At 43.3% G+C, this 65678-nt stretch overlaps 2 protein-coding genes, 2 long non-coding RNA genes and 2 pseudogenes across 6 annotated transcripts; 4 read left to right on the top strand and 2 right to left on the bottom strand.

Moving 5' to 3' along the window:
• The first annotated feature begins 5070 nt into the window (after positions 1-5070).
• On the top strand, positions 5071-6707 carry LOC141020834 (uncharacterized). The gene is made up of 3 exons (XM_073495779.1): positions 5071-5434; positions 6071-6189; positions 6393-6707. The coding sequence occupies exons 1-3, from the start codon at positions 5071-5073 to the stop codon at positions 6705-6707; spliced, it is 798 nt and encodes a 265-aa protein (XP_073351880.1).
• A 6142-nt stretch (positions 6708-12849) lies between these two features.
• LOC109764738 (uncharacterized) lies at positions 12850-20060 on the top strand (annotated as a pseudogene).
• A 15689-nt stretch (positions 20061-35749) lies between these two features.
• On the bottom strand, positions 35750-38517 carry LOC120976268 (uncharacterized). Its single transcript, XR_012181101.1, has 2 exons — positions 37642-38517; positions 35750-36147 (listed from the first exon to the last, which is right to left on the bottom strand). It is a non-coding gene; the product is annotated as an uncharacterized lncRNA (long non-coding RNA).
• A 2069-nt stretch (positions 38518-40586) lies between these two features.
• LOC109764726 (uncharacterized) lies at positions 40587-45652 on the top strand (annotated as a pseudogene).
• LOC120962090 (uncharacterized) lies at positions 44031-46373 on the bottom strand. The gene is made up of 3 exons (XR_005752908.2): positions 46199-46373; positions 46037-46116; positions 44031-44181 (listed from the first exon to the last, which is right to left on the bottom strand). It is a non-coding gene; the product is annotated as an uncharacterized lncRNA (long non-coding RNA).
• Positions 46374-55351: 8978 nt separating this feature from the next.
• LOC120962089 (HVA22-like protein i) lies at positions 55352-59332 on the top strand. 3 transcript variants are annotated; one of them, XM_073511311.1, is made up of 5 exons: positions 55352-55645; positions 55726-55881; positions 56270-56320; positions 58645-58765; positions 58878-59332. In XM_073511311.1, exons 2-5 carry the CDS (start codon positions 55847-55849, stop codon positions 59100-59102), a joined length of 432 nt encoding a protein of 143 aa, XP_073367412.1. In that variant the 5' UTR covers positions 55352-55645; positions 55726-55846; the 3' UTR covers positions 59103-59332. The 3 variants fall into 3 exon arrangements, with proteins under 3 accessions (XP_073367412.1, XP_040241920.1, XP_040241921.1); XM_040385986.3 differs by having other exon boundaries at positions 55352-55881; XM_040385987.3 differs by lacking the exon at positions 56270-56320 and having other exon boundaries at positions 55354-55881.
• Positions 59333-65678: the final 6346 nt, after the last annotated feature.

Genomic DNA, 65678 nt, shown 5'->3' with positions numbered 1-65678 from the left:
CCAGAATTTACAGAGTGACAGCCACTTGCTCCACTTAGTAAGATGAGCATTGATGAAACACCTCAGGAAACATTCTACTTGTTGATTTACTCGTTTAGTCTGCCCATCAGTCTTCGGGTGATATGTTGCGCTCATATTTAGTCCAGCCCCAGTTCTTGATATAAGCAGCTGCCAGAATGAGCTAGTGAATATAGGGTCCCTATCACAGATGATCAACCTGGGCATACCATGTAATTTGTAAACATTATCAAGGAAAACTTCAGCCACTTTCTGAGCCTTGAAGGGATGTGAGAGAGGTATGAAATGGCCATACTCAGAGAACTTGTCAATCACCACAAGTATACAATCATATTGGAATGATGTAGGAAGACCAGATATAAAATCCATGGACACTGTATCCCAAGCTTTAGCAGGCACTGGCAGAGGAGATAATAACCCAGGGTACTGGACCCTCTCTGGTTTAGCTTGCCGACACACCAAGCAAGATTGTACTTGAGATTTGATGAACTTCTTCATTCCTTGCCACCTGAAGAGAGAAATAATCCTCTTGTATGTAAATGGAAAACCAGAGTCCCCCCCACTGGACTTGCATGAAAAGCTGCAAAGATCTTGAGGTGCAGAGCAGTATCCTGCCCCACCCATATGCAGTTTTTGTAGCGAAAAGCCCCTGTTGCAGAGAGAACTATGGCTTAGATGCAAGGTCAACAGCCAACTGTTGTAAGATATCTTGTATTTTGTGTCGCCACTATAGCTTTTGAAAATTTCCAATAGCCATGTAGGCTGTGCACAAGAAATCTGACACAGAACTGCACCATCAGGAGGTCTTCGGGAAAGTGCATCAGCAGCAGTATTGGTGTTTCCCTGTTTGTACTGAATTGTGTAGTTTAAACCCAGTAACTTAGTTAAGCATTTCTGTTGCCGTGGAGTATGCAGTCTCTGATCTTGGAGGTGGGCCAAACTTTTCTGGTCAGTCTTGATAATGAACTGTTGCACTTGTAAGTAAGGTCTCCATTGGTCCACTGCCAACAGAATAGCCAGGTACTCCTTTTCATATACTGGCAGGCCTCTGTTCTTAGGACCCAGTGCTTTGCTAACAAAGGCTATTGGATGTCCTTGTTGCATTAAAACATCCCCAATGCCATACTCACAAGCATCAGTCTCAGTAGTGAATGGCTTAAAGAAATCAGGGAGAGCCAACACAGGAGCAGAAATGAGTGCTTGCTTAGGTACAGAAAAGGACTCTTCAGTGATACTTGTCCAAACAAAGGGCACTCCCTTCGTAAGTAACTTAGTGAGAGGTTTGGCAATTATGCCATAATTCTTGATGAACTTTCTATAGTAACCACTCAGCCCAAGGAGTAGGCCACTATTGCACAGCTACAACTTTAGCAGGATCAGTAGAGACACCCTTAGCAGAGATAACATGTCCCAAATATGCAATTTCCTGTTGAGCAAATGCACACTTAGATATTTTCAGTTTCCATTCTTTTTCCTTAAGAATTATCAACACTTGAGTGACATGGAGTAGGTGCTCTCTCAAGGTTTTACTGAACACCAAGATATCACCAAAGAAGCACAATACACACTTTCTCAGCAGTGTAGATCGATCAAAATTCATTGTCCCATGGAATGTGCTAGGACCTCCAGTAAGTCCAAAAGCAAGTACTGTAAATTGAAAATGGCCATGGTGAGTTTAGAATGCATTCTTGTACTCTTCACCAGAGGAGCTAATCTTATCTGATGGAACCCAGCCTTCAAGTCCAATTTAGTAAAGCAACAAGCACCAGCAAGCTCATCCAGCAGTTCATCAATGACAGGCAAGGGGTATTTGCTTTTCAGAGTGATTGCATTCAAGTGCCTAAAATCAACTACCAATCTCCAATCTCGCACTTCTTTCTTTTTGACCATCAGGACGGGTGAGGAGAAGGGTCTCTTACTGTATCTGATCATTCCCTATGAGAGAAGTTCCTGAATTTGTTTTTCCAGCTCATCTTTGAGTTGTGGAGCAATTCTGTAAGGCCTAACTGACACTGGTCTGGCACCTGGTATTAATGGAATGTGATGATCTTGTGCTCTGCGAGGAGGTAACCTAGTAGGACTCTGAAAACTGTAGGGAATTTGTCCAATACCGCTTGCATTTCAGGACATACTGAAGAATCTGCAGAACACTGAATAAGAGATAATGAGATCATTGTAATAGCAAACTCAGATGGTAATAGACCTTGCAGAGTAACTGTTCTTCCAAACTGTTGGAACGACATCCACTTCTGAATCCAATCAACTTGCATAGGACTATGTTGAGCTAACCAATCAAGGATCAAAATGCCATCATAACTAGACAACGGCAGGAGCCTGAAATCAAAAGTAAAAACAACATCACAACAACTCCATTTGCACTGTCATAACATCTAAGAGCATTGCAACAATGCTCCACCAGCCACGGTTACAGAAACTACTGCAGTATCCTGAACATCCACCAACATAGGAGCAAAGGGATTGTCTATGAAGGAATGAGTGTTGCGCGAGTCAACAAGCAAAACCATGGTGTGCCCTTGTAACTAAATTTCCAACTGTAGAGATGGAGCATTGGGGTCCTTTCCCGCAGCAGAGAGACGCAAACTGTGAACAGAAACTGTATGTCTGTATCAGACTCAGAACTATCTGACTGGAGAGATTCCATTGATTGGACATGATCTATCAGCTCTTGCACAAAGTGCAATTGGACTGTAGACTTGCACACATGATCACGAGACCACCGCTCTCCACATACAAAACAAAGTCCCTTAGACTTGCGGTAGGCGCGTAGTGCAGACCATTTATTGTCAGATGGGGATGTTTTCAGAGGTTCAGACTGACGCCTTTCTTCAGTGACACGGGGTTTGGCAGGAAGAGGAAGTGGAAATGGACCAGACCTCAATCCCGTGGAAGAATTGATATGTGTCACACCTTCTCCAAGCTCCTCATGCAGTAATCGAGATCCTTGGGTTTCTGAAGAGCCACTGCAACACGAACACCAGGTTTTAGTCCATCCAGGAAACGAGTGGTGTAGTGCAAGGTATTAGGAGCTTCTTCATATGCAGACAACTGGTCATACAAGTCAGCGAATCTATCCACATAATCAACAACTGTGCTAGTTTGCGATATATGGAAAAGCTGACGAAGAAGTGTTGATTTCTGCCGAAGCGACTCTGTTAGTTGCAACAAAATTCAGACCAGGAGGCATGTGGAGATCTGCATTGCACTGATTCCAACCAACGAGCTGCTGCTCCTTCAAACTGAGACGTCGCCAATGAGATCCATCTGTGCTAAGGAGTACCCATAGTTTGAATTGATGTTCACAACAGGTCTGCCACAATCTCGGGTTCGCACCATCGAATCGAGGCAGATCAACACGAACACCAAACGAGAATGCATCAGCAGTATCTGGGAAACCCGAATCACCAACATGAGGAGAACGAGCACGAAAATTGGAATCACGCGCACCTCTAACCGGAGGAGGGACATAAGTGTTATGTGCCTTCCCCCGGTGTTCCTAATCGATGCCAAGGGAGTCGAAAGCAGCATCGCGACCACTCCCAGCCATCCTGGACGACGAGGTCTCGAAGCGCCCGGTTGGTTCCCTTGGCCGCTCATCGCGGACTTGCTCGATCTCGAGCGCGAACTCGTCACGCACGCCATCGACCCGCACTGACAGCAGGGCGTCGAGCGCCGTTGTGTTCGCCTGGATTAGCTTGTCGACGGCTTGGAGGAGGTTCTCGCTGTGCTCCTTGAAGCGCTGAAGTACGCACGCAGAGGCGCGTACACGCCGCGCCCTTCCTCGGTTAACTTGTCCATCGCCTCTGCTCGCCGCCGATCTCACCACCGCGTCCCGTGGTGATGCCGCGGCAGCTCCAGAACCGCCGAATCTGATACCAACTGTAAGCAACACACTAGATATTGTAGAGATTAGGGATTCGAATTCGACAATTGGGGAATTATGCGGTAGCTATCCGCCCATCCACCCTCACAGCTATCTAATTACAACCGGCCGAAGCCGTCATCCAAATCCTAGCCAACCACTACAGAGAGCAAGCTACGCCTATTTAAACTAGTGATCGTTAACATAGTTACCGGGCCACGATGTAATCCCTTTGCCAACGCGGTGGGTTGGTCGCTCACTTGGGCCGCCGGGCCGGCCCATCTTCTCGCTCGAATTCTCCCACGCCATCTTCAGTTGTCGGAACAGCTACAGCGCCTTGATCTGCAACAGCTCGCTCCGACTGAACCAGAGGTTCAGTCTTCTCCTTGGCGATGCTCACAGTTCACCTTCTTGTACCCACGTTCGTTCACAAAGACGACACTAGAAGTCCACTCAGCTTCCTCCTCACATACAGAACCTCCCATCCGTTGAGCAGCTAATCAACATGGCGGAGCCAGACTGGTCCTCTCTCCCGTATGACCTCGTCAACCACATCGCCGACTACCTCCTCGCCACCAATGACGTCGACTGTTACATGGACTTCCAGGCCGTCTGCACCAACTGGCGCTAGCTCCTCCGCGGACGACCCCAAGAACTCCTCCGACCTCTGCTTCTGCCCACGCTGTTGGATCGTAATCGACGAGATCTTCGAGAGCGATGCGCGCCTCCTGGTGAACACCCTCAGCGGTCGTGTCATCCGCAAGGACCTGCCTCTACTCCTGATTTGATGCTGGAGGACATAGGCAAGCTACCTACAGTTGAGCAAACCTTTGTCAAAGCAAGGGTTGTGACTCTGTTCCTTTATGCACATACAAGAGTTTTAGCTCTGATGAGGAAATTTCTTGGAAAAGATCTTGTTCGCTCTGGTATTACTAGGTTTGCTACAGCATATTTGAACTTGAAGAGCTTGCAGGACAACAAAAAGGAGCTGCAGAAGTTGTTTAGGTCTGATGAGCACAATGATATATATGGACCACCTTAAAAGGGCAAAGGGGAAGGATGCAGCTAAAACTATTTGCTCTGAAACTTTTTGGAAAGTAGTAGATGTTGCTGTGAATTTCTTTGAGCTAATGGCAAATGTTTTGACAAGGATGGACAGTGATGTACCGACAATGGGCTTTCTTTATGGATGTATGTTGGATGCAAAGAAAGAGATTTCGGTGAGGTTTGACAATGAAAAGTCTCGGTTTCTAGAAGTATCGGACATTATTCACAAGAGATGGGACAACAAACGCAAGGCCACATTGCATAGGGCTGGATACTACTTGAACCCATACGACTACTATCCAAACAAGAGGGGTATCGAGCTTGATGGCACATTGAAGGAAGGACTAATAATTTGTATTTCAAAGATGATTGAAGATCCTATCAAACAAGAAGAAATCACCGATGACATTGATAATTATAACAAGGAGATAGGATCATTTGGAAGGGACATTGCTGTATGGGAGCGGAAAAATAAAAAATTTGATCCAGGTAAATGGTGCTATTTTTTTTAGATAATACATTTTTATTAATTTACATAAATAATACACGGTTTAGATATATTTTATAAATAATACGGCGTCATCTTCGGGCAAGACGACTGGAAGTAATTGTTTACTGGTAGATGATTAGTGTCCAGTCGTCTTCCCTGAAGATGACCGGGCAGTAAGGGCTTCCAGTTGTCCTCCCTAAAGATGATTAGCTCCAGTCATCCTCCCTGAAAATGATTAGCTCCAGTCATCCTCCCTGATGATGATTAGCTCCCTGAGGATGACTGGAGCTAATCATATTCAGGGAGGATGACTGGAGCTAATCATCTTCAGGGAGGATGACTGGAGCTAATCATCTTCAGGGAGGACGACTGGAAGCCCTTACTGCCCAAGCATCTTCAGGGAAGACGACTGAACACTAATCATCTACCAGTAAGACGATTAGTTCCAGTCATCTTGCCCGAAGATGAGGCCGTATTATTTGTGAAATATATCTAAACTATGTATTATTTCTGTAAATTAATAATAAAAATGTATTATTTAAAAATTAGCGTAAATGGTTGCCTAACAATTGTTTCTTATGATGTTATTCTTCCCAAAGGTTTCCTAACAATGTAACACTTGTTTTATTTTGAAGCTAAATGGTGGATGAACCATGGGACAAGTGCTTCAAAACTCAGGGTCTTGGCTGCAAGAATACTTGGTTTGACATGTAGTTCCTCTGCTTGCGAGAGGTACTGGAGTGTATTTGATCAAGTAAGTTAATGCATGTATTTTTCAATAGGCACATGTACCGGTCCTGGTTCATATACTTTGATCAAGTGAGTATACAAATAGTCCTAGTTATATATTTGCTTGATGATATACTTGTCCATTTGTTTCTCTGCCTGTCCTTTTGATTATATATATGGCACTCTTTCTTGCATGAGGATCATTTTGACAATTTGTTCATTTTGTAGGTTCGCAGAGAGAGATGTAGCAGGCTCTTGCATGACAAGATGAGTGACCTTGTATTCATCAAGTTCAACACCAAACTGAGGGACAAGAAACTAAAAACAATCAAGGACCCCATTGAGAAGCACGTGGTCGATGTTTTAGAAGATGACGACAACAAATGGGTCACTGGTGTGGTGCCAAATGCCAATGACGAACAATCTGAAGGAGAAGAACAAGAAGAAGAACTACCATATGCAGTGGTCAAGCTGGACCATCAACTTCGACAACAAATCCAATACTTAAAAGAAAGAGGGGTATCCATTCTAAGAAGAAGATGATGATGATCCCTGTTACTCCTCATGAAGATTTGCTTTCTGCTTCCTCTACTTCAGAAAGTGACGACGACACAACGACGACAACGGCAACAATGACATGAGCTCTGGTTCTGACATGTGAGACTGATAATTTGTCCATGAACTTCTTTATGCTGTCCATTCTGCTACATGTTCTTTTGAAAAACTATTGAATGGTGAACGTTTCATGATGCATGTAGTGGACGTAGTATCGCGGATTACTGGCCAGGTGCAGACCTTGACCTTTATTGTTTGTTATGAACCCGAGACTTTGAATTCAAGTGACTGGTGAATTGGTGATACTTTGCTGTGATTACTGATGCTTGTTTGATTCCAATGTCTTGTGGACTGATGAATTGATGCATGTTTGATTTAATTTCCCATCTTTGTGAACTGGTAAATAACTGAATATATAGTTATGTACTCTGTTTTCCTGCTGAAAATCCTTTGTTTTCCTGATGAAAATACCCTGTTTTACTGCTGAATATGCAATGTAATTCTACTAAATATGCACATGTACCAGCTGCCGCTATAGCCCGCAATAGCGGCTGTAGCTGGTGGAAAAAGCTGCCGCTAAATCAAATAACCCGCGATCAAAAACTTTGGTTCTATTTCGTCTCCACCCACGGCGGATTCTTCGTGCTCACGGAGAAGAAGCCCCCTCACGCTGCGTGCGTCCTCTACCCTCTCACGGGCCACATGATTCGCTTCGTTGCCCCCATGATTTCCGGGGAGGAAGTTTCTGCTTAGGTCGTTGGTTCTTCGCCCACCCTGATCTTGCTTTCTCACCGAACAGGGATGCGCTACATTGCTGATCCTGAAAGTAAATGTTTTACCGTGCATGATGATACCGAGGACCATCAGCATGACACTTTTCATATGAAGCGTTTGGCCTTCAAAGGTACTGCTGTATATGCCGGCAGCGAGCAGGGTTCAGTGGTGCTGATTACGCACTGTCCTTTCATTCTGGAATTCAACGGAGAAGTGTTTAGTGTCCTTAATGAACAGTGCAACAGAGTGGTCTTCAAGCTCGACACTGAGAGACAAGTGCTTGAGCCTATGAAGAGCATTGGTGGCCTCGCCATCTTCGTTGGTCCGTGTCGATGCTTTGCTGTTAATGCAGAGAAGTTCCCATCTATTGCCGCGAACTGCATCTACTACTTGGAATCCACATTTTTAAGTTTTGACATCTACAAATATGACCTCGAGGAGGAGAAAGAAGAAAGGCTCTCTGAAGCCATAGATCATATGTTGGGTAGATGTTATCTCTTGGATTCGGCATTAGGGCATTTGCTCAACAATTTACGGCGCTACCCCACTCCACCTTTCTCATCCATTCAGCTTCTCTCGAGCTACACCACCATCGTCCGGGAATCCCAACTAGGGGATGCAGAGATGTTGTCTGGCTGATCTCTTGGTGATAGGCTGATAGCGATTGCTGCGATTGAAGATAATTTTATGCTTTGTTATCTAATGCTACTTTTCTTGTTTTATATGATGCTGTGAGGTTCATTGGGTTACCGGTTTTATAGACAACACAAAAGAAACATCCACAACCTTACAACCAGAAACAACACAATAGCAACATCATGAGCTCACAAAACTAAGCTAAAAGGCATATGGAGAAGTATTCGAAGAAGTGAATAGAGAGATCAGTGCTGTAGACCAGCAAGGCAGCAACCATGTCTTGAATGTTACCAGTCAATTATCTATAGAGGAAACATAGATCTCGTCAAGGTTCAGACTTTGGATATATAGTTTCAGAAAAAAAAAAGGTTAAGGCTTTGGGATGCAAAGCACTTGACACAATACAACTAACCAAATGAACTACTCATAGGCAAAAACGAAGTGCAATTCTTGCACACACTAGACATGGAAAATGCAAAGCTGAGACAACTAGGTGGCATGAGGTTATGGTCACTCAGAAAACACACATGCTGTCAAAATTTTGACACTAATACTCCCTCTGTTCCTAAATATTTGTCTTTCTAGAGATTTCAAATAAACTACATATACGGATGTATGTAGACATATTTTAGAGTGTAGATTCACTCATTTTGCTCCGTATGTAGCCATTTGTTGAAGTCTCTAGAAGGACAAATATTTAGGAACCGAGGGAGTATTTCCCTAACCCAGCACTGTAACATGAGCCGGATGGTGTGTATACATCTTACCAGAACCAGATTACCATCCAAAGTACACATCACTTATCATATATGCAGAGTATATATACTCCCTCCGTCCGAAAAAGCTTGTCCTAAGCTTGTTCCTTAAATGGATGTATCTAGCACTAACTTGATGCTAGATGCATCTATTTGAGGGACAAGTTTTTTTGGCCGGAGGGAATACCCACCAACTAATCTGCTCGATCGCAAATGTGCAGATTCAGGAAGTTCTGTTCCTTGCGTCATTAGAGTGACGTAGAGCAATGAGGATACGCAAAGATAGCTGCAAGTTTAGATCTCTAAACCAAATGCCTGCTTTGCCTTCAGGACAGGATGAACGCACATAGGGCTCACGGGATACCGTCTTGCAGAATCAGCAACATTGATCCGTCGTGTTTGCCAAACAAACATTGTAAAACTGAATTCACAAATTGTGATTGCCGTAGGCGATACTAGGCGTCCGCTTACGGCTGCAACCTTTTTCTCTCAGTTTTGTCAGAGTCAAGACGGAAATGAGCACATGCAGAAGCGAATGATCCATCTTGTTGTACAGCCTGTAACGCAGATGAAATAACTACCGGTTCATAGGTGCTTCAGGCTCCGTTTATCTTCAGCTTCGGCTTCAGCAGGTGCCAACACCATATTAAACAAGTATACTACACAGGTTAGCTACCTTACCTACCATAACAACTTGGATCTAAACATAGTGCAATGCAGTGCTCCTGAATTTTTAATTTCCTGCCGTTGAGTTCGCTCCATGCAACAAATATGCTGATGCAACAAGTATGAGGCTTGGTACATAGTACTAGTAGATTAAAAGAATGCTCTAACTTCCCATCTTGTGCACTAATACATGTAGTGCACCTTGCTTCGTAGATGCAAATTGCTGTTGTGGATGAAATGCTCTTCTTCTAATTCCCTACTGTAGTTGTCAAAGTATCTCTACTGCTATATTCATGTTTAAGGGCATTCACTTTTACAAGATTCAGAGCATAAACATTTCATCCAGGTTTGACTGTCAATAAGACACATTCGAGTGTATTGCAGAAGAGAATGCAGATCATGGGTATCTGTTTATATGCCAACCATCTGAATCATGTTGTAAGTGAGAGCTGAGGCGGTATTTTTGAAGAATACCAAGAGTTTGATGAAGTGCATGGACGGGTCTGAAGTTACTTGATCAGCACTCAGCAGCAGGGTGATTAGATGCAGAGTCCATTGAGGAGCCGAACCATATTCTGCTACCAATATTATGCAAGCAGTTGGTTTTCCACCATGAAGTAGCATCCCAGGCAGGTATTCTATTTGGCAAGATGCACTCCCAAGGCCCAAGGAGTGAGTGACAGCTCCTGCATGTGCAACATTAGCAATTTAGAATGTGGTAGCACCTAGCATTCAGTTTTACCCCCTCCGTTCCTAAATATAAACCCTTTTAGAGATTCCAGTATGAACTACATACGGAGCAAAATGTGTGAATCTACATTCTAAAATCCGTCTATATACATCTGTATAGAGTCCATATTGAATCTCTAAAATGGCTTATATTTAGAAAGCGAGGGAGTAGATGATATGTATCCTTTTTCCTCCTTTCTGACAGTAGGGAGTTGTTTATGTATCTGGCCGATTCCTTGACGAGAGCCTAGTCGAAAGCACCCATAAAAAGAGTAAATCGTTTTCGGTATGGGTACGCTGGCCCCTACGAGGGGCGGTAAGCAAGGTAGGTACCAGGGAGCAGGACCACGAAGGGTCTTCCCATCTCCTCTTGTTATTGTCTTTGTCCGAGATGCCCAGTTCACCAAATGATAATTCAAATCGAGATTGTGTGAAGTAAGATCTTTTTCTTCAAAGCGGATTTCTCCCTTCAAAATATCATCCATCTAATTTGTTAAAGTATGGAATTCTCACCTAGAGCTGCGGAACTCACGACTCTATTAGAAGGTAGAATGACCAACTTTTACACGAATTTTCAAGTGGATGAGATCGGTCGAGTGGTCTCAGTTGGACATGGGATTGTCACAAAATTAATTCTGTTGCATCTGTATTGTGACAACTGAGCATGCTGGGGGAGATATTCAACATTTGTATGGGAGTTTACAAACAATTTGCACGTACAAGTGATTTGTTTTTCCTATAGTGGGCTTAAACATCCATGAACAAATCCAAATCTTGTTCACGTCCACCAATATGTTGACTTGAAACCAACCTGCTATTTGGTTCAGTAAGTAATACACACGTTCTTTCTTTTAAAACTTGCCATTGCAGGAGTTTACCGAATTAGGCAAACTCAGGCTTTCAACCGGGCACACCCATTCTTTTAGACATGTACGTTGCAGTAACAGAGGTGTTCCCAGATTTGGTAGTTTGGCCCAGTGCATCATTGTCTCAGATCTGGCGACGTTTGGGGCAAGGTAGTCACTGGTGGCTCTGTCGTTGTGGGGATTTACGCGTTGGGGCAAAGCCGCAACGTTTGGATGGTCTTGGGGTTGTCTGGATGCAGGGCGGAGGCCCTACCAGTGGGGGACGTCATGTTTGTGGGTAGAGTGCGCGGATCGGGTGCTGGCTAGTGGCCAACACCTCATCGCGCCGTTGTAGTACCTCGGCATGCCGGTGGTAGCATTATGGGTTGCTGGTTGCAAGTTGCCACACGTTCGTCGGTCAACAATACCACCCCTTTAGCCCAAGGTGGCACTTGGTTCGTCGGTCAAACAATAACACGCTGTAAAGCTAGTTCCAACTTTTTTGGCGGCCGCTTTCAGCATCGCCAGGCTGGTTCTAGCACCGCCGCCCCGCTGGTTCCATCAATAATAATTGCTGGTTGCAGCATCGTGCTAGGCCTATTCCAGCACCGTGCTAGGCCGCTTCCAGTAAAACCCGCTGCTGGTTGCAGCACCACATCTCATGGTTGTCGTCGAAGCTCATCATCCCTTGGCAGGCAGCACTGCCACCCCCCTCTGTCTTCCCCCTGTAGCAGCACCTCCCCTCCTTAGCCAACCGGCGAAGCAAACCAAGCAACGAGAGTAGAACGCCCATGGCGAGGCCTCGCAGCCTGCCTCGCCAGAGAAGAAAAAAAGGAATGGAGGTGAAAGAAAATGGCACGTCGCGTGAAGGAAGGAGAGTCTGGGAGAAAAAGAAGATAAGATTGGTGGAGGTAAACGGCACGGTGCCACAACGGCGAGTTGATGTGGCGCAACAAAGTAGCGTTAGATCGAGGCGGATCGCGTGAGGCCTGCGAGACCGGCCGATATACCTGCCCGATAGGAGCGAGTTAGTTTGCTCGCGTAGCGCGCGACGATCAGAGACATCAGTTCTGTCGCGATCGTATGGTTTGCGAGGAGGCTTGAGTTCGCCAGAAATAGGTCGGTTGATTTAGAACGTTCTCCATTGAAAAAGGCCTTTGTTTGTACTCCCTCTCTCTCAGTTTACAGGGCGTGCGCGTACCCCTAGGTTGTCAATTTGACCAACCTAATATAAATCATATATTACAAAAAATATACCAATATAAACTTCAGATGTTCTATTTTCAAACGGTATAATTTTTATGTTATATAGTTTATATTAGGGTGATAAAATTGGTAACCTAGATATACGCGCAGGACTTGTAAACTGAAACGGAGGAAGTAAGTGAAATTCAAAAAGGTTTTCCTTTTTTTTCAGAATCAATTGGAAAAGGGGCCGCGCGCGTGTTAGCTTGAAGGGGCCAAATTTGCTCTTTGATTCGATGTTGGGGCAGCCCAATAGCGTGCATAGGCCTTCCATTTCTGGGCCTCCCGAAGCGTGCATAGGCCTTCTCTTTCGAACCCTAGTTCTTGCCTCCCGATCCCATTCTCTCCCCATCTTCACCTTCCACGGCGACGGCGGCTCCCCTCCGCCGTTCGCCGGTCCCCCGCCCAGCTGGCTGCTTCCCTTCGGCTCCGTCCCGCTGGTCTGCCATCTGCCGCCGCCGACCCGCTTCTCGCCCAGGCGCCGGATCTGAGGCCGGCGATGGGCCAGGCCCCGTCGCTGCCTGACGATGCGGTGGCGGACGTCCTCCGCCGCCTCGCGCCGCGCGACCTCGCAGCGTCCCGCCGCGTCTGCAAGACGTTGTGCCGCGTCGTCGACGGCCACCGCCTGCTGCGCGCGGACCTCCTCCCTCTCAAGCTGGGCGGCATCTTCCTCAACTTCTTCCAACTACGGTCTGCTACGCAGTTCCTTTCCCGCCCCACGACGGGCGCAGCCGTCTCCGGCCGGCTCGGCTACACCTTGGATGCTTGCCATCCGGACTACGATTTTCAGCCCGTTCCCTACGTGATCGATCATTGCAATGGTCTCCTCTTGCGACGCAGCAGTGGGCGCCTCTGCCCCCGGCCCCGGACCTGCCCAAACCCGCACCTCCAATCAAGCATTTTTGGAAATCCCGGTTGTTAGGTTGATCTCTCCACCAATGGGCCCAACGGCTCATTGGGCCCTTGACCCACGCCCTGATCGGGGGCGTCCAGTCCAAGCAAGGCTGGTGGGCCCCTGTCGCGCAGTGCTATAAAGAGGAGGTGGGGACCAGTGGCACGGGGTACGAGGTTCGTCACCGCCACTGTTCCCCACTCCTAACCCTATCCGATCCAGAGGGAGGCACTGAAGCGATGGGAAGCTCCACCGCTGCCACTCATGCACTTCAACGTCGACCTCTACACCGACCGTCGCTGCCCGTGCGCAGTCCTCCATCGACGAACCAGCAATGGCCGGAACGCTAAGGTAAACACCCGAATACAGACAATATCCCACTGATCTACTCCTAGTCGATCCAGTAAGTCTATCAATGGTATCTAGAGCCTGTCTAGTGAGTATATCAAGTTGGGAAAGAAAGATTCGGAAACGAATCAAAAGAGAAAAGAAAACAAACACAGATACGATTTTGATCTCGAATCGAATCAGAAAGAGGGAAAAGAACTCCTCTCAGAAAAGTTGCGCCGCCGTAACGGCCGCGCCGTTCCTCTCGATTCCGACTCGCATCGGCATGCCGAGGTTTCGGGAAAAAGAACCCTACCCCGACCGGGGAAAAGGGCACCGCGGCCAAACCGTTCGACGGCGACGCGCTCACGGCAAGGCGAACGCGCAGCCGGCGAAGGGGATGGCAACGGCGCCACCGTCGTCGCCTCCAAGCGAAACAGGAGGAGGAGGAAAGAACGGGGAGGGCCAAAAGGAAACGCAGGCTCGCGCGGCACGGCTCGACGCCGTCGCCGGTGGCCGGCGTGGCCCCAACCCGCCGCATCAGGAAAGCCGTTGCGCCTCTCTGCTCTCTCTCTCTCGATCTCTGTTGCAGGACAAGGGAGAAATTGAAGGAGGTGAGAAAGAGAAGAGGCCAGCGCGGCGCGGTGCCGCTCGTCGCCGTCGCCGGCGACCGGGCACAGCGCGGTGGCCCGTCGACCTGGACAGGGGCCGCCGCAGCGAAGCGAGAAAGAGAGCGGGGGCGCGCGAGGGAAAAGGGCGAATGTGGCTAGGGTTTCTGTCGGGGGATTGCTCTTTCCCAGTTTTGGTCTAGCGAAAAGATCGCAGGACCGTCCGATCGCCTTGAACGGCCTGGATGTAAAACCTAGTCTCGCTCGGGCCTTTTGGGCCGAAAGCATAGAGGGCCAGGCCGCAGCCGCGCTGCCTCGGTGGGCCGTTGGGCCCAATAGGGCGGAGGTGCAGCCGCGCAGCTGAGCGCGCCCGCCTACGGGACCTTTTGGGCGCGGAAGCGGTGGGCTGTTGTTTTTGTTTTTTCGTACAGTTTTGTATAGTTTGAATCTCTAGTCAATTTGAACCATCGAGATAATTGATTAGAAAACAGAAAAGTAAAAGAAATACTTCTGAAAAGTAAAAAGTTCATGAATTTTTTATTCATGTTTTTCCGCTGCAAATAAAAATAAAAGTGCTCTTTTAAAAGTGAATAGAACTAAAGTAAAAGATTAAATTGTTGCTTCTCTAATGCATTTTTGAACCAACCGGTTAAAATTGCTTAGAGAGTAAAAGAGTACATAATTATTTCTGAATAGAATATTGTAAAGTTTCCGCTGCAAAGTAAAAGTTTTATTCCTTGATTAAATTGGAACCAACGGGAAAATTTAATTGGAAGAATTGTTCTTAGCAATTTTTTTACCCTGTGGGTGAAAAAAAAAAGATGCAGATAGTTTCCGCTATGACAAAAGAAAGATATTTGTTTTAAAGTTAAAATTTGGTATTGTTATTTTCTGACCAACGTTGATGATAACAGTACTATAATTCTATGAGTCTCATGTTCAAAGCTTAAATCTCTGATAAATTTTGTATCAAAGTGATCAATTTTCAGAGAACATTTAAAGATCAAGAAATGCTCTTGAACTAGAGAAATGCATATTTCTTGTTTCCGCTGCAATAAAGTTGATGACGATGATTATTTCTTAGCAAAGTTGTTTAATAGAAATACTATCAAAACATTGTTTATGAGTTATATGCATTATTTCCATTTCCGCCCAACGGTGATATGGAATTAATGTAGAAGAATGAGTTTTATTCTAATTCTACCACAACGGTGATTTAGAGTATAAAAAGAAAGTTTTAAAAAGTTTAATGTGCATATTTTTTAACCAGACCAATGTAGGGTTTTTTTTTTTATGCTCATTATTGTTGATTATTGGCTAAGTTTCTCAGACTAAAAGTTTTCCATGCTTTCATTCGTAAAAGCGAATGGCTGGGTACTTGTTACCCGAAAGATGACCAAGAAAGGTCATAACGCGAGGGAGTATGTTCTCTCTAAAGAATGGCTTCAAAAGAAAAGAATTCTTGGATATTAATCCAAGAAAAGAAAACAAATAGATCATTGAGAGTCTTGGTTGATGAATGTCTTTCATGTATTCTATATGAAGAAGATTTTTCAGTCAACACGATTTGAGATGAAACAAGCAACATGCGTGTTTAATTTGACCAACGTCAGATTAAGCATGTGTGTCAAAGAGCGTTCAGATTTATTTCTGAATTTCATGATTGCATATGCAGTCAAAAGAGCCAATTCTGGCATTTATGTTCCTTACAGGGAATTACCCGCATAGCGGGAAAAGTGGATTATGATAAAACCCGCATGGCGGGGAAAGTCTGGGAAAATACCTGCGTAACTGGGTAAAGTTGACATAGTATTATGTCAAAAATCCTATACATCAGGAGAAATTTTGGCAAAGAACTTATCCTGTATGACAGGAGAAAGATATGATGACTCATGTGCGTTTGATGTGTCCCACTCTGAGAGAAAAGTACGGAGTAGCTATTATGCTTTCCTAGTATCGACCGTACACCTTATGTGTAATGGTCATTAAGCACTCAATAAATCCAAAGAGAATAAAAGTTACAGACGAACCTAAAGATAAGAATGATATGCAAGTGTGACTTGCAAAAGTACTAATGATAAAGAACTATTTTGAGTTTCCGAAATGGAATGAGGAATAAGGAAAAAGTACTCCCATACCGTTAACAGATAACTTCATTACATATGAAGTAATCAGATACATGAAGTAGATACTCAAAGTTTCCTCAATTCACAAGAGTTGTGAATGGTTTTTCGAAATTGTGGCAGAAAAGTTCTTGCCACATTTCGAGGGGGAGAAAGAAATATGAGATATCCATTAATGAAGAATGTGATCATCTGGGGGAGTACGACGATCATAATAATACCCCTAAAGAAAAGAAATAGATGTATTCCTGAATCTTTTACAGTTCCGAAAGCAGACTAAGGAATACTAAGACGGTGCTTAAAGTGCCATAAAGAAGAAAGTTTTAACAGATTAAACCCAAATAATAAAGTTTAAAGATACGCCATTTTTAGTAAAGATGGAGTAATCTGGGGGAGCATGGTATGAAAATACCTAAGACTCGAATAGATTGTATCTGGGGGAGCATGTTGTATGACTTATACAGCACCTGTTGTTAGCTCCATAAAGGAGGAATGAGTAAACATGGATCTTGTGATACAGGTCCTGTAAAACCTATTGCCTCTTGGAAGTGAAAGACTACAATTAATTTGCCTCTTGGCAATGACAGAGCAACAACAGCCCCATATGAAAGAAGTGCCAGTACCTGAGACACAGATGGTCTCAAGGAATGAGAAAATCAGATACTTCTGATTACTATAAAGTCTATGTTAGTGAAATTCAAATGGAGGTTGATCCCACCTCATTTAAAGCGCTCAATCGAGTTTTGAGAAGTGTCTGCTTATCTAAATGATAAGAGACTATGTGAGATGAAATGAAATTGGTGAGTTCTGACGATGTTCGGGACTCATGAGTAATTTCCAATGGAGCCAAAACAGTAGGCTGTAAAGAGTCTACAAGGACAATGTGACTCCAAAGGAAATATGTAAAGGTGTAAAACACGACTAAAATCGAAAGGTTTTTTGCGCATTTTACACTGAATAGATTACAATGAGTGTTGGTAGCACATCATGATCTGAGTTACATCAGATGAAAGATATTATGATCTGAGTTACATCAGATGAAAGTAAAGAACACAGGGGATACTGCCTGAAGAAGTCTTTTATGGACTAAAGCAATCAAATATTGTTTTGGGTTAAAGAAAATGAGAGGACAATTGTGTTTGTATAAAGTTATAGAATGGGAATTTCATTTCCTATATCTTGTACATGCGGATAACATTCTGCTTGTTAGTAGTGATGTTAATTCGACTGCAGGAGGAAAAGAAGTTCTTGTCCTCAAAGTTTAAAAGAATGTCTCTCGTTATAAGGATCGAGATTCACCGAGAAAAGAATAAAAGGGGTATTAGGTGTGTCGCATGGGCATGCTAAGGAAAGTTTCTAAAGTATGCATGCGAGAAAACCTACGCCTGTTCTTATAGTAAAGGGTAATGATTTTGGGAACTTTAGTGTTCCAAAAGTCAATACGAAATAGACCAAATGAATATGGTACCATATGCTTCAGCTGTTGGAAGCTTAATGAATGCAAAAGTATAACATTACCGTGACACAGTTCACGTAACCGGGTTGTTTTGGTAATGTCCAGTCCAGATATAGATCACTGGAATGGAGTCAAGGATATCGGCCTCATGCTGAAAGAAATAAGTGCTCTCAAAAGATTATGAGTACAAAGACAGGATTCGTGAAATATACAGCGAAATCCACAATTGTCGCTGACTTTCACACTTAGAGTTTTTGTGTGGAAAAACTCTAAAGAATGAATCAATTATCATTAATATGATGTAAAGATAATGTACAACATGATATGAGGCTGAGGGACAGGCAAAAAGGTTAAAGAAATAAGTACCCGGAATTGATAATGGTTGACAACAGCGATAACCATTTTAAGTTTTTCGCTCCTATGACAACGAGTCAAGTGTTGATGCCAAACACACTGACATAGAGTTATGCGTTGTAAAGGAGAAAGTCCGGAATCATGTAGAAATGCTTGAAGCATAAAAGCAACAGACAAGTGTTTGCAGATCTGCTTATTAAAGGCTTGCCACCCAGTGTGTTCGGAGAACACTCAGTCGACATGGGTTTTATGGTATAGTCTAAGATTTCCGGACAATAAAAGGGCCCAAGGTTAAATAATCTGTTTCAAAACAGAGGAGTGTGTTGTAGGTGTTGATTCTATCGGGAATGACCCATGATGATGAGACATGCTCTACATGCAAATCTGTGATGGAACGAGTACTTTGAAAAGAGTTATTTCAAAGTATAAAGTTAAAAGTATAATGATGAGATCAAGGGGGAGAATGTTAGGTTGATCTCTCCACCAATGGGCCCAACGGCTCATTGGGCCCTTGACCCACGCCCTAATCGGGGGCGTCCAGCCCAAGCAAGGCTGGTGGGCCCCTGTCGCGCAGTGCTATAAAGAGGAGGTGGGGACCAGTGGCACGGGGTACGAGGTTCGTCACCGCCACCGTTCCCCACTCCTAACCCTATCCGATCCAGAGGGAGGCACTGAAGCGATGGGAAGCTCCACCGCTGCCACTCATGCACTTCACCGTCGACCTCTACACCGACCGTCGCTGCCCGTGCGCAGTCCTCCATCGACGAACCAGCAATGGCCGGAACGCTAAGGTAAACACCCGAATACAGACAATATCCCACTGATCTACTCCTAGTCGATCCAGTAAGTCTATCACCGGTACCTCGTGTTTGACCCCATGCTGTCACCCAACCATTTCGAGTGTTCATAATGCCCGAAATTGCTTTCAAGGTCGAATGTGAGCAATTTGAATGGCCACCGTCCACGTTGATCCTTCCTGTGTTTTCATCAAAGATTGGTTCATGGGAGAAGAGGACATTTTGTCGGGAAGGGGAAGCTGCAGGGACGATACCTGGCTTGGTTGGGGTCAGACTGGATTGCAATGAACGTCAGTCTGTCTACTGGAGAGGATCACTCTAGATTTGTTGCGACAACTGTTTTATTTTGAGGTAGTGTATATTACCAACCCGGTCAACTCCTTGAGCACCATATGTATGTTATTCTGGTTTTGGTTTTGAGAAATATTTTCCAATTTTTGTTCTTGCAGAATATCACTGTCAGACAACAGTTATCGAGTAATAAGACTGCCAACAAGATTGTCCCTAGACGATTCACAAGGTGATCAACAGTTTTACCTAGGAAAATCAACCAAGGGGATATATTGTGCATCAAGAATCACGTCACATAGGTCCCACCTTCAGGTTTGGTTCCTTAACCACCTGAACGAGTGGGTTTTGAAGCATGACAAAGATATTTTCCCCGTCCTGCCAAATATCGACTATGGCAACCCATGTGATGGACCTTGGATCCTACAACAATTTGACTATGATGAACATTCTGATGAAGATGATTCTGTTGTGGAGGACAACAGGGAAGCAGTGGAAAAGGAAAATTTTGAAGCAATAGTGGAACAAGGGAAATTTGAGTGGGACTCAGAGAATGATAATGTACTTGAACCTGAAGTAGCTGCAGGGGAACTGATACATGTTTCCTTGGATTCCATCCTTTCAAAGAGGTTGTGTTCGTGACTCTGTGGGACAGAGTGCTAGCCTATCATTTGCCGAGCTCAAAGCTTCAAGATTTAGGCAAGCTTTTTCCAGAATTCTATGTGGATGGGCACCACACTTACTGGCATACACAGGTGGAAGAGTCTTTCCTGTACACCCCCTGCTGGTTAGGGGAGCTTCCTGAAAAACAAAACTAGTTGGAAGGTATCGTAGAAGATTAGAATGCCTTTGTGACAACTATTCGAAGAATGGAACACTTTGGTATTTGTGCACAAAGGTTGTTTGTTCCCTGAGAAACTAAATCTAGACATGCCTATCTCTGGTTTGAATTTGCTTATTTTCACAGTTGTTTTGATCGAGTACCACCGATCCCGAGTCTATGCTTACAAGTTGACTGCCTTGTGACCCTCCTATTGTGGTGTGGTTGCTGTCTTTGTGAAGAGGGTTTCGTTCCCCTGGTTTGACACCTTTGGTGGCGGTTGTGGCTTGTTAGGTATGATTGCCAGGTATGATCCTTCATATACCTATTCATCTTCTGACCTAACATTGGACATTAGCATGGCATGTGAAATCTCGATCCCTAAGATCCTAACCTGGCACTACAACATGACTCCGATGGTTTGTCCGTATGTCTCTACACTCTACGAGAACCACATTACCACCCCACTTCAACTAGAAAAAAGAAGTAAAGAAGAACCACATTACCACCCAAAGTATGTATGTTGTATATGTCACTCACGATATGTTCAGCATATATCCACCAGTTAAGGTGATTGATCTCGGCTGTACGAATCAATTCAGTTATTTGTGTTTGTCAGTGACTGGTTGCACCAACCGATTCATGTCAGTGTGTCGAGAGACGACGACGGCCTGGTAGGCGGTGTTGAGAAGATAATGGGCTGATATGAATCGATGTGGCCCGTCTCATTCAGCCCGGTGTGTATATTGCCTTCGTATACGTGTAAATGCGTACTGCGCAGGTTATTTTGGAGGGAAAATCGCGGAGGTGATCACCCTTGGGGCCAAATCCATTACTTTGGCACTGCCATTGAGATCATGGACATCATGCCGTGAAGAAAAACAAGGAGAGGGACAAATCCATTGGCGATTGAACTCCCACAGGATGAGAGTGTGGAGAGAGATTGAGATTTGTTCGTGCCTCTAGCTGTAGGAAATTATGAAATATGTGAATTTTTTCTTGAACACAATCGCATGCTTCAATTGCGAGAAGCAAGTCAACTTATTCCATCTTAACAAAAGATCTCTGAAGTGCAAGCATTTGAAACTGAAAATGGCTCGGGTACTGGACCAACAACTGCTCATGAGTTGGCTAGCTGAAGAGTTGGTGGATCATGTAATCTTACCTATACACGTCGGGATCAAAAGAACTATTTATGAACTAAGCGCCAAAGGGACCTAATGTATGGTGAAGCGGGTAGCATGATAAAATATTTTTGAGATAGAGCTGCAGAGAATCCATCATTCCACTATGCCTTTCAGTATGACTGCGAAGAACAGATAACAAACATCTTCCAGGCCGATGCCAAAATGATCATTGACTATGCCAATTATAGCGGTGTTGTGAGCTTTGACACAACCTTTGGAACAAATAAGGAATATAGGCCCTTCGGAGTGTTTGTTGGGTTTAATCATTTCAGAGGAACGATTATTTTGGTGCTTGCCAACTTTATGGTGAGACATTTGATTCTTTTCGATGGCTTTTTGAGACATTTCTTTCAGTACATAACCAGAAGCAACCTCGAACTGTATGCACTGATATAGACACTGCAATTGGTAACGCGGTAGAGCATGTACTTCCAGAAATCCAACATGGCCTGTTTACTTTAACATTATTCAAAGTGCAGTCAAGCATTTATGTAGTCACAAAGACAATGCTGATGAAGAAGAAGAATCGTCTCTTATTGCAGATTTTAGTGCATGCATGGACGAGTACGAAGATGAGCCAACTTTTGAAGAAGCATTTTACACTACGAGAGGTAAGGTGGAAAATCAAACTTGGTTTGATAGTATTTGTAAGGTAAAAGAGAAGTGGGCAGCATGTTACATGAGAAATGCTTTCACCTTGGGAATGAAGAGCACACAACTAAGTGAGAGTCTAAACAATGACCTGAAGCAAATATCTGAAGTCAGATTTAGATATCAGATGTTTTATCAAACAGTTCGAGATAGTTGTGAAAGGAAAAAGAGATAATGAGGTAATTTCAAAATGAAGACACCCTATCGGTGCAAGCAAGCAAGCTTTACAATCCTGTTATATTTTAGTGTTTTCAGTCTGAATATGGAAGATATACAGCAACTTGCTTTGAAGTACTAGCTGGACATCATGAATATATGGTTAAAATTGGAAGTCTATGTGAATGTCCAACATACGAAGAAGAATGCAAAGTTATTGGCAATCCTTCAGAACAAACAACTAAATGTAGTTGTCGACATTTCGAGAGAATAGGATTATTGTGCAGCCATGCTTTGAAAGTCCTTGATATGATGAGTATTAAGTTGTTGCCTGCACATTACGTATTGAAGCGATGGAGTCGAGAAGCGCGGTCAAGATGTGTTAAAGATATTCATGGAAAAACTGTTGTAGAATATCCCAAGTTGGAGGCCCTTGAGCGCTACAATTTCTTTTCACGCAAATTAATAACTTGGCAACCCAAGCATCTAGTTCTGAAAAGTGTTGCACATTAATCGATAATGCAGTTCATAGTGTTGGCAAGCAAGTTGAGAAACTATTGAATGCATGCACGTATAATTCTGATGGAATAGATGATGCGAGTGGGACTCCTCAAGGATCAAATGGTCTGTTGAGCATTGCACTCCTGAAGAAACAAAATTGGAAACAAAAGATAGAAAAGAAAGAAAACTTGGATTAATAGGCTACACAAGAGAAGAAAGAACACCCCGGTTAAATCTGGAGCACCAGAAAAAACAGCTAATTAAATCTAAGGTATTTCCCTAATTGTACAGTACAAATAAATTAAGTTATGCTACTCTGTTTTAACTTTCTAATATTTTACACCAGCAGCAAGGACAAAAGGACCAGCACATCACAAGATCAATTAATAGCTGGAGCACTAGAAAACCCATCTAATGTATTTCTCTAATTGTACAGTACAAATAAATTAAGTTGTGCTACTCCGTTTTAACTTGGGTTTGTTGTACCAGTAGCAAGGAAGTTTCACGCTAACTAACTCTGTCAACAATCCAGAATTCAACTGTTGAAGACATATTGGCCGAAGATATACTTTGGGCACCATGAATTCAGAAATACCGATTCCTGGCGCTCTAGTAGTAGTTCATTTCTTAAGTTGCTTCGTTCAGGAAATGCCACGTGTTTCTTCATTGCACCGAGTTGTTTAGAAATGCTGGAGACCTTTTCAGAATTTTTGTGTCAAAATTTTAGAGCACATTCAGTCCGGTGAAGTACTAGTTGTTTCATCTCTCATCCGTGATGTTTACTCATGTTTGAGCATTCAGTACTTTGAGGAGCATGCATGTTTGTCAACACCATACCAGCTTCCTTTAGTGTCAAAAATGGTACAAGCTTCGTTCTCTTTTTCTCTGAAGTTTCAGTTGCACATGCCTCGCTCTTTTTCTCTCTGAATTCGTTCTCTGTTTGTCTGAAGTTTTAGTTCAGCTAACCCGTCCACACAATGCAGAGTACTAGATACAATTAGTAGAATAGAATAGTACGTGGGAGCAGGACGTTTGATGTTACTGGACGGTGAATGGAGCAGTTAAGTTACACTCCTAACTTCGGTTCTACAAGTCAGGCGAGCCGGGTTTGATAATCTATCCTGCTTCCCTGCCTATCAAACTAATGCCACAGCGGTGCCCCCCTCGACGTCGCCTGCATCTGCCATTATCTTCATCTAGCAGCGCTGACACCCACTTTCAGATCTCCGACGGCCTTGGCCACGCTGTCTACCTCACGGTTTCATCATCCCTCCCAAGCGCCCACTCCAGTTGTGTCCCGTTCTTGGTCAGCACAATGCCCACAGATTTGTGAGCTCTTAAACTATTTTAGGTGATAGAACTTTCTCAAAACTATTTTAGGTGGCAGAACCCTCTCAAAACTAACTAAACCATGCCAGCTCGACTAGAGTTTCTACCTCTTATCTGATGAATGATTTTATGATAAATAACTTCATGGATATGATTAAGGCTGCTTATAATTCCCCAATTTATCTTACCAGTCACACACCTATAATTTTTGCACACACTAAATCTTGGGATAGTTCAGGAACTAAGAGCATCTCCAATAGATGATGCAAATTTGGAGATGTAAAACTAGGTGTTGCATAATTTACATCACAAAAAATGCTTTTGACATCTCAAAAAAAGAGCCAACTCCAACAGATGATGTATATTTGTGATGTAAAACTTCAACTCCAACATATTATGTATTTGAAGATGTAAAAATAGTGCACTAAACCTACTGTCGAAACCGTCAAAGCTCACGCGCTCCCGCTGCAGCTCGCCGGGACCGGCGGGGATGGCCGGAATCGGCAGGCGGCGGAGAGGAATGGGTAGGGGAGGTCGAGAGGAAGCCAAACCGGTTGTGTGGCAGCACGGGGCGGCACTGGAGCTGCCCGTAATCGGCCGACGGCGGCGGTGGCGGAAAGGGGGTCGGGCAGGTGGCGGGCCGGTGAGGCAGGTGGCGGGGGACGGGGGGGCGAAGTCGTGGCGGGCCCGACTACAGCCGTAGAAGTTTCGATTCGGCGGCGGGTGAAAGTGAATCGGCGGCTGCGTGCGGTGGGCCGGCGAGGCAGGCGGCAGGGGACTGGGGGGGGGGGGGCGAAATCGCGGCGGGCCCGGCTGCCGTCGGGCGGCGGGCGGCAACGTCAATTTGAAGTGGATTTGGCGGCGGCGGCCGGTCGCGCGAAAGGGGATGGAATTGGCAGTTGGGCAGTTGGCGGGCTGGCGCATTTTTCCATCTCCTATAGGTGGGGATGCAAATTTGCACCGCGAGATGTTGTAGTTTACATCTCCGGGAGATGGAGATGTAACTTTTTTTGCATCTATATCATGTGTTGGAGCAGCGTTTTTGGGCCTATAAGTTCATTGGTTCATGCCCTCCCTCCAGTATATCGTTTTTACTTTGAGTCTTTCTGTACATGGCTGACTGGTATCCCACAAAATCATGGAAATATATTATTAGTTGGTAGCTTTTGGGTAACTGCTTGCCATCTTTAGGTATTAGCTCTTTATAAGGATATCCTCTTCTAGTCATTCCCATTAAGCAGGGAATAAAGCAATAACTAAGAAACATTAAGAAAAAAATACTACAACTAAGAAAGCAAGGAAAAAAACAAAGAAAACCCAAGTATAACGAAGAAACAAACAAAAACTGAAGAAAATCAATGAAAAACAAGGAAAACCTATGTATAACGAACAAGACCACTGCCAAAAAACAAAAAAAAATCCGAACAAAAAACTGAAGAAGTGAAAGAAAACAAAGAACACCGAGGCAGAGCGACAAAAGCAGCTGCGAACGACCTATTCTAGTGAGCCAGTCTAATAGCTCCTGCCGATTGGGGATTCCTAATAGGAATCGATACGGATGAGACATAGCTGTCGCGGTGGAGGACTCATTGTCTCATGGACGAGGTGGCTCGATCTGTTGCCGAGTGGTGTTTTTTTTTTTTTTTTTGACAATCTCGCAAAGCTTTTTATTTAACTCGTCACAACGTTTATAGGGACGAACGAAAGAACACCCAGATTGCTGTTAAGCGATGTGGGATATGGGCGTATCTCCTAATGGGTTGGGCCAAATTGTAAGCATACCTATCAAAAAGTATCACTTTGGAAAGGGGGTCGTAGCCCAGTTTCATTTCGACGATGCCCATCCAGTGCGAGTATCCCTACTCTTGTGCGCCTCCTATTTGGCGCCTAGGTCATTGTATAGTGACCTAACGCATAACCACCTGTGAGCCAAGTCCTCTGTATGAGCCGGCCCATTCCTTTTTCTTTTCAACCGATTTTAGAAACCCTTTTTTCTTTTTCTTTTGAGTTTCCCAGTTTTTTATTCCTTTCTTCATATTTTCTTTTTTTATTTTCCTTTTCTTTTTCCTATTTTCCATTCGGTGAACATTTTTTTCAAAAGGACAAACATTTTGCGAATTCATGAACAATTTTTGAATGCACAAATATATTTAAAAATCAAGCATAATTTTCAAGTTCGCGAACCTTTTTGGAAATTCATAGACATTTGGAGTCACAAACAGTTTTTGAATTCCTAAACTTATTTTGAATTTGCGAACCTTTTTTACAATACATGAACATATTTTCAATTCACAGACATTTTTATCAATTCATGAACTTTTTTTAAATTTGTGATAGTTACAGAAATTCATGTATATTATTTACAAGCTGGCTAACATTGTTGTGAAATTCCTTAATATTTTTCAAACTCAAGAAAATTTTGCAAAATCTAGGATTTTTTAGTGGATTAGTGAACATTTCATTTATTTGAGATCAATTTTTTTGGAAATTTATGAACATTTTTCAATCTCACAAACAGTTTTCCAAATTAGTGAATATTTTTCAAACTCATAAATAGTTCTCAAAATTTATGATTTTTTTTGAATTAATGATCATATTATTATAAAATCACCAAAATTGCTTGAGTCATGTTTTTTTGAATTCACTATTTGTTTGAAAATTTGGGTCCTTTTTAAAATCCCAAATTCCTTAAAAGACAAAAAATAAAAACAGAAAATAAAAAAGGAAAAATAAATAAACAGGGTGTCCCGCCCAGCTCATGGGCTGGGCCAAAAACGCGTGCGGGGGAGCGGTGGGTGCGCGTTTCCTCCCTATTTAGCGCTTAGGTCACCGAATAGAGCCACAACAACTAACTGAGGATACCACCTTGAAGACCCCCTCAAGGGTCACTCTTGGTGGGCTCAACACCTTCTCGGCCGGCACCACTTGTCGTGTGCTGGGCGCTTTCACATAATTTTTTTATTTATTTTTCTATACGCGTTGTCGGGTTTTACATGTTTTTTCTGGGTTTTTCGGCTTTTATGATTTTGCTCGGTTTTCCCAATGTTTTGAATTGCGTGCAAGAACACGTTTGTTTTCTTCCATGAGAGGTACGAATTTGCTTCTCGTGGAGGCACAGGTTTGGTTCCGCGAGAGGCACAGATTTGCTTCTCATGAAGGCGTAGGCTTGCTTCCGCGAGAGGAATATATTTGCTTCCCGTGGAGGCACAAATTAGTTTCTGTGAGAGGCATAACTGTGCCTCACGAAAAGAAAGGAAAAAAAATACCGCGAGAGGCACCATTGTGCATCGTGAAACGAAAGAGAAAACACCGCGAGAGGCACATATTTACTTCTCGTGGAGGCACCATTTTGCGCTTCTGCGAGAGGCGCAACCGTGCCTCACGAAAAGGAAGACAAAACGCTGCAAGAGGCGCAACCGTGCCTCACGAAAAGGAAGACAAAACGCTGCGAGAGGCACATATTTTCTTCGCGTGGAGTCTCAGGTTTGCTTCCGCGAGAGGCAAAACTGTGCCTCTCAGAATGGAAAAAGGTGTGAAAAAATCATGCTTCCGGCTTCTTATTTTTTCCTATCGGATTTTCCTTGTTTTTTCGTGAAAAAAAGTTTGTCAAAACCTACTAACATGAGATCTAGTTTCGAAGATCTCGGCGGGAGAAATCAAATAGTGAAAACGGTTTAATAGATAAAACGTTTTGAATAAATGAATCTACAAAAAAAGAAACTCGTAGTTGTGAGAAGTGACGCATATGCAGTGCAGCACTTGTCGCAACGTAGAAAGGTGGGAGTGGCCTTTGCAAGGGATACACCTTTGTTAGGGCATATTTCTCCTGTAGTGGTTGATGACAATACTTTCGCGGATTAATCGCGTGCATCGAGCATTTCAAAGAATTTATCGTATGGCACAAGACGATTCGTTCCCCTCGGAGCTATTGCGGAGACGGTGCTTTTCTTGCCTTTCATTTTTGGTGGATTTGAGTCATAGGATCATAGTACTATTAAAAGGGGGCCCGCTACAGAAAGGTTTGGGTGCAATCAACACGTACACTATCTTTCTGCAGCCTCTTTCCTTCCCGGCTTTGGAGCTTGTCCTCCCTTGTGCATGGGCTTTCTTGAGGCACATAAGTGGTAGTGCCGCTCTGCTGCACGGTAGTACCGCTCCAACGGTATTGCCGCAGTTCAGTGCTACTAAGATTTCCGCCTATTTTTAGTGCTCTGTAAATGAGCGGCAGTAGGGCGGTAGTTTAGCACGGTAGTACCGCTCCGGCGGAACTAGGACTCTGACTACCCCCCTCTGCCACAGATTTATTGGGCAACTAATACACATGCATGCATATTGATCTCCTTCTTAACAGTTCCATGACGTGCGGGAGAAGCTCCTACCAACGAAGCACATACGAGCACTTCAAGAGGAAATAGCGGGATGTTTGCTCGACCAGGTCATAGATCCCAAAGGAGAATACTATTATCCGCTACCACCCCATGAACCACTTGTCATCGTGCTCCGAATGCACCAAGGCAACATGTAGGAGAAATTGTATATATACCTAATTGTATAAATATATACATGCATGTGTATGTGTGAATATATATAGTATTACTATTCATCACCCAAGGTGCAGAATATGTTATTCTTCACCCGAGGTCATCTTACGATCGTTTCATATATAAATTACATTTTGTGTACTTTTCTATTGATTTTACTACGTAAAATTTGGCATAAGAAAACAAAAATATAGGTTTTAAGTGTAGAAAATTTCCATTTTATGTATGTTTTACACTATATTTTTACGTTTGTAATTTTAGATAACATAAAATATTTTTTACGGCAATTATTTTTCTTACATTCTCTTTTTACGTATGAAGTAAGAGCAAATTTACGAAACGTAAAAATACGATGTATTGATGTTAAAATAGAGAAGGGGTGAAGAATAACTATTCCTCACCCAGGGTGACGAATAGCGCAACCATATATAAGGTAAATTAACTGGGACACCTAGGTGCCCGGGCACCTTGATTGTTTTAGGTATGTATAGCCGCACAATGAATGTTTGATTTGTTTCCTAATTATTTCTTCATGCAAGACTTTCCGTGTTTACATTTTATTTTCATTTTTAACTATTAGGCATGCAAGACTTGCCATACAATAAATCAAAGTAATATTTTATTTTCTTCTGAACTACTATGAGTATGTAATACGTGTATTTTTGTTTCCTAACTATCTAATACGGATATCTAATACTTAGTAATAAAATTATGTGCATACGCGGGTATATATACCCAGTAAATTATTCTCTGAGCTGTTACGTTCTATTTTTTTAACTATTTAATATGAGTATTTAATACCTATTAACGAAATTATGTACATATCGGTACGTATATACCGAATAATTTATGTAAATATATGGGTATTTAATACCTACTAACGATACCATAAAAAAATACCTACTAACGATATTATGTACAAATACGGGTATCTAATACCTACTCATGTAATTATGTACACATGCGGGTACGTATATACCCAATAATTTATTTTTAGAACTATTTATGTTTTATTTTATTTTCTAACTATCTAATACGGGTATGCAATACCTACTACCAAAATTATGTGCATTCTCAGGGTGCGTATATATCCAATGAAATATTGCGTCATATGTACCCATTCCTAATTTGATCTGTTATACAAGGGCAAAATACATGCTATATAAAAAAGTAATAAATGTCGACCTACATATTAATACCCTGCCTTTTTATCACGTGACATGCATGCATGGGACAACCACGAATTAAAGCCTGCCAAATAAACTAGCAATTGATGCATCGCTGAACACGATCCAACGATGAAGAGGCAAGGTGCCCAGGCACCTAGGTGTCCCAAACTGGCTATATATATATATAATCGGTTCTACGAGAAATTCTATTTATATATATGCATAACGTGTACAATATGTAGTATCGTAAAATAGCAGCAAACAAAAAAATATTAAATGGAAAAAACAAAATTAAAGGAAAAAAAAACCAAAACCCCCTCAAATATTGTAGTACCGGTTGGTATTATCAACCGGTACTAAAGGGCTCCCCGTCCCCGGCGCTGGCTCGTGCCACGTGGGTGCACTTTACTGCCGGTTCGTGCCGAACCGATACGGGGGGGGGGGGGGGGGGGGGGACCTTTAGTCCCCACTTTTTAGTGCCGGTTGCGGAACCGGCACGAGCCTTACGAACCGATGATACATCCCGGTTTTGCACTAGTGGCGAGCTTGTGGTTCCGCGTCGGAGCCTCGCCCTGCCACAATACCCCTTGGAATCCCTTGCAATGGATCAGCGCCGATTTGCAACTTGGATGCACCGTCACCTGCTTGCCCCCTTACAACGACGACGACTAGTCCAGCAACGCAGATGAGGTCGGGTGATGGCCAGATGGGCGGTGACGAGATATGGGGGGAAGGACAGATGGAGATGGTGCTAGAAAGGAAAGGATAAGCAGTACGGTGGGACCTGTGAGGACACGCGTTTGATCGAGGAGGTTGACGTCTCGCTGTTTATCCTCCGGCTGAACGCTATCATTTCCCAAATATTTTTGGACAAACTAAGAATTTTAGATTGGATGTTCTCATGTCAGGATGCACAAAAATACTAAATATCAATGAACCATCCTGACCAAAATAGACTGACCTCGTTAAAAAATATCAAATAAATTACTATTACTTTTTACCAAATTTGGTTGTTGCATGTTTCCAAATTTTGTTTGAAAAGATCTTTCCATCATATAAAATCTCAGAAAATAGATAAATACGTCAAATCACCCTCCCTTTCCTATGTTACCACTTCTCCTTGTTTTGTTTTATTCCGACTACCAAGTGCTATATTTCAGCGCATTTTGAGGTTCAAATTCAAGCATGCTTGGCATAGGAGCTTTAAGTATAATGACGAAAAGAAAAAAAATATCTGCCCTTAGACACTAGACAATGAACTCCAAGTCTTGAAATTGCCATCATATAGAGTGTGCAGTCCAAAAACAAAATATGTTGATGTAGAAACATACTCCACAAATAGCAGCTGCTACACATTTCCATGATATTTCACTAGCTGCACGGGTTCTTTTAGTACCTGAAACAATTTTTGGTCGATTTTACTGGGGCAAAAGCGCAGACCAAGATGACATACGATCAGTAGTTTACACTTGATTCAAACATGCATATCTGAATTTTAGTTGACAGCTCTTGATAAACATAGAAATTGTAAGTCACTCTTTCCGATAGTACATTACATTTGAGTGCCAATAATCCTAACTCTTATGCTCACCTTGGTGGGAAAAAAAATACTAGGCTCATACTCCCTCCGTCCCAAAAAACATGTCCCTCAAACTCATGTATCTAGCAGCTACATACATCCATTTGAGGGAAAAACTTTTTCAGACGGAGGGAGTATCAGATAGGCTTCTAGTACTAGCATGCCTAACAACGATTAAATTGGTTGTGTCGGAAAAAAAATGAAGATTAGGATGTAATCATGCTTGAACCATTGAAGTGTGACTCAAACTCTCCTTGTCCTTCTTAAACCTTAAAGTAACCCTCATCATGAATTACAAAAAAGCAAAATAACTTGTTGATGTTGAGACAAAAAGATCTTCAAAAATATGTAAAAAAAAAAAAGAGTTCTTCACAAAAGTTCATGGTGCAGCTTTGGTCAGCAGTCAGGACTCGATCAGGACCTGGATAGAGACTTGGTGGCAACGACTTGGACTTTGAATTTTCAAAGCAATCAGCATCGTGAGGAAGGTTCTTCCACGGCTGCACCACATATGGCTCCTTTCTTTTCTGAAATACGTATATGACTGATAAATTCTAGTTATTCTTTTGGAAGTAAATCTGTGGCATACTATTGAAACTAATAGAATGCCCGTGCGTTGCTACTGGCTTTTGAAATATTTTGATGGAGTTATATAAACATAATGTTACATGTATAGAAAAGATATCTAGTAATAATTTGATAATAATTGAAATCCACTGAAATTGCAATGTAAGTTTGTTAAAAGATAATTTGACGATGTATACATAGAGATCGAGGATCCAACTATGAATCTATTACGAATTAAGATCCGCTTGATGCATTTAATATAGGGTCTGTCTAGGACACATCTAGATTGATGTCCACTTTGTTTGTGGTCTATTTTTTTTTGTCCTAGTTTTTTTTGTTTCTTGTTGCTGCATTATATATTTATGGGAGCTTAAATATGACATCCTTAAAAAACATCTAGATGTGAATTAGACAAACTATTTAATATATTCTCGCACAATATAAAAAATGTTGTCTTTAACTTCATTCACATGATATTTGAGCAAGTATAATAAAAACTTCTTCCTCAACTTATAACCATCTTGTAAAAGCAATGTATCTAGTTAGTACGAATATTTCACGTGTAAGGTCTAAAATGTGCAACGGAGAATACTCATCGTGCAAATTGGACGAACTTCTTTACCGTTTCACAAGAGTATAAAGACAAAAACAAAATAGCTAGACACATCCCTGTAATTTCCTAAATTAATCGTATATCTTGAATATAGTGAAGAAGAAAAAAAATTAATGTTTGTATCTTGAATGTTATGAAAATGAGAAATTTATTCTTCCGTATTCGTTGGAATACCAACCGAAAATATACGTTGCCATGTAGATATATCTGAATTTCAGCCGAGCCATGCAATTTTGAGTGCGTTGTTGAATTCCCTTGCAAATCTTCGTAATTTCACTAAATACTTCGATGTTTTAATCTCTAGCGACTATAATGTATGGGTAGGGTCCAAAATATATAAACGGCTTGCATTTTTATCGCTGACATACCAGATTTATCGGCCGATGACTGCATATGGAAGATAAATATTAGAAACCATAAATCATTATATCAATGGACAAGAGACCTTACTTACCAAGTTGCATGATGAGATGTTGTGCTATCAAACAGTGGTGCCAACATCTGAATATTTGCCTTCACGCAGAAATATCTTCCCTTACAGCCGCCCGTCCGCTCCTGTCCCCGCCGCCACCCTTAACAACAGCGTCGCCGCATCCTCCTCTCCCCTCCATGGCATCGATCGACCCCTCCTTTTCCGGCCACGGGTCGAGCCCGTCCCCTATTATCCCCATAACCTACCTTCTCTCGGCAGTGTCGCCCACAACCTCCTCTGCCTGCCACATCATCGCCAGCCGCCTTCTGTACCGACAACCTCTCGCGCCGCTCGGCACCGAGTCTGCATGCCCGCCGGTCTGGTATCCTGGTCAGCCAAATCCGGCTAGTCAATGTAGAAGGGCTCGCCACTGATGGAGCCATCGTCGTCTAAATCGGGCACAATGGTGTGACGCAACAAGGAGGGATGGCGCCCTTGTCGTCTACATAGGGCACAATGGTGTGACGCGGCGAGGAGAGACAACGCCATCGTCGTTTAGATCAGGCACAACAGTGTGACGCGATGAGGAGGGACGACCAGAAGGAACATCGCCCTTGTCGTCTAAATCACGCCATCTTTGTTTCCAAACGCAAATCTTCATCTTGTCTTCCTCATCTCATCACCGCCCAGACTTGCCTCTACTCCATGTCTCTCCGCCATGGCATGCAGTTTCACATCCTAAATATGCCCATTCTGTTGTGCATGTCCTACTTCTTCCCTGACATTTGTCTTCTTTGCAGTAACTTTATTTGCTCCGTTGGCACCATAGACGTCACTTGGAAACAATTAGCAGCGCCTTGATGCTTCAATAAAATGAAAATATACAATACAATGGGATGAGGGTTATACAATACAGTGAGATTTACGGCACTACATTGGGCATTACATCGAATGTCAACGGCGATGAGCGGCTATACACCCACACCCATAAGCTTCGCCTTTAGATATAACTATTGTGCTACACTACCTTCGTCAGCTCACACTTAAATCTAGGGGAATTTACCTTAGCTTTAACCGAAAGGATGAACCTATGCACAATATCGCTAGCCTAATATACCAATTAGAATCATCATGTTTTATCGGGGCTGATAGGCGCCGGCGGACCGGCCCAAGCGCCGGGCCGGTCGCTCGCCAGCCGCACGATCAGGCGTGCGCAACCACTCGATGCACTCGTATCTTTCTTTCCCAGCCCTTTGCATGTGTCGTACATGTACGTGGTTTGCGTCTTTCCAGGCCATCGCTCGCGTTCCAGCCCATCGCACCCGTAACACTTCCCTCGTGTACGTGTACGCGTAGTCGTACAACACGCTGCCGTCCCTTGCCAGTCGTAGACGACGGCCGCCGCCGCCGTCTCCACCGATCGCGACTCATCTTCCTCGCCATCAGCTGCGACTCGCGCCACCATCATGTGGTCGTAGCAGCAGCGCTCGCCATCGCCGGCTGTAGGGTCGCTCGCTGGTGGTAGTATCCATCATTGCCCGTTTCAGCACACACCATTGCTGGTGTAGCATTCGTTGTTGCCGGTTCAAGCAAAAGCAGGCGCCCGGTTACAAAGGAAGCCATCATGTCAGGTGCCGCACACCATGCCAGTTGCAGCATATTGATCGATGGCTCCCAGTCGCGCACCATGCCAGTTGCCGACATCGTTTTTTGTTGCAACCAGTGAAAGTTGGGGCTGTAACTGGCGCGCGGAGGAGCTGCAACCAGCACCGTAAAATGCTACGACTGGCGACCGAGAAAGCTACTACCGGTGTCGTTTTTTGCTGCAACCAGAGAAAGCATAGACTACGACCGGAGCGTGGAGTAGCTGCAATAAGCACTAAAAAATGCTACGACCGTCGGCTAGGAAAGCTACAACCGGCCTCTAAAAAAGCTTCAAGCGAAGACGTGGAAGCTGGGAGGCGGCCATGAATGCCCCGTCCCCCGTCGTAGCTCACTACCGCTGCTCTGCGTCACCACAAAAAAACCTCCATAAATACTCAGCAACAAAAAATCTCGCCGGTCGCAACAAATATTCTCAACGGTCCAAGCAAAAATGATTGACAATTCCAGAAGAAAAATAGGCTTGTCATTGCCGAGTCGTAGCAAAAATTATTGCCGGTCGCAACAAAAATTTTCACCAGTTCCAGCACAAAATGATCGCCAGCAAAAAAATTTACTCGTAATCGGGTTGTAGCAAAAATTCTCGCCGCTCGTCGGTCACAACAAAAATTCTGGCCGCTCCCAGCAAAAATGATCGCTAGTTCCAGCAAAAAAAGTAACTTGCCATTGGTGGGCCGCAACACAAAATTCTCGCCAGTCGCCGGTCGCAACAAGAAGTCTGGCCGGTCCCAGCTAAAATGATAGCCGGTTGTTAAAAAAAGGCTTTGCCATCGTTAGGGCACAACAAAAATTCTCACGTGTCCAAGCAAAACAACTCGTCGTTTGTAGCATAAAAGAAGTTCGCCGTCGTTGGTCACCGCAAAAAACACACCATCCTAGCAAAACAACTCGTCGTTTGTAGCAAAAAAAAGTTTGTCGTCGTTGGTCATCGCAAAAGGTCACACCGGTCCCATCAGAACGACTCCTCGTTGTAGCAAAAAATGCTTCATCGGCGCCGGTCACAGCAAAAAATCAGGCCGGTCCATCAAAACGGCTCGAGCTCGATATCAAGTTATCAACCGGTTGGAGCCCCGCCGGGTTGTCCTGGCAATTGCAACGAAAAAAAAGAAAAAGAAAAAAAAGAGTGGACACGGCTAAGGACAGAGATAAGCGTGGGAAGAAAAGCGGTCGGGCAGCTCAATAAGAAAAAAAGCGGCCAAGGCCCACCAGCATGTGGGTCGTTGGTGCAACAGGAGCCAGTCGATCAATACGGATCGTACGATGCGCACTCGACCGGCGCGCGGCTAGGCCGGTCAGCCGGTGTACAACGTTTCCCATGTTTTATTGTCAATGAAGCTAAGGAAAAAGAGAACATACAATTTGTTGAGATTTTTCTTATAACAATGCGATCCATGTCACAATCAGAGAGACCATAACTTTGCCCCTCAACTAATTAAGAGTAGTATTTTTCTTATGAAAATTAATTTTAGATGAAAACTGAATTAAAATACTGGAGATCGGTGTGACCATAAAGTAGATCGACCTGCAACATAATTAGTTTCTGTCAGGTACTGCGGCAGAGATCTTAATCCTTCTAGGTCGTCTGGATAAGCCATTGGGACGTACTGCACTCGAGAAAAAAAGTTGCAAACCAGATCGAATTCCCAGTTCAACTACTTCATGTCCAAAAGAGCTGAAGCAAGTAGCATCTTTAGCAAAATAGTTGGAAACCTTTACGCCCGTGCGTTGCTGGGTCTGTTCAAGAACCTGCACCACGGAAGAAAATATCATGTAAGTATACGCTTTGAAAGCTTCGACAAACTATTTGGTTAGTATATAAATTTAACGAATTAAATTCCCAATTTTAGTTGTCGAAGTCATGGACGATGCAGCAATATGCCGATGCACATACAAAATTTGCTTACCTTCTTTCTAAATAGTGATCTAAACGCTCAGTTTACGGAGGGAGTACATGTGAAGTTATGAATTTAGGTAGTAGAGATAAACGAGGAAGCAGATTGACTTGGTGGGATCGCATGCAACTTGAGATAAGACGCGTCCTTTAATTGGTGGTGCACTGGACACATCGGATAAACCATCCTGCACATGACTCATTCGATTCCACATAGTAAAATCTACTCTATTGTGTAAGAACGGTATCACCGACTCGCCCCCGAGCCACCACAACTTCCTCCCGACATCAGCGCGAGCACCACACCTCGGCCCCCCACGCCCCCGGACAACTCCTTCAACAATGTATGCATACTCGTCTGACGCCGTCAAGGCAGCTACTTGTCCAAGGCAGACGCGCGTCTGTTCGCTGGCCTGCTTCTTCGACAACGCCCGCAAGCTGTTCAACGGTTTGCCCGCAAGGTATAAATGGACTCCGCCGACGAGTTCTTTTTCCATAATTTTCTTTGCGGCTAAGATGATTCTTCATCCAACGATGAGGAGATGGTGTCCGCTGTGTTGGTCGTCCATGACCACCTTAGTAGGCAGCGGCCGTTGTTCCAGGGCTCGATCCCGGGGCACACTCCGGCATTGAATCACTCCGACATCGGATAAACCATCCTGCACATGACTCGTTCGATTCCACATAGTAAAATCTACTCTATTGTGTAAGAACGGTATCACAACTTCACTTGTGTTTTAGAAAGAAGGAAAACAGATGACCCTTGCAATTTATGGCGATAGATGACGCGGAAAAAAGAAACAAATTTGGGAAGAAACTCTGGGTCCTAGGTTACATGCATCATCGATGGGACAAACAACAAATACCATTATGATGCAGTTGAGGAATCAAATTATTCTTGCATTTTCCAAAGGAAAGTAAATATCCATATCATAATGGTAAGCAAAATTGGATTTCTACAAAGATTTTTTTAGAGTAATAAATATTGGCTAGATCATTATCGAACTAAATGCACAAGCATGTCGTCCAAAAGAAGATACCAGTAAACAGCTTGTGTATCTTAACAGTAGCATATAGAGAAGGTTTGTTCAATGAGAAAAATAATTGTTGCAATATCTATATGTTGAACAATTTCAATGCCTAGCCCAAGTGCAAAGATTATCTATCACAGGCATATTGATCTTCATGTTACAGCAAAGACGAATGATTGTGTATCTTAGGAAAAATACCAGAGCTTTCATATGCACTGGAGGACTGGAACTAGTGCTATTCGCTCATTTGATATGGCAGATAATGAGCAGGGAGTAAACAAAATGACAATAGTTTATCAATTAGCACAGGAAACTAACCACTTTAGGAGAAGATTTGACATCGCCTCCAGCAGAGACATGAGTGGAGCAGTGTTCCGACTGGCTTGGCTGCCTTACGAGCCTTCGGAATCGCATTGTTCCCCGGACTGGACCAGTATGTGAGTACTCAGATGCATACCCACCCATTGCTCCGCCACGCTACCTGGCTTGAGAACCACGAGCTGCCTGCAGAGTCCCAGTGCTTCTCCTCCTCGAGTACGCAGCAGCACACCTGCGGCCGCCGCGGCTACAGTGGCTTCCCCCTTGGCAGCGCCGTGTCCCTTGACGTGCTCAGATGGAGTAGTAGTTCTGCTGCCTGGGCACGTTGGCGTACCGGTACAGGGGGGGGGGGGGGGGGGGGGGGGGGGGGGGGTCGTCACGGTCACGTCATAGTACCTGTCGCCGGTGCATACCTCGACCTCCTCTACGTCGGAGTACTCCTTCATGTCGGAGGCCGTGAAGGGGTTCCCATTTTGTGGCGCGGACGCACGCGACAGGTGGCTACTCCTGAAATTCTCCGGCAGCGGCATGCCGAGGGCGCTCCTGAACACAACCCGCCCACCTCACAGTCGGCCACACCCGGGCGACTGCCTCCGCGGGCATGCACCCTTTATGGAGTGTGACGAGGACGGGGCCGGCCGTCGCCCATGCCTCGTCCTCCCTCCTGCCGCATATCGGTCATGCGTTGCCTCCGCGGTCGCTCGACATTGTTTTGTCAACAACGCCTTGATTAAAGTTGCCATGAAAAAAGTTCGGATTGGCATGTTTAAATTCTGAATATTCGGGACTTATCGAGGTCCATAAAAAATCAGATTTGATTAGGAAAGTGTGGGTTTTTCTCCCTGGTTTGATGCGTACCGGTTTCTCAGGGGAGATAAAAAATCGGTGGGGATGGGATCTGGTGGAGGTATCGATCGAGGGGGGTGGGGGTTAGCGAACGAACAAAATGACGTACAGACTCCTCCATTAGAAGTAGAGATTTATACACTCGCCCAGCACAAAAAAAAACATAGCATCAATATCACATTTTTTTTCAAAAAGGAGCATAACCTATGGCCTCTGCATCGAAATAATGCATGCAGCCATCTTTATTAATTTATTCATCAGTCTCACAAAATGTGTACAAAGATCAACCCAAAACCACCTTTGAGGCAAATAAAGTCGCTACACCTACATGTATAAAAATGTGTCCTGACCGTATCAACTGACCCATCTAATCTAGTGGCCTCAAGAAGGTACCCACCTGGCAAGCCGAGAGACCATCCGGTCTAGATGTCCACAACGCGCACAGCATGTGCACGCTCTAGGATTCGCCACCACCAACTTCCATCGTCCCATCTAGAGGAGTGATTATTGCATTGATCTTGGCAGGCCCATCTTCCGTGGACATCACTACGACGCCAGACCACGCCACCGCTCTGCGCCTCTTCATCAAGACGCGTCCGTGGTTGACACTCTGCTGCACCATGCCACCGAGACCCACCATCGATGATACGGTTGATGCCACGCCGCTCCACCGACATGCCATCTCACGCCGACTCCGAACTACCAGCAACTCCACCACCATGAACAGTCCCCCAGCCGACGCCTTCAGGAAGGAACTCGACAAGGTGTCGTCGTCACCTAAACAGAGGAACATAGGCTTTCACCTGCGTTCATGGCAGAGGTGGGAGGAACAGGATCCACAACGAAGCCTCCGGGAAGGGAATTCGCGCGGCGGGGCGTTTACTTTGTCCAAGCAACACCAGTAAACGTCTACCGCAGACTCCATGTACCGAAGCCAGCACGAACCGGAGCAGATCGAGTCGGAGACGACGCTTCCCATTAAATTCCGATGGCCAACGAGAAGCCGCCGCAGCGCCACCACCTCCACACGGCCCACGCAGCCGTGGAAGGCCGCCCATCTGCACCAGCAAGGCAGGCTGCACCGCGCGCCACTGACTGAGGCCGTCGCCCCGAGATCCGATCTATCAGCCGCCATCGCGCTGTGAGAGCCAGAGCCCACCACACCCGCGTCCGTGCACCACACGCGCCCCCCACAACGGACTCCCCGCGAGAGGAAGAACCGGAGTGCCCCGCCGCCGCCGACACTGCGTGGGCTTTGCCCGGCTGCGCCTGCTTGCAGCGGCGAGGGGATGGAGATCTGGTGAGGTGGGAGTTCGCCCGAAGGCTAGGGTTCTATTGAATTCATGCTCCAGCCAACTCGTCCAATAGTTCAACACTCTCCCTCACGTCTAGACTTATTTAGTTCTTAGACGTGGGATCGATGTAGGCCATAGAATCTTTTTGTTTTAATACTGCGTTGGCAGGTCATGAACTCAAGACCTCTTGGCTTTGATACCATATTGAATTCATACTCCAGCCAACTCTTCCAAAAGTCCGAACTGATGGAGAGAGGTGGGCAATATATTTCAACAGGTTCAGCCCAGGTCGCCCGCGGGGTTCGGGCGTTGCGGGGTTCACTTTGATACTTCTTGCTTCACATTTTTGCTTCACACTTTTGCTTTGGTTTCCACAACCACCAATATCACACAGGCTGCGGGTATTAGCATGCTTTGTAACATTTAAATTGGTTGTGTTGGTTCATCGCTGAAGATTAGTACCGACAGCGTGCAGTACATACCACTAGTAGTCATACATACAAGCCTGAATCTGTCTAATAACTTGATATTGAGCTGAAAAGACCTTCACAAAGATCTCGTAGAAAAAGAATTATTCGAAGACCCTTCATGTCATCATCCATCAATCAACAGTGTACTGATCTGTATGCCCTCTTAGATCCGGCATATTAATTATGACTTGACCTCTGAAGCTCATGCATGGTGCAGGTTGATCTGGGCAGCAGTCTCGGCCTTTGAATTTTCAAAGCAATCCTTGAGGAAGATTCTTCTGCCGCTACACCACACCTTTTCCCTTCGTTTTCAGAATTATACACCTGTGGCTCCTTGCTCGTGAAAGGAACGGTGATATTTCACACAAAGAAGAAAAGAGGCGATGCTGTATATTGTTCTTGGGAGTGGTGTTGCAGTTCACAGGTCTAAACGAAGTGATGGCTCGTGCTACTCGCCTACTTGCCTTCTTCATGCAGATACAACTCTACTCACTAGCCACATCTACCTCCCATGGCCATGGCAACACATCAGCTGCTTCTTACTGCCACCAGGACCAGGCTACAGCACTTCTCCAACTAAAGCAGTCCTTCATCTTCGACTACTCCACTACCACCCTGCCGTCGTGGCAACCTGGTACCGACTGCTGCCTCTGGGAGGGCATCGGCTGCGATGGTGTATCTGGCAGCCGCAACAGCAGCAGTGTCACAGTTCTTGACCTCGGCGGCCGTGGCCTCTACAGCTATGGCTGCCATGCCGCGCTCTTCAACCTCACCTCCCTGCGCTACCTCGACCTCAGCATGAATGATTTTGGTGGATCTCGCATTCCGGAAGATGGCTTCGAGAGGCTATCCAAGCTCACTCACCTCAACCTTTCTTATTCAGGCTTCTACGGTCAGATTCCTATCGCCATCGGCAAACTCACAAACCTCATATCATTGGACCTTTCTTCAGTGCATAATATTGAATCAGCTGAAATTACAAATCTCTATGCTATCTGGGATGGCTATAACTTACTGGTGTTACGAGAGCCCAGCTTTTAAGACCTTACTGGCAAACCTCAATAATCTGAGGGAGTTGTACCTTGATGGAGTGGACATATCTAGTAGCGGAGAGGAGTGGAGCAGTGCTCTAGGTAAAGCTGTCCCCCGTCTTCAGGTTTTAAGCATGGTGTACTGCCAACTCCATGGTGCAATCCACTCTTCTCTGTCAAGTCTTAGATCCCTTACCGTGGTCAACCTCAAGCTTAATGATGGAATTTCTGGTGCGGTACCTGAATTCTTCACGGACTTTCTCAATTTAAGCGTTCTTCAACTCAGCTATAACAACTTCAGTGGTTGGTTTCCTCAGACAATATTTCAACTCAAGAATATAAGAGTCCTTGATGTGTCACACAACGAACAACTGTCAGGGCATTTACCAGAATTTCCAGGTGGGGCTTCTTTGGAGACTTTGAATATACAGTACACTAATTTCTCTGGTGTCAGGCTGAGCTCTTTTAGCAATCTTCTGTCTCTTACTGAGCTAGGTCTTGAAGGAGGGTCAATTTCTATGGAGCCGAATGATTTATTCCTCAACAAGCTCAACTCCTTGCAAAATTTGCAGCTCTCTTTTGCTCAATTTTCGGGAGAGTTTGGACCATTTTTCTCATGGATTAGTAGCCTTAAGAACTTGACAAGCTTGCAACTCTCTGAGTGCTATTCCTCCAAGATAATGCCCCCTTTGATTGGCAACCTCACCAACTTGACAAGTTTGGAGATGACTTTCTGTGGTTTCTTTGGGCAAATATCACCATCAATTGGGAACCTCAACAAGTTGACTTCCTTGAGAATCTCTGATTGTGCCTTCTCTGGGACAATACCATCTTCAATTGGCAATCTCAAGAAACTAAGAAGATTGGAAATTTCATATAGTGAATTATCAGGTCCAATAACAACAGATTTTGGACATCTCAGCAATTTGACGGCATTAGTACTAACAGGCTGCAGGTTTTCTGGCAGAATACCAAGTACAATTGTGAACTTGACTCAGCTGATTTATCTGGATCTTTCGCAGAATGATCTCAGAGGTTAGATTCAATTCACAACCCAAGTATTCACATCATAGCTAGAATAAAAACAAATGATGAAAATAAACACTTGCTTCTCTTTGTCATGAATAATAAATAAAACATTTGCTCCTAATTAACCGATGCTAGACATGTGACACATCGTATAAAACTTCTATGACAAACTGTGTTGAAGTTTTGAGTATAAAAAATTAGGTACCATGATATTGTTACCAAATGATAATACTCACTGAATTCAGAGCTTAGAATCCACTAGCAAGTCATCAACCACCCTTCCTAACAAAAAGAATACAGAACATCGAACGAGAAAAGATTATGTTTGTGCAAGTTACTATTACTAAAACATATAAAGTTAGTTCGACCTTAATTTTGTCCAAATGAAATTTATTATAAACTAGAAAAGTAAAATGGTGTCCATCGAAAATCAACGTCAACTGCTCCATTACCTCCCTGGCATGAAAAGGGGACAACCAGCTCCATGGGTGTAGATACCATTATGAATAAGGACTGCGATTTCGTTTTTGAAGAATATGACTTGTTATCTATAATATGATGGACATCATGTTTATTTCGCTTGCCATATACTCCAAGCGTAATTAATCATTTTGTTTCTGAACAATGTTGACAAATGCTTTAATATTATAACATGAGAAAATTTTATTGCACTGATGGTTTAACATTGCATTATTTGATATATTTTGACTTACGTTGCACATAATTATGAAGCAAAACGCCTTGCAGATGTCTGCAAAATACAATGGTTTTGATTGAAAAAGTAAGAGTCTTAATATTTTTACTTGAACACAACAGTCCTTCCACTAACACTTCTTTTCAGGGAATGATGCGAATGTTAAAGAGCATATAGGTCAGGCTTTAAAAAAAATAGAACTATCAAGAAAAGATTAATGAAATTGTCTGAAAATAGATTACTAATTCTAAGAGATGTTTTCCAAGCTTTTCGAGAAAATATTGTGTGTGCCGATGTTCTACTTTTAGACAGGTGCAGAAATATTCAATTGATGCTTATCTTGGTTTAAAAAAAAACTATGCAAGAATCTATCTTTTGCTCATTCTCAGTGTATTCTTGTAATACAAAAAGATGCACTCTGAGGGGCGTACAAAAAATTCTATTCGCTAATTCCTAGCACTAGTTAAAATATTTGGCCTCTTAAGATTGTCTCAAACTTTGGTTTATGATTCATTATGCATTTTGTTGACTTCACTAGGTTGTTAACTCTATTTCCAGGAGAGATTCCAACATATCTATTCACTTTGCCAGCCATGTTACAGTTGGAGCTTTCATCAAACCAGCTTTCTGGACCAATACAAGAGTTTGATACTCTATATTCACATATGATAATTGTTTCTTTGGGTCAAAATCAAATTAGTGGACAGATTCCTGGATCATTCTTTCAACTCACAAGTTTGATAGACCTGGATCTTAGCTCGAACAACTTAACAGGTTTGGTAGAACTGAATTCACTTTGGAAGTTACGAAAGCTTACTTCATTGGATCTATCAAACAACAGGTTATCCGTCTTGGATGGAGAAGGCAATAAATCAAGAGTGCCCTTACTACCTAAGCTCTCAATATTAGTACTGGTGTCTTGCAACATGACAACAATGCCTAGATTCTTGATGCATATCAACCATATGGAAGTACTAGACCTTTCGAACAACATAATACAGGGGACTATACCCCAATGGATATGGGAGACATGGAATGATAGCCTTAGAGAATTAGATCTTTCAAACAACATGTTCACACATATGCAACTCACTTCATATCTACTCCCATACAGTCGTTTGGATTCTCTTGATCTCAGCTCCAATAGACTTCAAGGCCAGGCCCCGATGCCAAACCTGTTGAAAGCAGTCGATTATTCAAACAATAGATTCTCTTCTGTTATGCCAAATTTCACTGCTTATCTTTCCCAAACTGTGTATCTCAAGTTGTCAAGAAATAACATAAGTGGGCATATACCGCATTCAGTTTGTGATGCAAGCAACCTCAAAGTCCTTGACTTGTCATACAACAACTTCAGTGGGTTAATACCCTCCTGCCTGATAGAAGGTAGAAGCTTGGTCGTATTAAATTTGAGGGAGAATCATTTTAAGGGAACATTGTCTGATAATGTTAGTGACCACTGTAATCTCCAGACAATAGATTTACATGGCAATAATATTCAAGGGCAACTTCCTAGGTCTCTTTCCAACTGCGCTGACTTGGGGATTCTTGACATTGGAAACAATCGGATGGTTGGTACTTTCCCATTTTGGCTGGGTAGGCTCTCTGATCTTCGTATCATCGTTCTGGGATCCAACCTGTTCTATGGCTCGCTTACTTATCCTACCAGAGATAGAAAATCCAGGGAATACTTTTCAAAGTTACAAATCATTGATATAGCTTCAAACAATTTCTCTGGCAATTTGGATCCGCAATGGTTTGAGAGGCTCGCATCTATGATGGCAAAGTTCAATGACATGGGAAATATCTTAAGCCATCAGTCATTTTATAGAGACTACCATGATACTGTTGCAATCACATACAAAGGGCAATATGTGACTTTTGAAGAAGTCTTGACTACCTTAACTGCAATTGACTTCTCAAATAATGCATTGGAGGGTGACATTCCCAAATCAGTTGGAAGTCTAGTTTCACTACACATATTGAACATGTCGCATAATGCATTTACAGGAAGGATTCCACCACAAATTGGTGAGATGCGTCAGTTGGAGTCACTAGACCTATCCTGGAACAAGCTTTCAGGGGAGATTCCACAAGAGTTGACAGATTTAACATTTCTTAGCACCCTTGGCTTGTGCAGAAACAAGCTGGATGGAAGAATACCACAGTCACGTCAGTTTCTGACATTTGAGAACACTTCATATGAAGGGAATACAGGGCTCTGTGGACCACCCTTGTCGAAACCATGTGGCGATTCAAGTAATCGAAATGAGGTGCAAGTCAACACATCCAGAGATCATGTTGATATCATTTTGTTTCTCTTTGTTGGGGTGGGCTTTGGCGTTGGATTCACAGCAGGTATTCTGATGAAATGGGGGAAAATAGGCAAATGGTTACGGATTGCGTGAACTGGTCTGAAGACACAAGACTCTTGGTATAGTTATGCAATTACTGGAGGGAGCTATGAGTTGTAATATGCCACTCTATGTGTTCACGTTTCTACCTTATCATCTATCATAATGTGTGTATTCTCATGTTTAGGTAATGTATTGTGTGAACTGGTCTAAAGACGCAAGAAGACTTCTTATCAAAAGTTGGAAGACAATTGCTACATTTCTAGTGTTAATTCCTGTTGCGGCACCCAAACAGATGAGGTATTGTCCGTTTTCTGCTCTCTCATCTGTTGGTGGTAAGTGGTCGTATCCGCTCTATGTACAATCCTCCTGGTAAGAAAGATCAGACACACCGATCCGTGTACAATCCTGAGTGGAAAATAACCACTTAATGCTCCCCAACAGTTAAGCTAGGATTTGAGTGTGACAGAGACGCCACTCAGTTTCCCCAACTAGCTAGGAGTCATGGAGGGAGGTCGGAGGTGCCTTACACTGATGCTGGATAAAATGTACTCCGTACTATTCTGCACAGATATCGCAGAGACGAGCTGCAATCTTGGGCGTCATGAAAGAATAACAGTTTTGCTAAAGCACATCTAGACAAACCCAAAGAATAATCATCAAGTTGGTTTGGTACCCGAAACAAATTTCGGCAGAGCCCGAATCCTCATAGCACCGTCCGGACGAACAGCCCTCGTCATCCACCTCCTCACCCCCCTACCGACGAAACTAAACTAATCAGTCATCAATCAAACTGAAACTGATAGCGGGTTGATGAGAAGCGGCGAGATATTTGTACCTCTGGCCCCGGCTCCGATCCAGTTCAGATGCTGCGGCACCTCGGCGAGCTCCGGCCAGGCCGCGAGGGGCCACTGCATCTGGCACAAAACCAGAAGTCGTCGGCACAGCGAGGGTCGCCAACCTCGCGTGCAAGCCGTCGCCGCGTCGTCGTCGACGGCGAGGAGGGGTGCGCCTCTGTTTTTTTCTGCGGGGCTTCGGCAGAGAGAGAGAGAGACTCCGTGATGGACCGATGGTGTGCCTATGGGCTAGATGGAAGAGAGGGGCCCAGTTATTATTTTGGCCCGTGAACGGCGGGCTGATTACCGAGTCGTGAGTTTGCTCCTAAAAAAGGATCACCAAACCTAAAAACAAATGATCACCATTTCCGATCTGTCGATGCAACACCACATTATGCTTGATTTGGTTTTCGGTGTGGGTGCCTTCATTGTGATTATAGGGGTAGTTAATTTACTCAAAACGCCAACTTACACTGATTTTTCAGTTTAATAACAATAATGTGTACATGAAGTTGGTCCTGTAGCTGAGAAAATAGAAGAAGGCAGTGTAGTCTCTGATGTTAAATGCATGATTCCAAAGATGTGAACATCTATGGTCTACAAATTTTTTCTTTACACTGCATTATTCCGAGGAGATTAGTCAGTCAGCATTATGACTTGGTGTTATATCGGATTAATGTGTTACATCGGTCCCCTGATCTGGTGTTGCCACCCGACTAGTGGCTTGGGGGCTACTACATTGATGATTCAGTGCAGACAATTTTAGAAGTGCAAAAAATTTCTGAGGAGATTATGATCCTCGGGTTGGTCGGTCGCACCCAACTTGAGTCTCGGGGACTATGCACACCGTGTTTCCATTTTTATGTATGCTGTCGAGTGGAGATGATCCTCAGGTCGATTTTACGAGTCGACCCGAGTCTCATGGGCTACTGGTATCAGCGGTTTCATGTTTTTTTTGGGTGCATCTCGGATTTTAGGCCAACACATACCTGAAGGAAATATGCCCTAGAGGCAATAATAAAGTTGTTATTTTATATTTTCTTATTCATGATAAAGGTTTATTACTCATGGTAGAATTACATTGATCAGAAACCTTAATACATGTGTGAATACATAACAAATAGCGTGTCCCTAGTGAGGCTTTACTAGACTAGCTCGTTGATCAAAGATGGTTAACGTTTCCTAACCATGGACACGAGTTGTCATTTGATAACGGGGTCACATCATTAGGAGAATGATGTGATGGACAAGACCCATTCGCTAGCTTAGCATAATGATCGTTCAGTTTTATTGCTATTGCTTTCTTCATGTCAAATACATATTCCTTCGACTATGAGATTATGCAACTCCCGGATACCGGAGGAATGCCTTGTGTGCTATCAAACATCACAACATAACTGGGTGATTATAAAGATGCTCTACAAGTATCTCCGGAGGTGTTTGTTGAGTTTGCATTGATCGAGATTATGATTTGTCACTCCGAGTATCGGAGAGGTATCTCTGGGCCCTCTCGGTAATACACATCATAAGCTTGCAAGCACATGACTAAGGAGTTAGTCACAAGGTGATGTATTACGAAACGAGTAAAGAGATTTGCCGGTAACGAGATTGAACTAGGTATGGAGATACCGACGATCGAATCTCGGGCAAGTAACATACCTATGGACAAAGGGAATTACATATGTTGTCATAACGGTTCGACCGATAAAGATGTTCGTAGAATATGTAGGAGCCAATATGGGCATCCATGTTCTGCTATTGGTTATTGATCGGAGAGGTGTCCCGGTCATGTCTACATAGTTCTCGAACCCGTAGGGTCCGCATGCTACGTTCGATGACGATATAGTATTATATGAGTTATGTGATTTGGTGACCGAATGCTGTTCTGAGTCCCGGATGAGATCACGGACATGACGAGGAGTCTCAAAATGGTCGAGAGGTAAAGATTGATATATAGGACGATGGTATTCAGACACCGGAAGTGTTCCGGAGGGTACCGGGTACATATCAGGTTACCGGAAGGGGTTCCAGGCACCGCCAACAAAAGATATGGGCCTTATGGGCCAAGAGGGGAAACGCACCAGCCACAAGGGGCTGGTGCGCCCCACGATGTGGGCCGAACCAGGAGAAGGAAAAGAGGGAAAGAGAAAGGAAAGGGGGATTCGGCCTCCCCCTTGCCTTTCTCCCCCTCCTCTTTCCTTCCCGCTCCGGCATATATGGCGGGGGGGGGGGGCTTGGGAGGAGCCCAAGTAGGATTCGCTCCTACTTGGGGCGCCTCCTCGCCTCTCCCCTCCCCCTACCACCTATGTATATATGTGGGAGGGCGCCCCTAGAACACACCAGACGATTGCCTAGCCGTGTGCGGCGCCCCTCCTCCACCGTTTACTCCCCCGGTCATATTTTCGTAGTGCTTAGGCGAAGCCCTGCGGACATCACTTCACCATCACCGTCACCACGCCGTCGTGCTGACGGAACTGATCTACTACCTCGACGTCTTGCTGGATCAAGAAGGCGAGGGACGTCACCGAGCTGAACATGTGCAGAAGTCGGAGGTGCCGTACGTTCGGTACTCGATCGATGGATAGCGAAGAAAGTTCGACTACATCAACCGCGTTGTGAAACGCTTCCGCTTACGGTACGTAGACACACTCTCCCCCTCGTTGCTATGCATCTCCATGGATAGATCATTGCGTGTGCGTAGAATTTTTTTGTTTTCCATGCAAAGATTCCGAATCATGGCATCATGAGCAAGGTCTATGCGTAGATGATATGCACGGGTAGAACACAAAGAGTTGTGGGCGGTGATAGTTGATACATCTCCAACGTATCTATAATTTATGAAGTATTCATGCCATGTTTACAATAATTTTATATGGTTTTGGTATGATTTGCATGGAACTAACCCGGACTGACGCTGTTTTCAGCAGAACTACCATGGTGTTGTTTTTCGTGCAGAAATGGAAGTTCTCCAAATGAGCTGAAACTTTTCGACGATTTTTTTTGGAACAAAAGAGACCCCCGAAGCTTCGTGGGAGGGCCAGAAGAGTCGCGAGGAGGGAACAACCCACCGGGGCGCGCCTGGTCCCTTGCCCATGCCCTGGTGTATCGTGCTCACCTCCAGGCCCATCCTGGACGTGAGACCGATGCCAAAAATTCCTATAAATAGAGAAACCATCAGAAATAACCCTAGATCGGAAGTTCCGCCGCCGCAAGCCTCTGTAGCCACCAAAAACAAATAGGGAGCTCGTTCCGGCACCCTGCCGGAGGGGGAGATCATCACCTCATCATCCCGGTGGCCACCACGATGAGGAGGGAGTAGTCCACCCTCGGGGCTGAGGGTTTGTACCAGTAGCTATGTGTTTCATCTCTCTCTCTCTCTCTTGTGATATTGAGATGTCATGATCTTGATATATCATGGGCTTTGTTAACATAGATGGATCATATGATGTTTCCACCCTCTCTACTCTTGTTGTGATGAATTGAATCCTTACCCTTTGAAGTTTTGTCATGTCGGATTGAATGTTCAGATTTGAGAACACATGATATATGTCTTGTATATGAATACCTGTGGTGACAATGGGGTATTATTTTGATTCACTTGATATATGTTATGGCACTCAACTTGCGGATTCCCGAGGTGACTTTGGGGTACTCTATGCATAGGGGTTGATGCACGTTTTTATTATCTTTTCTCCGATAAAAACTTTGGGTCTCCTTGAAGTTCTTTGTGTGGATTGAGTATTACGAATCTAATTTTTTTTTCCACATATCGTATAATTAACTCACGGGTACTCGCGGTGACATTGGGGTATCTAGGTGACATTAGAGTTGGTTGATATGTATCATATGGTGTTATTTTAGTACGAACTCTTGATTAGATCGATCGGAAAGAATAGCTTGCTGTTATTTTAGTACGAACTCTAGGATAGATTGATCAGAAAGAATAGCTTTGAGGTGGTTTCGTACCCTACAAACAATTTCTATCTTTTGTTCTCCGCTAATAGGAACTCGGGAGTGATTATTTTTTGCACTTTGAGGGATAATCATATGATCCAACTATGTTAGCATTGTTGAGAGATTGCACTAGTGAAAGTATGCACCCTAGGCCTCATTTTCCATTATTGCAATATCGTTTGTGCTCCATTTTACTATTTACTACCTTGCTGTTTTTATTGTTCGCACTACAAAATCTCATATCTACTATCCATACTACACTTTTATCACCATCTTCGCCGAACTAGTGCACCTATATAATTTGCCATTGTATTGGGTGTGTTGGGGACACAAGAGATTTCTTGTATTTGATTGCAGGGTTGCTTGAGAGAGACTATCTTCATCCTACGCCTCCCATGGATTGATAAACCTTAGGTCATCCACTTGAGGGAAAATTGCTACTGTCCTATAGAACTCTGTGCTTGGGGGCCCAACACGAGTCTACAAGAATAAAGTTTCGTAATAGACATCAAGCTCTTTTCTGGCGCCGTTGCCCGGGAGGTGAGTGCTTGAAGGTATATCTTTAGATCTTGAAGTTGAATCTGTTAGTTTCTTGTTTTCTCACTAGTTTGGTTCATAAAAGAAAACTACAAAAAATGGAATTGAGGTTGCATCATATTATTGATCATCTTTATGATATCTTTCTTGAAAATGATGGTTCAGAAAATTGTGCTCAATTGTTAGAAGAATAAGTCAATAAAATGTTTGGCACAAATTATTTGAATGACGAGCTTGATTGGAATGTTGTTAGTATGAATTCTTTGAATATCCATGATGTTAATGATGATTGCATTGGTCATGATAATGATGTCTCCTATAAGAATGTCAACTTTTCCGGAGTGAATTGGGAGTGCAAAAGCACACCAAAAAGGGAAGATAGATTTTGCAAGACGCATAAGTATTTAGAAACAAACTGGTTGCAAGAGAAGCTAGATGGTTGTGCTGAAAAATTTAATTTTTTTCGCCATCCTTGCGAACTTTGCAATGAGCATGGTCATTTAAATCTCCAATGCAAATTGTTTCATGATCGAATTGTGTCCAAAAATTGTGATGACTTGATTTCCCTTGCGCATCATAATGAACTTAGTTTTCTTCTGGGTTATGAAGAAATGAAACGTATAACTAAGAATATTCCATATAACCCTAAGAGATTTCTTGATTTTGATATAGAGGAAATGTATATGTTTTGTGCGGTAAATTGCATTGAGAATCCTTATATTGCCAAGTATCTAAAGACAAGAAAACAAATAAAATATGAAGAGAGTACTAACGAAAGGGAAAATATTTCCCGATACCCTCCTAGTGTTTCTTATGATTAATCAGGTAACGAGGAGGAGCTTCCTATCCAATCAATCTTTTCAACGAGAAGCTTGAAAAAATTGATTAAACCCACACGTGAGGTGGTGAAGAAGAAAAAGAAAAGAAGAAAAAGTAGAGGTAAAAAGGTAACTCTCCCAAGTAATATTGCTCCTATCACCATTGTGCCTCATGAAAGTGAATCAAATATGTTGATGGAGGATGATGATATTGAGTATGATTTTGTGATGCCTACTACTTGTTGTGATGATTATGCTTGGGAAGACAATGATGTCTTTTATGATCTTGAAAATATTTTTGGCACTTACTTGGAAGAATGTGATAATAATGTTTGTTATACTATTGGTGCCATTCATGCTATTGATAAGAATGATTATGATGATATGCAAAACCACAAGCTTGGGGATGCTATGTTTGATGAGTATGAAATGTTTGAAGATTTATTTGCTGAAAATAATGCTTGTCCCAAGCTTGGGGATGCTTTGCATAATGAATATGATTCTTTTCTACTTGCGATAAGAAAATTTATTATGATGATAGCATGCCTCCTATTTATGATGATTACAATGATGAAAGTGGGTTTGGAAGAGTGTCAACTCTAGGTAGTAGTGATCCCACTATTTTGGAGGGTTTTGAATCTTATTACAATATTGATGAAAGTGAATTTGGAGAGGTCATGACTTTATTTAGTGATACATCCACTATTTTGGAAGAGGTTTCAATTGATCATGATAAGAACAAAGTTGCTACTTATTATGATTATTATGATGACATGTATGCCATAAAGAGTGATAAATCTTCTATGCTTTTGGATCATGAAAAGAATGCTTTATGTGATGGTTATATGGATGAATCTATTCATGATGCTACTGAAAATTATTATGAGAGAGGAACTTATGATTCGTGATGCTCTTGTTATGTTTCAATCTTTATCCTTTATGCGAGCATCATTGAACTCATCATGCCTAGCTAAAAGGCATTAAAGAAAAGCGCTTGTTGGGAGACAACCAAATAATTTTGCCTACTGTTTTTGTGTGTTCACATGATTATGCTACTTTAGTAATCATGTTTTATTGTCTTTGTTTCAATAAAGTGCCAAGTAAAGCCTTTGGGATCATGTTGGGTGGTAGTTGATTTGATCTTGCTGAAAAATAGAAACATTTGTGCTGACGAAAACAACTCTCATTTTTAACAGAAGAGTGATTTTGAGTTGATTCTTTTTGCAGAAGATTAATATACAAATTTCTCACGTGGTCCTAATATTTCATAATTTTTGGAGTAGCAGAAGTATGGTTTGAGTACAGATTACTACAGACTGTTCTGTTTTTGACAGATTCTGTTTTCAATGCATAGTTTGCTTGTTCTCTAGTTTCTATGGCTTATATTCTTAATATAAATTATTGAAATGATAAGCTACAGTAGGCATTGTTTGGAAAAAATTATGAATCTTGTCTTTGAAAGTACCAAAAGTGAAATGGTTTGCTCTTTATCATACTAACCTATCTCACAAAGTTCCGTTAAGTTTTGTGTGATTGAAGTTTTTAAGTTTTGGGTGAGATGTCGATATGAGGAGAATAAGGAGTGACAAAACCATAAACTTGGGGATGCCCAAGGCACCCAAATTTAATATCCAAGTATGATCCAAGCAACTAAGCTTGGGGATGCCCCGGAAGGCATCCCCTCTTTCGTCTCGAACATTATCGGTAACCTCACTTGGAGCTATGTTCTCATTCGTCACATGATATGTGTTTTGCTTGGAGCGTCAATTTATTTTGTTAGGATTTGATTGCTGTTATTTAGAATAATGTTTTGCATCTTTTATTTAAATAAAAGTGGCAATGATAGCCTTTACCATGATTATTTTGCAAGTATACTTGTTGCTGTTTGAAAACAGAAAGCTTACCGCTGTTGCAAAAATTCCATAGAAAAGTCAGAATGTGATGAAATGTTGAAACTTTTTGCACAATAAGCTCTGATAAATTCTCTAAAGTTTGGTATATTTTCATAATATTTGGAGTTTAATAAGTATTGATACTCTTGCATTCTTTACAGACTGTACTGTTTTGGCAGATTAATGTTATGTTTGCATTGTTTGCATATGTTTGCTTGTTTAATGATTCTATTTGAGGATAGGAGTATTAAATATGTAGAGGCACTTAATATGAAATGTTGAATAATAATTTTTGTGATTTGCTACAGTAGAGAATGATAAGGTTTTTGCATTCGTTTATACTAAGTTATCTCACGTGTTCTTGTTGAGTTTTGTGTGGATAAAGTTTTTGAAATTTAGGGAAACCGTGATATGAGAGGAATTAAGGAGACACAGAAGCTCAATCTTGGGCATCCCAAATTTATATTTCAATCTCAAGCATCTAAGTTGGGGATGCCCCGGTAGGCATCCCACCTTTCTTCTTCAACAATTATCGGTTAGTATCGGTTGAGCCTAAGTTTTTGCTTCTTCACTTGATGTGTGATATCCTTGGAATGTAATTTTCTTTTGTTTTTTGCTTGCTGTTTTAATAAAATATTTAGATCTGAAAGTTTTAAATAAAATAGAGTCCTCAAATAGCTACCCGTTTACATAACTACTCGCTTGATCTTCACTTATATCTTTTTGGAGTAGCTTGTCATTTACTCTTGTGCTTCACTTATATCCTATGTGTAAATTGTTGAATGAATTGAATATCATGAAGTTGAAATTATATGTTCATATCATGCCTAGTAGTAGCTTCACATTGGTTTTAGAAAGTGAAATCTTTTGAAGCTTGACAATCACAATATTGGTCATACAATCAATCACTGAATGATTAATATAAGGAAGAGAACTTTCACATGCAAATACACTATCTTGGAAATCTTTTGTGATTGTGAGCCCCCATCAAAATATTATATGCCAAAATTGTTGACGTTGAAGAAGGAAGACAACGTAATGATTTATGTTTGTTCATATTCACATAGAAGTTATATTGTCATAAATTCTTCAACATGTGGTGCTTGCCCCCTATCCTTTGCTAGCCAAAAATTCCACACCAAGTAGAGATACTACTTGTGCATCTAAAAACCCTTTAACCCAAATCTTGTTTTGAGAGTCCACCATACCTACCTATGGATTGAGCAAGATCCTTCAAGTAAGTTGTCATCGGTGCAATAAGGCAATAAAAATTGCTTCTAAAAGTGTTAGATCACTTAGTGTAAGAGAAAGTTGAGAGTTGTACGAATTTGTGATGGCGAAGAATAAAGCAACAGACTGCATAATAAAGGTTGCTATCACAAGGGGCAATATAACGTGACGTTCTTTTGCACTAAGGTGTTGCGCATGCAAACAAATAAGTGCATGATAACCTCTGCTTCCCTCTGCGAAGGGCCTATCTTTTACTTTTCAGTATTTACTTTTATGCAAAGAGTCAAAGTTTTTCTCTCTATTCCTTTTTATTTTTCTCTTTTGGCAAGCATCATATGGTGAGGAAAGATCTAGGCACATATATCCAGTTGGATATGGGTAGCATGAGTTATTATTGTTGACATCATCCTTGCACTACTGAGGAAAAGGTTATAGGCAGTAGCTTACTAGCAGCGCGCTATATTTACCCGCGCTACTGCTACATACTAGTAGCACACTATATTGACCCGCGCTATTAGTATATATTACTGGTAGCGCATGGCCAAAAAAAACACGTTACTACTAAGTATCCCTGACCGCACCCCGCGGACAGAACGTACTAATAGCGCGGGTTGTACTATCCACGCTACTACTAAAAAATTCGTTATAGCGCCCGAGGTACAACCCACGCTACTATTCTCGAAGGACAAAACCCCGCTGATGGACCTCACCTAGTAGTAGCGCCGCTCACCGGCATGCGCTACAACTAAGCGCACCCATCCCTCTATCACCGCTCAGAAAAAATCCCCATTCTCTCTCTCTCGCGTGAGCCCCCCTCTCTCCGCTGCGACTCCTCGCCGCCACAGCCACATACGCCGGCCACCTCGCCCCGCTCCGGCGACTCGTGGCACCGCCGGACACGCTCCCGAGCTTGCCTCCCTCCGCTACGTCCTCCCCTCCGACTGGATTCGACGCTCGTGCCCACTAGCAGCCCTCCCCCGCGGCTAGGGTTTCGGGCGCGGCGGCGCCTCTCACTCCGGCGAGTTCAACCCATCCTCCTTCCTCTTCCTATCTCTCTCCCTCCCCGTGTCTAATCTCTGGTGGGGTCTTCTCTTGTAGATGTGCCGAGAAGAGGGAGATCAACCAAGTCCTAGATCCAGCACACCTCCATGCCATGGACCCTTGACGAACGAAGGTCGAGGAAGGCCACTGCGTCTGTGCTCGGCCACGAGAAGATGACATGGAGCTCGTCTTCCCGCTCATCTGCTTGTCAAGGTCGCATCTATCTTCTCTGCTCCCCACTCTGAAAACTGAACCCCTTTCTTCTCTGTACATTTGATAGGTTGCAATTTTGTCATTCAACTGGATAGATGGATGTATTCGTTTTGTCTTGCACTATATTCTTGCTCAATTGTTGTTAGTGCTCATGTTATACTAGTAGCAGTGGCACAAGTACAAGAAGGGTTTTCAATTTCTCACTTGTGCAAAGAATAAGTTCAGTCAATCTAATATGTGATTAGGCAACCAGGTTTACTTTACTCAAGTTCAGTTTTTGTCGTGCTGCTGCACCAAGATTTCCCCTTGACAAATTTCTGTTGTATCCTTGATTGATGCTGCACCAAGATTTCCCCTTGACAAATTTCTGTTGTATCCTTGATTGAAGCTGCACCGAGTTTTCTCACATCTGCCCGAAGGTGTCCACCAACTTACATAGGTGAAAACTGAACCCTTTCTTTTGTACATGTATCTCCTGTTGGAAATAATCTTTCCTTAGTCCAATCTACATCCAGATGTATTAATAGTGGAGTCTATACGTGAGTGCTAGCTAGTTAGTTTCCTTTTGTAGTGATAGTTTTACGTGTACAGGCAATATGCTTAGGATAGTTGCAATCACCCCTAGGCCACACGAGGGGCGACCGTGCCCTCGTCCGCTCCCTCCGCTGCCGCCAAAGGTCCAGCCGGGCAAAGCCCGGGCGGCGACGACGGCAGCGGGGCCTTCTCCCTCGCGCAGCGATGGCGTTCTCTCCTGGTGGTGGCGGCGCATGGCTCGGCGGCGATTCGGCAGCGTGGAGCGGCGGGATCCCTTCCCCCACAATGCTTTAGTTTGCTTATTACATGGTTGCCTGTTTCAGGGGCAGATTTTGTGTGCATTGGTAGACTGTATGACATTGCGTCTTGTTTTTATCACTTCAGTCCAGTTTGTCTTCAACAAATACCACTCTTAGTGTTCAGTATGAGTACTCTTAGACCAATTAGAACTTATCATCATGGTTAGCGCTTGGCATTTAGCAGCATGTTCACCCGAATTACTTATCATCATGGCCGGTTAGAGAAGATGCACTCTCTGTTTAGTTTTTAGCCAGCCCAATTTGCAAGTTTGTATAATCACTATGCTCTTCCAATAGTAGAAAATGGTGTGGATGTCATCTCCTACAGCAAGGGCAATGTTGAGTGTTGTTGGTTTTATCAGATATGCCTTGTGGTACAAAGGCAATGCTGAGTGTTGTTGGTTTTATCAGTTGACTATAAACAGGGGTAATGCTGAGTGTTATTGCTTTTATAACTAGTACATGCCTCACTTTTAACAGATGTTGTTGTCTCGTGAGGCAGACAATAGACAGCCAGTCAATAGTGCAATTGTTGATGGCATGGACCATCTAATTAATCAAATACACCCATCTGAGTGAGAGCTCCCTCTGTCCTGAATTTGTTACACACAATACCGCAGGAAGTTCAGATCACCATAGATAGTGACAAGCGCTATGCCTTTTTGTTGGATGGCTGTGTACATTGCAAGCATCAGTTCTTAAGATTAATAGTCTTTCTGTTTCCATAGAAAAGTTCTTCAGATTAATATTATTTCTCTTTTCATAGACAAATCCTCATATTTCTGGAACCGGTTCACATTTATTCTGTAAATCTGCAATTTCAGTATGTACAGCAATAGCGAAAGAGCAAAGATTTCCTGTATAAGCACATCCATTCAAGTATTTTCTGTACATCCACTTTCATTCAGCTGCAGCAAAACATCAAGTACTTATCTGTACATCCAATTCCTCATTCAGTTACAGCAAAACACCTACGTTTCTACTCTGTACAGCGGAACTGCAGCTTCGATGGACAACCAAGTCGCCGGATCGCCGTCGCAGGGAGGCAGCACCGTGGCCGCCGGGCCTCCCTCGCGTGGACCAGCACCAGGTCGCCTGGGGGCAGCGCTAGGTCGCTGGGCCGCGGAGGTCGCCGTGGCGCTGGGGCATCACGGCGGGCGTCGTCGGGTCGCCGATGCGTGGTGCTACCGCTGCCGCCACCAGCGCGTGTAGGCAGTGCTGGTTCCTGGTCGTGTAGGGCTCCAGCACGGCCTCCGAATCACCGTCGCTAGAGGAGCGGCGCCGCAGTCAGTCGCCGTCAAATCGCGCCGCCGCCTCCAAGTCGCCCTCGCGCGATTCGTTTTCTCCTTTTTTTTCTAGTCCTTTACTAAGCTCGGACGTAAAGGCAAGGGGGTTATCTGCAAAACTATGGTTAAGTGGCTAGATATATTCCCACCTTGGATCTGTACCGTGCGTTCTCCATCCGGTGGGCTACGGTGATAGTTTTCAGTTTTTACTGAATAGACGTTTGCACTTGATACTTCGCCATGGATAGATAGAAAAATGGATAGATAGTTTTTGTATAGTCACTATGGACTTTGTCATCTTCGAAAATGTGAAAGATACAAGGTATTGAAGTGACTACTTAGAAAAATGGACAGATAGAAAATTACCGAAAGAATTATGCCTCTAACTCCTTATGTGGTTCGTACCTGCTGTTTCTTTTTAGGTCTTCCAACACAACAGAATTGCTTCTAATCTTTTGCGTTATCTTTTGTCATGGAAGTAGCTATGTGCTGCTTCAGTGTGTAGTTCAGTTATGCATTACGGCTTAAATAAGAATCTCAGAAAAAAATTGTAGCACGTTGGCACCGAGATGTACTGCATTGTTTTTCCGTGTCATTCTTCTGAAGAATCTGAAGTTTCTGAACCTCTGTTGGTAATGCTGCAGGGTTCTGGTGGCGATGCCGACGGTCGTCGAGAGGTTCGTGGACTGGACAGTGTCGTGGCTGCTGATGTACGGAGAGGTGAAGCTGCTGCTCGTCATCTACCTCTGGCACCCTAGCACACGGGTAAGCAGTCGACCAGACACCCCGAGCCCGGGAGATGATCAACATTTCAGATAGATTTGATTCGGCATGTGGCCAATTCTGAATCTAAATCTTAATGGTGTTCGGATTTCAGGGTGCGGGGCACGTATACGATGGCTTCCTCCATCTGTTGGTGGCGTGGCATGAGGCCGGCATCGACCGGGGCCTGCTTGAGCTGAGGGCTAGGGCGAGGTACATGACAGTGTCACAACTCAAGGCGGCGGCTGCCATCGGTCAAGTGTGGCTCGTCGAGGCTGCCCGCTGTGTTTTGTCGCAGCTGCAGGCCGCGAGATCAGGCCGGGAAGGCGCCACGCATTGACGAGTGAGCCAATTTTTGGATCGGACCATAACAACGTGTGTCAGTCTCTGACGTCTAGAAGTAGTGGTAAAGTTTTGAATTTGCATGGCAAGAACCACTTACGTAGGTAGCTGACACGCACAACACTGTGTTTACACTCTTTCTTATGTAAAAGATACGAATTATACACGAGATGCCTCTAAAGTGAGGAATTGTGATAGTAGATATGGCAATTGTGTGATAGAATGAAATTTATTGATTTTATTTTTTTAAATTTCTAATAAGTTAGTAGTAGCGTGGGAAAAAACTGCTCGCTACTAGTATTTAGAACACTAGTAGCGTTGGTATTATAGACACGCTACTACTATTTCGTTAGTAGTAGCGCGGGTATGAAATAGCAGTAGCGTGGGTGGCACATGCTACTACTAACAGAGTTAGTAGTAGCGCGATACTAGTAGCGCGGGTACCCACGCTGCTAGTAGCCTTTTCCCTAGTGTTGAGGTGAATACGTTGGGAGGCAAAACAATAAGCCCCTATCTTTCTATGTGTCTGGTTGAAACGTTTTGCTCATGTGTATGCAGTGAGTTTAGCAATCATAGAAGACTATATGATGGTTGAGTATGTGGAGCTCTTACTTAAACTCCGTTGAATAAGTTGAATTGCAATTGCTTGGTGACTGAGAACATAGGTTGTTGAGTTTCAAGAGAATTCATTGTTTGAATCTTAACACGTGAATTGGTTGCTATTTTAACATGATGAGTTTTTATGAGAAAAGGTTGCTGTTATGATGCTAGAAAAGTGATTGAAATTACTATTGATCAAACTTATGCACTTTCCTAGCATTCACACTTCATAAACTATTTGTTTTATCATTTACCTACTCGAGGACGAGTAGGAATTAAGCTTGGGATGCTGATACGTCTCCAACGTATATATAATTTATGAAGTATTCATGCCATGTTTACAATAATTTTATATAGATTTGGTATGATTTGCATGGAACTAACCCGGACTAACGTTGTTTTCAGTAGAACTACCGTGGTGTTGTTTTTTTGTGCAGAAATGAAAGTTCTCCAAATGAGCTGAAACTTTTTGATGATATTTTTTGGAACAAAAGTGACCCCCGAAGCTTCATGGGAGGGCCAGATGGGCCACGAAGAGGGCACAACCCACCGGGATGCGCCTGGTCCCTTGCCCGTGCCCCAGTGTATCGTGCTCACCTCGAGGCCCATCTCGACGTGAGACCAACACTAAAAATTCCTATAAATACAGAAACCATCAGAAATAACTCTAGATCGGAAGTTCCGCCGCCACAAGCCTCTGTAGCCACCAAAAACCAATCGGGAGCCCGTTCTGGCACCCTACCATAGGGGGAGATCATCACCGGTGGCCATCTTCATCATCCCGGCGGCCACCATGATGAGGAGGGAGTAGTCCACCCTCGGGGCTGAGGGTTTGTACCAGTAGCTATGTGTTTCATCTCTCTCTCTCTCTCTCTCTCTCTCTCTCTCTCTCTCTCTCTCTCTCTCTCTCTCTCTCGTGATCTTGAGATGTCACGATCTTGATATATCATGGGCTTTGTTAACATAGATGGATCATATGATGTTTCTACCCTCTCTACTCTTTTGTGATTAATTGAATCTTTACCCTTTGAAGTTTTGTCACGTCGGATTGAATGTTTAGATTTGAGAACACATGATATATGTCTTGCATATGAATACCTGTGGTGACAATGGGGGATTATTTTGATTCACTTGATATATGTTATGGCACTCAACTTGCGAATTCCCGAGGTGACTTTGGGGTAATCTATGCATAGGGGTTGATGCACGTTTTTATTATCTTTACTCCCATAGAAACTTTGGGGTCTCCTTGAAGTTCTTTGTGTAGATTGAGTATTACGAATCTAATTTTTTTTGATACATATCGTATAATTAACTCACAGGTACTCGCGGTGACATTGGGGTATCTAGGTAACATTAGAGTTGGTTGATATCTATCATATGGTGTTATTTTAGTAGGAACTTTTGATTAGATCGATCAGAAAGAATAGTTGTTGTTATTTTAGTACGAACTCTATGATAGATTGATCGGAAAGAATAGCTTTAAGGTGGTTTCATATCCTACAAAAAATTTCTATCTTTTGTTCTCCGCTAATAGGAATTCGGGAGTGATTCTTTATTGCACTTTGAGGGATAATCATATGATCCAACTATGTTAGCATTGTTGAGAGATTGCAGTAGTGAAATTATGCACCCTCGGCCTTATTTTCCATTATTGCAATACCGGTTGTGCTCCGTTTTACTATTTACTACCTTGCTGTTTTTTATTATTCGCACTACAAAAAATCATATCTACTATCCATACTACACTTTTATCACCATCTCTTCGTCGAATTAGTGCACCTATAAAATTTGCTATTGTATTGGTTGTGTTGGGGACACAAGAGATTTCTTGTATTTGATTGCAGGGTTGCTTGAGAGAGACTATCTTCATCCTACGCCTCCCACGGATTGATACACCTTTGGTCATCCACTTGAGGGAAAATTTCTACTGTCCTACAAAACTCTGCGCTTGGAGGCCCAACACAAGTCTACAAGAATAAAGTTGCATAGTAGACATCAATAGTCATACTGCTTACCACCAACGTCTTATTTTGATTCGGCAGTATTGTGGGATGAAGGGGCCGGACCAACCTTACATGTCCACGTACATGAGGCCTGTTTCACCGACATACATGCAATTAGTTTTGCATAAAGGTGGTTGGCGGGTGTTTGTTTCTCCTACTTTAGTTGAATCGAATTTGACTATGTACGGTCCTTGAAGAAGGTTAAAACAGCAAACTCGATGAAACACCGTTGTGGTTTTATGCGTAGGTAAGAACATTTGTTGCTAGAAGCCCGTAGTAACCACGTAAAACTTGCAACAACAAAGTAGAGGACGTCTAACTTGTTTTTGCAGGGTATGTTGTGATGTGATATTGTCAAGACATGATGAGAAATACATTATTGTATGAGATGATCATGCTTTGTAAGATATCTGGCAACCGGCAGGAGCCGTATGGTTGTCTCTTTATTGTATGAAATGCATACGCCATGTAATTGCTTTACTTTATCGCTATGAGTTAGCAATAGTTGTAGAAGCAATAGTTGGCGAGACGACCGCGACGCTACGATGGAGATCAAGGTGTCGAACCGGTGACGATGGAGATCATGACGTTGCTTTGGAGATGAAGATCAAAAGCACAAGATGATGGCCATATCATGTCACATATTTTGATTGCATGTAATGTTTATCTTTTATGCATCTTATTTTGCTTAGTACGGCGGTAGCATTATAAGATGATCCCTTCATTGAATTTCAAAGTATAAGTGTTCTCCCTGAGTATGCACCATTGCAATAGTTCGTCGTGTTGAGACACCACGTGATGATCGGGTGTGATAGACTTTACGTTCACATACAATGGGTGCAAGCCAGTTTTGCACATGCCGAATACTTGGATTAATAAACTTGACGAGCCTGGCATGTACAGACATGGCCTGGGAATACTGGAGACCAAAACGTCGAACGTGAATCATATAGTCATCATATCGAGATCAACATAGAGATTTTCACCATTGATGACTACCCCATCTCACGTGATGATCAGACATGGTTTAGTTGGTTTGGATCATGTATCACTTAGATAACTTGAGGGATGTTGATTTAAGTGGGAGTTCATTAGTAATTTGATTAATTAAACTTAAATTTATCATGAACTTAGTCCTGATAGTATTTGCAAATTATGTTCCTAGAGTAAACTAAGTTGAAAGATGATAGTAGCAATGATGCACACTGGGTCCATGATCTAAAGATTATCCTCGTTGCTGCACAGAAGAATTATGTGCTTAAAGCACCGCTAAGTGACAGACCTATTGCAGGAGCAGATGTAGAAGTTATGAATATTCGGCAATCTCGATATGATGACTACTTAATAGTTTAGTGCGCCATGCTTTATGGCTTAGAATCGGGACTTCAAAAACGTTTTGAATGCCACGAAGCATATGCTATGTTCCAAGAGCTGAAATTGGTATTTCAGACTCATGCCCGTGTCGAGAGGTATGAGACCTCTGACAAGTACTTTTCCTACAAGATGGAGGAGAATAGCTCAGCCAGTGAGCATGTGCTCAGAATGTCTGCCTACTACGATCACTTGAATCAAATGGGAGTTATTCTTCCAGATGAGATAGTGATTGACAGAGTTCTCTAGTCACTATCACCAAGCTACTAAAACTTCGTGATGAACTATAATATGCAAGGGATGACGAAAACGATTCCCGAGCTCTTTGCGATGCTGAAATCGGTGAATGTAGAAATAAAGAAAGAGCATCAAATGTTGATGGTTAACAAGACCACTAGTTTCAAGAAAAGGCCAAGGGAAAGAAATGGAACTTCAAGAAGAATGGGAAGCAAGTTGCCACTCCCGGGAAGAAACCAAAAGCTGGAGCCAAGCTGAAACTGAGTGCTTCTACTGCAAAGGGAATGGTCACTAGAAACAGAACTACCCCAAATACTTGGCGGATAAGAAGGATGTCAAAGTGAACAAAGGTATACTTGATATACATGTTTTTGATGTGTACTTTACTAGTGTTCATAGTAACCCCTGGGTATTTGATACCGCTTCAGTTGCTAAAGATTAGTAACTCAAAACAGGAGTTGCAGAATAAATAGAGACTAGTTAAAGGCGAGGTGACGATGTGTGTTGGAAGTAATTTCAAGGTTGATACGATCACCATCGCACACTCCCTCTACCTTAGGGATTAATGTTGAACCTAAATAAATATTATTTGGTGTTTGCGTTGAGCATGAATGTTTATTGCAATACGGTTATTCATTTAAGTTAGAGAATAATTATTGTTTTGTTTATATGAATAAAGCCCTCTATGGTCATACACCCAATGTGAATGATTTATTGAATCTCAATCATAGTGATGCACATATTCATGAATAAAGCCCTCTATGGTCATACACCCAATGTGAATAAAGCCCTCTATGGTCACACTCCCTCTATGGGCATGAAGAAACTCCATGTAGATGGGCTTTTGGAATCACTTGATTATGAATCATTTGATATTTGCGAACCATGCCTCATGGGCAAGATGACTAAAACTTCGTTCTCCGGAACAATGGAGCGAGCCAATGACTTATTGGAAATAATACATACCGATGTATGCGGTCCGATGAGTGTTGAGGCACGCGGTGGGTATCGTTATTTTCTGACTTTCGCAGATGATTTGAGCTGATATGGGTATATCTACTTAATGAAACACAAGTATGAAACATTTGAAAAGTTCAAAGAATTTCAGAGTGAAGTGGAGAATCATTGTAACAAGAAAATATAGTTTCTATGATCTGATCGCGGAGGCAAATATTTGAGTTACGAGTTTGGCCTTCATTTAAAACAATGGGGAATAGTTTCTGTGACACCCTGGTTTTGCCCTCCTTCTTTTTCTGGAATTCTTTGCCATTTGATTTGAATTTGAGGTTTTGAATCAACTCAGTTGGACTTAGACACTTGGGCATGTCCTTGATTTTCACCCAAGTGACCCACCTCTCTCCCACACACATCATTTCCTCTCTAGTTTTTTCTCAAAATGGCCATAGGAATATTTTTCATAAATGAAAAATATTCATTTCTCTCTCTGATTATCACATCAGCAACATATTCTCCAAAGCAACCCTCAGTTTTCTTGGCCATAAAATTCTTAGAAATTTCCTGAATATTCTTTGGACATTGCCACACCTCCCTATGCAAAAATATTTCATAGTTCTTTGGAGTATTTTTTCTACAGAAAATCTTTTCTGTTGTGGCCAGAAAATGCACTTTACGAAGGAAGTGTATTTTTCCTTGATCCAATGAAGCTGAAAATTTTAGGTCTTCATTACCCTCCTAAGAAAACCTTAACCTCCAAAGATCAGCTCCAAAACCCTGGTAAATCTCTCTCAGTTAACTTCACAAGTTTCTGTCCAGAAACTTGTCAGGTTGATACACTCACGCACAGCTCACCTGTGGCCAAATCAAACAATTGGAGCAACCCAAACCATCAAGGACTACACTCCAGACATGAATTCAATGCACGAAATGGATCTATGCCAGAGTTCACGCAGTGACCACGCGTATGCACCATGCCAACCTGCTAGTCGACACGCTCTGGACGCCGCCGATGCTCCTGTTTCGCGCGTGCTCGCTGTTGGGAATCGTTGCAGAAACTAAAATTTTCTACGCATCACCAAGATCAATCTATGGAGTAACTAGCAACGAGAGAGAGGGGAGTGCATCTTCATACCCTTGAAGATCGCGATGCGGAAGCATTGCATGAACGCGGTCGGTGGAGTCGTACACGAAGCGATTCAGATCGCGGCCGAATCCGATCTAAGCACCAAACAACGGTGCCTCCGTGTTCAACACACGTGCAGCCCGGTGACGTCTCCCGTGCCTTGATCCAGCAAGGAGAGAGGGAGAGGTTGGGGAAGACTCCGTCCAGCAGCAGCACAATGGCGTGGTGCTGATGGAGGAGCGTGGCACTCCAGCAGGGCTTCGCCAAGCACTGCGAGAGA

Source organism: Aegilops tauschii, chromosome 3 (assembly GCF_002575655.3).
Source record: "Aegilops tauschii subsp. strangulata cultivar AL8/78 chromosome 3, Aet v6.0, whole genome shotgun sequence".
NCBI lineage: Eukaryota > Viridiplantae > Streptophyta > Magnoliopsida > Poales > Poaceae > Aegilops > Aegilops tauschii.
Note: the sequence above shows the minus strand (reverse complement) of the source record. Positions and strands in the feature narration are given on the sequence as shown.

Excerpts from the sequence above, each read along its gene's own strand:
- LOC141020834 (XM_073495779.1), top strand. The coding sequence starts at position 5,071 with ATGGGCTTTCTTTATGGATGTATGTTGGATGCAAAGAAAGAGATTTCG. Across the intron at positions 5,435-6,070 it reads AAATAAAAAATTTGATCCAG|CTAAATGGTGGATGAACCAT; the intron begins GTAAATGGTGCT and ends TTTATTTTGAAG. Across the intron at positions 6,190-6,392 it reads ACTGGAGTGTATTTGATCAA|GTTCGCAGAGAGAGATGTAG; the intron begins GTAAGTTAATGC and ends TTCATTTTGTAG.
- LOC120962089 (XM_073511311.1), top strand. The coding sequence starts at position 55,847 with ATGGAGCTCGTCTTCCCGCTCATCTGCTTGTCAAG. Across the intron at positions 55,882-56,269 it reads CCGCTCATCTGCTTGTCAAG|CTGCACCGAGTTTTCTCACA; the intron begins GTCGCATCTATC and ends CCTTGATTGAAG. Across the intron at positions 58,766-58,877 it reads TCTGGCACCCTAGCACACGG|GGTGCGGGGCACGTATACGA; the intron begins GTAAGCAGTCGA and ends TTCGGATTTCAG.